Source organism: Trichechus manatus, unplaced genomic scaffold (genome assembly GCF_000243295.1).
Source record: "Trichechus manatus latirostris isolate Lorelei unplaced genomic scaffold, TriManLat1.0 scaffold00117, whole genome shotgun sequence".
NCBI classification, from domain to species: domain Eukaryota; kingdom Metazoa; phylum Chordata; class Mammalia; order Sirenia; family Trichechidae; genus Trichechus; species Trichechus manatus.
This window is the reverse complement of record NW_004444053.1, coordinates 3,195,753-3,257,386: the sequence shown is the minus strand read 5'-3', so window position 1 is coordinate 3,257,386 and position 61,634 is coordinate 3,195,753. Positions and strand designations below refer to the sequence as shown.

General features: G+C 40.0%; 1 protein-coding gene across 1 annotated transcript; it reads left to right on the top strand.

Annotated features, from left to right (window-relative positions):
* The first annotated feature begins 16,456 nt into the window (after window positions 1-16,456).
* SLC19A2 (solute carrier family 19 member 2) lies at window positions 16,457-51,375 on the top strand. Its single transcript, XM_004384093.2, has 6 exons — window positions 16,457-16,875; window positions 26,254-26,856; window positions 42,520-42,742; window positions 43,881-44,073; window positions 44,445-44,586; window positions 47,124-51,375. The coding sequence occupies exons 1-6, from the start codon at window positions 16,669-16,671 to the stop codon at window positions 47,250-47,252; spliced, it is 1,497 nt and encodes a 498-aa protein (XP_004384150.1). The 5' UTR covers window positions 16,457-16,668; the 3' UTR covers window positions 47,253-51,375.
* Window positions 51,376-61,634: the final 10,259 nt, after the last annotated feature.

The following is a 61,634-nucleotide window of genomic DNA, read 5'->3' as shown; positions in this document are numbered from 1 at the left end:
GAGATATCATCTCGCCCCAACAAGGCTAGCATTAATCCAAAAAACACAAAATAATAAATGCTGGAGAGGTTGTGGAGAGACTGGAACACTTATACACTACTGGTGGGAATGTAAAATGGTACAACCACTTTGGAAATCTATTTGGCATTTCCTTAAAAATCTAGAAATAGAAGTACCATATGATCCAGCAATACTGCTCCTTGGGATATATCCTAGAGAAATAAGATCTGTCACACAAATAGATATATGCACACCCATGGTCACTGCAGGACTGTTCATGATAGCTAAAAGATGGAAACAACCTAGGTGCCCATCAACAGATGAATGGATAAACTAATTATGGTATATTCACACAATGTAATACTACCCAATGATAAAGAACAATGATGAAGCCTTGAAGCATGTTATAACATGGAGAAATCTGGAAGGGATTATGCTGAGTGAACTTAGCCAGTTGCAAAAGGACGAATATTGTATAAGACCACTATTATAAGAACTGAAGAAAAGGTTTAAACAAGGAAGAAAACACTGTTTGATGGTTATGAGGGTGGGATGGAGGGAAAGGGGTACTCACTAACTAGAAAGTAGACAAGAATTATCTTAGGTGAAGGGAAGGACAGCACACAGTACAGGGGAAGTCAGCACAACTGAACTAAACCAAAGCTAAGAAGCTTCCTGAATACAACCAAACACTTCATGGGACAGAGTAGCAGGGGCAGGGGTCTGGGAACTATGCCTTCTGTGGACATCTAAGTCAACTGGCATAACGAAGTTTTTTAAGAAAACACTCTGCATCCCATTTTGGTGAGTGGCATTTGGGGTCTTAAAAGCTAGTGAGCAGCCATCTAAGATGCATTGGTTCCAACCCACCTGGAGTAAATGAGAATGAAGAATGCCATGAACACAAGGAAAGTATTAGCCTAAGAGACAGAAAGAGCCACATAAACCACACACTTCATCAGCCTGAGACCAGAACTAGATAGTGCCCAGCTACCATAATGTCCGCCCTGACAGGGAACACAACAGAGAGTCCCTGATGGATCAGGAGAAAAGTGGGGTGCAGAACTCAAATTCTAGTAAAAAGACCAGACTTAATGGTCTGACTGAGACTGGAGGAACCCCAGAAAGCATGGCTCCCGGACTCTATCAACCCAGAACTAAAACCATTCCAGAGGCCAGCTCTTCAGACAAAGATTAGAATGGACAATGGACATAAAATGATACTCATGAAGAGTGTGCTTCTTAGCTCAAGTAGATACAGGAGACTAAATGGGCAGCTCCTGTCCAGAGGCAAGATGAGAAGGCAGAGAGGGTCAGGAGCTGGTTGAATGGACCTGGGAAATCTGAGGTGGAAAGAAAGAGTGTGCTGTCACAGTATAGGGAGAGCAACTAGGGTCACAAAACAATGTATGTATAAATTTTTGTATGAGAGACTAACTTGAATTGTAAACTTTCACTCAAAGCACAACAATAAAAAAAAGAGATATTCCAATGCCAAATACATATATATATACACATTAGGTTTGTTACCCTAGGGTACACTAACTTTTCACAGAGGACAGAATTTTTTGAGAGTGCTGAGTGATGGCGGCATTCCAATTTAGTTATCAAAGGATGGCTGAAGACAGGCAGAGGCAAGAGGGAGAAATGCTGCCACAATGGGTATTCTAGGCAAACCCCAGAGCACTCTCCCAAAGGCCTTTGCTGGTGTGGCCATGCCTTGCCTGCATTGTCCCTTCCCAGCCCACACAGGCTGAGGAAGCTGATGAGTAGGCAGCCCTTTAGATGAGCTGCTCTATGACAGGCCTCAGCTGTGGGGTGATACCTTAATGACTACATACAAAATTCTGGGTCAAGCATTTAAGAAACAGGGAAAAGAGTTATTTGTGAGCTGAGCTGGCCTTTTATTGAACAGCACAACACAGTCATGTAGTCTATGATTGTTGTCAGACATAATATGCTTCTGTTTGTGAAATAGGTCATTAATTTAGGGGCATTTCAGGGGCACAAGCTAGAGTGGGTCTTGTGGGACTGGCTCACAACTGATTCCCCATATGAGCTCCCTGAGATTAGGGACCATGTCTTATCTTTGCTTCCCTATGGCACCAAATACAATGCCTTGAACAACTGTTGCTGTTCTTGTCAGTTGCCATCAAGTGAATTCTGACTCATGGTGACTCCATGTGTGTAGAGTAGAACTTGCTCTATAGGGTTTTTAAGGCTGTGATCATTCTGAAACATCACCAGGCCTGTCTTTTGAGGCACTTCTGGATGCGTTTGAACTGCTAAACTTTCAGCCTGTAGTCGATTGCTTAAGCATTCACAACACACAGGGATTCTTTCTCAATAAACATGTCTTGAGGGGATAAATGTGACCTCAAGGGACTAAGATGCCCTGTTCCTCAGTGTTCCCATCTATAAACTGAGGAATTTGTGTATTTGTACCTATCATGCTTATAAGAATGAAGAATCCAAGTTCTAGTAAATATATTTAAATGCATTTCAATACTTTGTTCTGCGGTACATTATATTGAAAAGTAAAGAAATATTAACTAGGAGAGAACATAGAAGTTGCTTGGCATGGAGAAATAGTGTTGGATTGAGAGTCTACACAACTAAAGAGTATTTTTAGTCTCTACTAACTCTGCAGGTAAACTGGTCTACATTTCTTGGCCTTTGGCTTCAATGTTCTTCCAAAATTAACAATCTATGATTATAATTATATTTTACTGAATTCCATCATTCATAGAACAAAGTTCAAATTGGATCAACAGACATACTTCTACTTTCATCATATCACCTGTCCCTTAATATCTCCGTAATCTAGAATCTTCCTCTGGAAAGTAATGCAATGCACAAGCTGACTTTAATTCTTCCTTTTGCTCTAAAATTCTGTACACCTTACAACTGGAAAAAAGCTATGCTCCTTTCTTGACTGTACTACTGCATAGGTTAAAAATGTTTGACTTTGTAGATCACCGCTAGCCCATGAAGCTGTCCTTGAGGTTTTGCAATGGGTCATTTAAGGGATAAGAAACAATGATCTATAGAGGGCCATTCATTCAACAAGATTCATTAAGCTCCTTCCACTTGCCAGGCACTGTGCTAGACAAACGAGAGATTAAGACAAAGTCCCTGCTCTCAGTCCAGCAATCTCCTTAATAATATCAAGTTAATAAATACAATCATTTTACCAGTCTCTTCAGATTTTTTTATATTTTCTTTAATATTAGATTTCTATTCTTAGTTAAAAGGTTTCCTTGGCTTTTAGGGTATACATGCAGTCTCCTAGATTTTGGGGAGAGGATTATTATTATTACTTATATTTAAGTCTTATCTACCTGGAATTAATTTTTTCATATGGTATAAGACTGTTGGAAATTTAATGTCTTTCATATGGATAGACACTTTTGCCAGTGTCATTTATTAAATTGTTGTTGTTGTTGTTAGGTGCTGTTGAGTCAGTTAAGACTCATAGCAACCCTATGTACAACAGAATGAAACAATGCCGGGTCCTGTGGCATCCTCACAATCATTGCTATGCTTGAGCCGATCATTGCAGCCACTGAGTCAATCCATGTCATTGAGGGTCTTCTTCTCTTTTGCTAACCCTCTTCTTTACCAACCGTTTTTTCATTTAATTGAATAAAATAGTTGTCATTCATTAAATTGTCACGTATAGTGAGACCTATTTATGGATTCCCTATTCTGTTCCACTTATAAATTCGTCTGTTCCAAGGATAAACCATTTTTAAAAAATGATGCTATCATATTAATTTGATTTCAGGGCCTTTAAAGTATGTTTTGATACTTGTTAAGGAAAGTACCCCCTCACTAGCCTGTCTTTGTAAAATTCTATTAGCTGTTCTTGGGCATTTATTATTCTATAGAAATATTATGATAATTTCAGATTATTAATTGGATTATGACAGCAATTGCATTAAAATTATAAATAACTTTGGAGAAAGACATTTTTATGATGTTGTTTTCCCATCCAAGGACATAGTATTTCTTACCATTTGTTTAGATCTTGTTTTTATATTCTTCAATAGGATTTTACTATTTAAAAAAAATACTGCAAACAAAGTCAATAAAAAATATTTGAAAAATAATGTTTAAAGGCTTTATAGGATATAAAGTGCTCTTATAAATTGATAAGAGAGTAATAAATAACCAAACAAAAAAGGGGCAAAGGACATGACTAGGCAATATACAGAGGAGTAAATTCAGATAGAGGAGCCCTGATGGTGCAGTGGTTAAGAGCTAGGTTGCTAACCAAAAGGTCAGCAGTTTGACTCCACCAGCTACTCCTTGGAAACCCTGTGGGACAGTTCTACTCTGCCCTATAGGGTTGCTATGAGTCAGAGTCAACTTGATGGCAATGAGTCTTTGGGTTGGTGGTGCATTAGTTAAGCATTCAGCTGCTAATCAAAAGGTTGGCTGTTCCAACCCACCAGCCACTCTATGGGAGAAAGATGGGGCAGTCTGCTTTTGTAAAGATTTACACCATTAGAAACCCTATGGGGCAGTTCTACTCTGTCTTATAGGGTTGCTATGAGTTGGAATTGACTCGGTGGCAATGGGTTTAAATCCAAATAGCCAGCAAACATATGAAAAGATGTTCAAACTCACTGATATTTTCAAACTGATGATACAATGAGGGATCACTTTACACTGGGGTTTCTCAACCTTGTCAATACTGATATTCTGGGCTGAATCATTCTTTGTTGTGGGGGCTACCCTGAGTATTGTAGAATATTCAGCAGAATCTCTGGCTCTGCCTACCAGAGGCTAGTAGCATCACTTACCCCCCAAGCCCACAACAATCAAAAACGTCTCCAGACATGGCCAAAATGTCCCCTGAGGGGCAAAATTTCCACAGGTTAAGAACCATTAATTTATACCTACAAGACTAGCAAAAATTCAAAAGCCTGATTATACCTGTTGCTGGCAGAGATGCAGTGCTAAAAGAATACTCTCATATGCTGGTAGTAAAAATGTAAATTATTACAGCTTTTATAGAAAACAACTTAGCAATACCTATTAAAATTAAAAATACATACACTCTTTGACCCAGTAATCCCACTCCTTGGAATAAATCCCATAAAAATGAAGTAAACAATATATAAACATATATTGTACAAGGATGCTTACTGTAGCATTATTGGCAGTGACCAAAACTAGAAACAGAGAGAATGACCATAAATAGGAAATCGTTAAACAAATCATAGCACAATCACACAATAAGACACTCTGCAGACATTAGAAGTAATTAGAGCTGTACCTTATTACATAGAACGTTCTCCATGAATTATTCCTGAGAAAAGAAAGATCCAGAAGAGTATATAATATCCTACATTTTACAAAACACACACATCCAAACACCTGTATGCTTTTGTATATAAGTAGAGAAAAACGCCGTTCAATATTCTATTTACCCGTACAGAATGGGAGAACATGTCTGTAAAGCATATATCTGATAAGGATCTGGTATCCAGAGGGTATAAAGGACTCTCAGAACTTAATAACAATAGAGACAAACAACCTAATTTTAAAAATGGGCAAAGCACTTGAACACTTCCAAAGAAGATATACAAATGACCAACAAGCACATTAAAAGATGCTCAAGAGTAGACATTTTACCTATTAACGTCAAATTGATTCTGACTTACAGTGATCCCATGTGAGCAGAGTAGAACTACACTCCATAGGGTTTTCAAGGCTGTGACCTTTTGGAAGCAGGTTGCCAAGCCTTTCTTCCAAGGCATCTCTTGGTGGGTTCGAACCATTAACCTTTAGGTTACTAGCTGAGTGCTCAACTGATTTGCCAGCCAAGAACTCCTCTTTAGTCATTCCAATCCAGTCAGTTGCCAGTTGAGTTGACTCTGACTCATGGCAACACAATGTATGCAGAGATGAATTGCTCCGTAGGGTTTTTAAGGCTGTGACCTTTTGGAAGATCACTAGGCCTTTTTTCCAAGGTGCCTCTGTGTGGATTTGAGCCACTAACATTAGTCATTGGAGAAATGCAAATTAAAACCACAATGAGATACCACTTCACACCCACTAGGAGGGCTATAAAAAAAAAAGAAAAAGAACAAGTGTTGGCGAGTATGTGGAGAAGTTGGAACCTTCATACAGTGCTGGTAGGAATGTAAAATGGTACAGCCACTGTGGAAAAGAGTTTGGCAGTTCCTCAAAAAGTTAAACATAGAATTACTATATGATCCAGTGATTTCACTTAGAGGTATATATGAAAATAATTAAAAACAGGTATTCAAGCAGTACTTGCACACAAATGTTCATAGCAGCACTGTTCACAATCGCCAAAAAGCGGAAACTACCCAAATGTGTATCAACTGATGAATGGATAAATGAAATGTGGTACATACATACAATGGAATATCACTCAGCCATAAAAAGAAATGAAGTGCTGATATATGCTACAATGTGGATGAACCTTGAAAACATTTTGCTAAGTGAAAGAAGTCAGACACAAAATCTCACATATTGTATAATTCTATTTATAAGACACATCTACAATAGGTAAATCCATAGAGACAGAAAGCAGACTAGTAGCCAGGAGCTAGGTGGAGAGAGGAAAGGACAGTAACTGTGTAATGGGTATGGGTTTCCTTTTGGGGTAATGAAAACGTCTTGGAACTAGATAGACGTAATAGCTGCACAACATTGTGAATGCACTAAAGGCCACTGACTTGTATACTTTAAAATAACCAATAAATAAATCAATAAAAACTGTTGCTATCTAGTCGATTCTGACTCATAGTGACCCTATAGACAAAGTAGAACTGTCCCGTAGGGTTTCTAAGGCTGTAATTTTTATGAAAGAAGACTGCCATATCTTTCTCCTGCAGAGCAGCTGGTGGGTTTGAACCGCCAACCTTTCAGTTAGTAGCTGAGCACTTAACCACTGTGCCACCAGGGCTCCTACTTTAAAATAGCTAATGGTTAATTTTATGTTATGTGAATTTTACCTCAATTTTTAAAATATATTTAACTCTGTATTCATTTCCTACTTCTGCATAACAAATTATGACAAACTTAGTGGCTTAAAAAAGTTAGGACAATTTAACTCACAGTTCTGTAGGTGAGAACTCCAGGTAGGTTTGGGTGGGTTCTCTGCTTAGGGTCTCACAAGGCCAAAATTAACGTGTTGGCTGGGCTAGAATCTTAGCTACAGGCTCTGGGGAAGAACCCACTTCAAGGCTCATTTAGGTTGTTGGCAAGATTCAGTTTACAGTGGTTGTACGACTGAGGTCCACATTTCCTTGCTGGCTGCCAGCCAAGGAGTCAGTCTTAGCTTCTACAGACTGCCCACATTCCTTGACACATGGCTGCCTCCAGCAACAGTGGGCTGAATCTTTCTTGTCTTTTGAACATCTACTAGCAGGAGAAAACTCTCCGCTATTGAAAGACTCACGTGATTAGATCGGGCCTACGTGGATAATCTCACTTTTGCCATATAATATAACATAATCACAGGAGAATTATCTCATCAAATTCAGAGGTTCAACCCACACATAAAGGGATGGGGATTGTCTTAGGCTGCGTTCTCTAGAGAATCAAAACCAGTGACGTGTGTATATATACATATATTATATATATATAGAGAGAGACTAATCTCAAGGAAATAGTTCACAAGGTTGGAGAGGCTGGCAAGTCCCAAGCCTGTGGGTCAAGCATCAGGCTGGAGGCCTCCCCTGACTCACACAGCTGCAAGGGCGTATGAAACCAAGATCCACAGGTTAGACTGCAGGCTGCTGGCTCAAGTCTCAAGAACTGGAGGTCAGATGCTGACGAGCTGAATGCAGGATCCAGAGCAGAGCAAAAGCCACTGAGCATTGTCAGAAAGTCCACATATATTGGATGCAGGCCACACCCCAAGGAAATTCCCCTTCAACTAATTGGCTATTCATAGCAGATATCGTCATGGAGGTGATTACATTGTATCAGATCTCATCATGGAGGTGATTATATCATTACACAACTGCCAAACTATATCATAACTGCCAAACCACTGAGAATCATGGCCCAACCAAGTTGACACACAACCTTAACCATCACAGTCCACCTCTTTTCAATGTGGCACCTGTGCAGATCTCCTTAAACCATACATCATCTCTAAATAAAGACAATTATAAAGTCATACTTGCACCTAACATGATACAACTAACATGCATACAACTGAAAATCACTAGCTGGTTTATATCTTATATTTTATAACCAAAGAAAACAAAAATATTTGATGCACACACACAAGGAAGAAATACTCGTAATAATTACAGTCCTAGTTTCTGCAACTGGTCACATAGTTGTAACTGGTATTTAGAACTACTGTCTTCCACCATCCATACTGTATTCCCTTTGCCCTCAGCTACCAACTCAATTGGTTGTGGTTCTTTGCCTGGTGGGGTAACCCAAACCTTCATTCCTGAAGGATCTGGGCCATTAGTAGTCATGTTGGAATTGGGCTGCTGTAGTTTTCCATCGACTTCAATCACAGGGCATGGTAGTACTAAGAGATGTCCTACGGGATCACCTGTATTCCAGACATACCCTTTTTCACCTGTATTATATAATATCAATCTGATTTCCTTTTGATAATCAGGATCAATCACACCAACCAGTACAGTAACTCTCTTCTTTACCTGTTGATCCAGGGGCATGAGGAGCCCAAAGTGGCCAGATGGCACTCTTAACTTCCAGTTCAATGGAATCACTGTTGTTTCTGCAGGTGGGAGCATTCCTCCCTTTAGAACAAAGACCTCTATAATTGCAGAGCATAGGGTCACATGGAGGAAGCAAAAATTTTGGAAATGGGTCACCAGGTATAGTAAGTGGTGCCATTCCCATTTCTACCCCTTGATTTCTGGACCCATGAAACATGGTTATGGGATAAACAGCACCATATATTGGACACTGGTTTAGAACATATACAGTGTCCTAGAGAACATGATTGCCCCAACCCTGCAAGGTATTGCCACCTAGCTATTGCCATAGTTGTGTCTTTAGAAGGCCATTCCATGGTTCTATCAAGCCAGCTGCTTCAGGATGATTGCGAACATGGTAAGACCAGTGACTTCCACCAGCATAGGCCCATTGCCGCACTTCATTTGCTGTGAAGTGAGTCTCTTGATCCAAGGCGATGCTGTGAGGGATATCATGATGGTGGATAAGGCATTCTGTAAGTCCATGGAAGGGACTTATAGGGAAGGCAAACTTGTTTCCAGAGTAAGTGTCTATTCCAGTAAGAACAAAATGCTGCCCATGATGGAAGCAGCTCAATGTAATCAACCTACCAACAGGCTGCTGGCTGATCACCTCAAGGAATTGCACCATACTGGGCACTCAGTGTTGGTCTCTGCTGCTGGCAGATTGGGCACTCAGCAGTGGCTGTAGCCAAGACAGCCTAGGTGAGTGAAAATCCATATTGCTGAGCCCATGCATAACCTCCATCTCTGCCACCATGGCCACTTTGTTCATGAGCCCATTGGGCAATGATTGGAGCGGCCAGGGAAAGAGGATGACTGGTTTCCACAGAATGCATCATCCTACCCATTTGATTGTTAAATCTTCCTCTGCTGAGGTCACCTTTGGTGAGCATTCACATGAAGCACAAATATCTTGATTTTTTTGGCCCATTCAGAGAGGTCTATCCACATATCTCTTCCCATACCTCCTTGCCTCCAATTTTGCAAACATGTCCCTTCTAAGTCCCTAACCATCCAGCCAAACCATTGGCCACAGCTGATGAATCAGTATACAATCACACATCTGGCCATTTCTCCTTCCAAGCAAAGTGAACAACCAGGTGCACTGCTCAAAGTTCTGCCTGTTGGGAGGATTTCCCTTCACTACTGTCCTTCAGGGAGGTCCCAGAAAGGGACTGTAGTACATGCATATTGTACAGAACCATCTGTTTTTTCTTCCTCAGTCAAATGATCATAAGGAACTCCTCAGAGACCATAGGTGCAGACTGAGAGATGGAAGGTAATGTGACAAGAGTGGAGACCATGGGCATTTGGGCTATTTCCTTATGTAACTTACTTGTGCCTTCAGGTCCTGTTCAGGCCCAGTCTTGTATATATACCACTTCCATTTAATGATGGAGTGCTGCTGTGCATGTACAACTTTATAGCTCTGTGTGTCAGACAACACCCAGTTCATGATGGGCAGCTCAGTCTGCATGGTGACTTGGTGGCCCATGGTTAAGCATTCAATCTCTACTAAAGCCCAGAAAAAGCCAAAAGCTGTTTCTCAAAAGAAGAGTAGTTACCTGCAGAGGAGGGCAGGACTTTGCTCCAAAATCCTAAGAGTCTGTGATGTGATTCACCAATACAGGCCTGCCAAAGACTTCAAACAGCATCTCTATCTTCCACTGACACCTCAAGCACAACTGGATTAGCCACATCATATGACCCAAGTGGCAGAACCACTTGTAGGGCATCCTGAACCTGTTGTAGAGCCTTCTCTTGTTCTGGGCTCCACTCAAAACTAGCAGCTTTTCAAGTCACTTGATAAATAGGCCACAGTAGCACACCCAAATGAGGGATATGTGGCTTCCAAAATCCAAAGAGGCCCACTAGGCATTGTGCCTCCTTTTGAGTTGTGGGAGGGGCCAGATGCAATAAGTTAATCCTCACTTTAGAAAGAATATCTTGACATGTCCCACACCATTGGACCCCTAGAAATTTTACTGATGTGGAAGGTGCCTGAATTCTTGTCAGATTAATTTCCTACCCTCTAGCATGCAAAAGTATTACCAATAAATCCAGAGTCATTGATGCTTCTTCCTTCCTAGGTACAATCAGCATAATGTCATCAATGTAATGGACCAGTGTGATGTCTTGTGGAAGGGAATGGTGATCAAGGTCCCTGCGGACTAAATCACGGCATAGGGCTGGAGAGTTGATATAGCGCTGAGGTCAGACAGTGAAGATGTATTGCTGGTCTTGCCAGCTGAAGGCAGAATGCTTCTGGTGGTCATTCAAAACAGGTGTGGAAAAAAAGTATTAGCCAGATCAATAGCTGCATACCAGGTACTAGGAGATGTACTAATTTGCTCAAGTAGTGAAACCACATCCGGAACAGCAGCTGCAACTGGAGTCACCACGTGGTTAAGTTTTTAATAATCCACTGTCATTCTCTAAGTTCCATCTGTTTTTTGCACAGGCTAAATAGGTGAGTTGAATGGGGATGAGGTGGTAATCACCACCCCTGCATCCTTCAAGTCCTTAATGGTGGCAGTAATCTCTGCAATCTCTCCAGGGATGCGATATTACTTTTGGTTTGCTATTTTCCGAGGTAGAAGCAATTCTAATGGCTTCCACTTGGCTTTTCCTGCCATAATAGTCCTTACTCCTCTTGTCCAGGATCCAATGTGGGGGTTCTGTCAGTTGCTGAGTGTATCTATTCCAATCATGCATTCTGGAACTGGGAAAATCACTATAGGATGGGTTTGGGGACCCACTGGACCTACTGTGTGATGGACATGAGCTAAGACTCTGTTAATAACCTGACCTCCATATGCCCCCACTCTAACTGGTTGGCCATGGTGATGCTTTGAGTCTCCGGGAATTACTGTTCAGAGCCAGTGTCCAGTAATTCCCAAAAAGTCTGATTATTTCCTTTTCCCCAGTGAACAGTCACTCTCATAAAATGCCGTAGATCCTTTTGGGGAAGGCTGGGAGAAAGATTAACAGTATAAATTTCTGGCACTGTAGTGGGGTCCTTCCTCAAGGGGACCCGGCCTCCCCTTCATTCAAGGGGTTGTGGGTCTTTAAACTCGCTCAAGTCTAGGAATTGATTGAGGGGACATAACTCTCTATTATGGTGATTCCAGTTATACTGTTGTTCACTTGACCTAGAATTCATCTGCTTGTACAGATCAAGTAAATATTTAGTAGATTTCCTATCTATTTCACTCCTAGTGACACCATGACTAAGTAGCAAATGCCCTAAGTCCATACAAGTCAGACTATTCTGATTACTGCTTTGACTCTGCTGTCCATCACAGTAACCATGCCCACCTTGTCTTTGTTGATTGAGTGCCGCCACATGGCCCCTACCACAATGGGCTTTAATCAGCCCCACTGTATTTAGGTGTCTTAATTCACTTAGGGTAAATATGACTTACATAAAATAGCAATCACAGCAGTCTTCAAGGATGTTGGCTGGGGCTCCCTTCACAAATTTGTTCCTCACTGGTGTGGTAAAAGGTGTGTCCTCTGGGCACTCTATGTGTGGGTCTGTGGGTCTAACCTGATAAATCTATTCTAACATACCAATTTCCCTAAGCCTTTGGATACTTTCTTCTACAGGATACCAAGGCAGGTCTGGTACTACAACTTGATTTAGTGTAGGCCACTGCATAATCCATGCTTCAGCAACCCAACCAAATAAACTCTTAGATCCTTTCCTAACCTCTTCAACTGTAATACTGAATGAAGAATCTGTGCTTGGTGGATCCATATCAATAAACTCAGCTGAGCCCTCTTTATGTTCCTTGCACCATTATCCCACACCCTTAATAGCCATTCCCACACGTATTCCCCAGGTTTCTGTTTGTACATATTAGAAAAGTCAAGCAGTTCTTTTGGAGTATAGCATACCTCCTCCTGGGTCACACTTTGTACTTCACCTTTTGGGGCTCGCTGGGACTTAAGTGTATTTGTAGGTCTAGAAGCCAAAATGGATGGTGGAGGTGTGTTTTGAGAACATTCAGCATTGTCTTGTAAGGCATCTGCCCCAGGCGATGCCCCAAGCAATGACTCAGTTGTCTCCCCAGGGGATGACTCAGATGCTGCCCCACGTGATATCTCAGACAAAGGCTCTTCAGACACAGCTGGGTTGATCTCATTTGATGAGGGTGGAAGGGCTAATGGTTTTATTGGCAGGAGTGATTCAAGGGAATTTAGTGGCTCAGTGTCCCCAGCTTCCTGACTGTCTGCCTATATGTCCCCATCCCAAGTTTCAGGATCCCATTTCTTCCCAACCAATGCCCTCACTTTAGCTTCAGACACCATTTGAGTTTGGGAATTCAACTGACATTGTAATTCAGCCACTCTTACAACAAGACTCTGAGTTTGGTTTCCGGCAACATCGGCTCTGTTACTACCAGAAATAAGACTTTCAGGGCACAAATGAAACTTCGAGGTCATTTATATGGCACTTGAGCTTTGACCCTGAAGCCCCGAGCTCATTTCTTTCTTTTAACAGTTTGTGTAGTGAAAGTGGGACCAACCAACCAGATTCCTTATACTTCTCATTCTGACAGAACTGTAGAAAGGTATCAGACAGATAACCCAGAGCCTTGCCTCTCACCAATACCTATCTATTGGTGGTGATATTTTGCATATTTCTATTGCTACCCCTCATGCTATAGATTAGCAGTGCCCTCTTTACTACTGGAAGCAGAGTCATCGACATCTTTAAGACTAACCAGACTTGAAAACCAATGTAGAAAAGTCATCTTTACAATTTTGTTCCTCTAGAACCACTCTTGGTACCAAATGTCTCAGGCTGGGTTCTCTAGAGAAGCAAAACCATTGAAGTGCATATATACATATATATATAGAGAGAGAGAGACAGAGAGAGATTTACCTCAAGGAAATGGCTCACATGGTTGTAGAGGCTGGCAAGTCCCAAGTCCATGGGTTAAGTGTCAGGCATCAGGCTGGAGGCTTCTCCTGACTTACGTAGCTGCAGAGGCTGACAAACACAAGATCCACAAGTTAGACGGTAGGGTGGTGGCTCACACCACGGAGGCTGATGAATCCAAGATTGGCAGGTACGATAGCAGGCTGCTGGCCCAAGTCACAAGAACTAGAGGTCAGATGCTGATGAGCTGAATGCAGGATCCAGAGCAAAGCAAAAGAAGTGAGCTTTGTCAGAAAGTCACATATGGCTACTCATAGCAGATCTCATCATGGAGGTGATGGCATTATATCTCATCATGGAGGTGATTACATCATTATATGACTACCAAACCACTGAGAATCATGGCCCAGCCAAGTTGACACATAACCTTAATGATCACAGGAACTATACAATGGCAAGGATCATTGGGGATCATTCTTAGAAATCTGCCCACCACAAGCTCTTAAACAAAAATAACAAAAATCATTTCCTACATAATTAAGAACATATTATTATTTGTTAATATCCTGCCTTGTAGCAAAGAAGATCTGAGGTGGCTAAGTGATTTATGGAGCTCTGGTGGTGTAGTGGTTAAGAGGTCAGCTGCTAACCCAAAGGTCAGCAGTTCAAATCCACCAGCTGCTTCTTGGACACTCTATGGGGCAGTTCTACTCTGTCTTTTAGGGTCACTATGAGTTGGAAGCGACTTGACAGCACACAACAACAACAAGTGACTTACACCAAGAAGGGTTCTAGAACCAGTGATTTACAGATTAACACAGTTCAGGTCTCCAACCCTCAAGGAAAAACATGAAGCTGTTCCTAACATATAGGCTTCTCTTTCTGAGGCCTCTTCTGGCTTTCTTTCTCTTCCCATCTCTTACTAAAGCACTGAATGTAAATGCAAAGTGATTGCCAAGAAGACCACTGGTGCTCTTTGTGTAGAGTCAAGTAACGATGAGCTGGCAATATCTAAATGTGGGCCTAGACAATTGTATTGAGTAGATTAGCAGTTCTCAAACTTTTTGGCTCAGGACCCTTGTTATTGAGGACCCTAAAGAGCTTTTGTTTTTATGCTTTATAGCTATAGATACTTGCCACATTAGAAATTAAACCTGAAACATTTTTTAAACACAAGACTATATAAGCACACATTCACTTCATCTTCAGAGTGATGTCATCACACATCATATAGCCTCTAAAATAGAAAAGGAAATAAAGTTTTAGTATTAATATGAAAAGTTTTTTGACCTAGTGGAACCACTGAAAAGGTCCTGAGGACACCCAGGGCTTCCTGACCACACTTTGAGATCCACTGATAGATGGCATAGCGGTTTAAGTGCTCGGCTGCTAACCGACACCAACTGCTTAGCGGGAGAAAAATGTGGTGGGAGAAAAATGTGGCAGTCTGTTTCCTAAATATTACAGCCTTGGAAACCCTTTGCGGACAGTTCTGCTTTGTCCTATAGGGTCACTATGAGTCAGAATCAACAAATGAGTTTTTTTTTTTTTTTTTGGATAGATGTAAATGCCACCAATTGAATTTCTTTAGAGATTAATCAACTCATATACAGTATATTGGTGCATTCGCTTGTGCAGCCTTAGAAACAAATTTTCTTTGCTTTTACTAATACCTGTTCCACCTGGCATATTAATTTTTGTTGCTGATGTATCCTACTTGCAAAAACTGTCATTTGCCCCCACAAGAGGAAAATTGAGCTAGATGGGTCATAACATACATTAAAGAAAAATAGAGTTCAAAAATGTTTTCCATGAGCTTCTGGTAGAATCTGTTACTCTACAAACACTGCACACGGAAAATTGGTTTAAATGGTGCAGCTAAGTCTGCAGTGGAAGAATTGGGTAGAATTGAGCTGTGATTTCAGGCAGAAAGAGGCACATAGAGGGAGATGAAAGCAAGCACTGGGGATTCTTGTCAGGCTTTGCCCTTGAAAATGGTGCCAAGACCTACATCTTTCTCTCTCTCCGGTCTCTTTTTCTCTAACACAGAGATCAATCATGTTTTGTGACAACTTTCCTTTTAAACACAGTGATGTATTGAATTGCTCTCTTTGTAGCCTGCCTGCAAAAAAAAAAAAAAAAAATGACGAAACTCAAGCTAAAACCCTTTAATTGGGACATCATAGTCCTTTTGTTAAGTGGTAGCTTGTTCATTCTTCTCACGCTATTTTTTCTACTTCCTTCGGTTCAGTCTCTTGGTAAGCGTCCTGAGCGGTTAGCTCCTGAGCTTCTAGTGTCTTTCTGTCGGCGATGAAATAAAGCCGCTAGAGGAAAGGTTTAGCATTTCCCCGCCCCAAAGTTAAATCTTTGACCGTCCTCGGTCACCCAGTCTCTCGGAAAACAGAACGCGAGTAGCAATCCGAGGAACGGTGATTAAGAATTAAAGAGGGTGATTGTGTGGAACGGCTCATTCCTTTCGCGGGAGGCTGGGCCCAATGGAGCATTCTCGACAGGTGAGCTGCAGCATTGAATGTTACCTAGCCGACCGCGCGTGTGGGACCGCGGCAGGCCGCCCAACTAGAGCGCGCCGACGCAACGAGCCACTGCGTTCCGACTGGAGTCGCACGCGCCCAGCGCGCCAGAGCCAGAGGATGTCAACGGCCCGACTTTCCGCGGCTCCCCGTTCGCATCTTGTAAGGGGCGTAGAGCCACTGACCAATGGAGAGCAGCCAAAATGCTAGCGTCCGCTGTGATTGGTTACCAGCTGAAGGCTAGAGGCGGAGGGTGGGCCTTAGGGCGTGTCTTGTTTACGGCCGCGCGGCGGATCGGTGACATGCGAGGGAGCAGCTGCAGGGAAAGGCCCAGGTCGCTGCGGTCGGAGGCAGCGGCTGCGCCCTGGGCGGCCTGGCCCTGCCGGCAGGAGGCGCCACTCTCGGTTACAGGCGCCCGCAGCCGCGCTGCGCCAGCCGTGGAACCTCATTCTAGTTGAAGAAGGAGGAAAAGAGGAGAAGGAAGGGGCAGGGCCGGTCCCCGCCCCTCGCTTCCGGGATGGATGTTCCCGGCCGGGTGTCACCGCGGGCGGCGGCGGCGGCGGCGGCCACCATGCTCCTGCGCACGGCTCGGGTCCCCCGCGAGTGCTGGTTCTTGCCCACCGCGCTGCTCTGCGCCTACGGCTTCTTCGCCAGCCTCAGGCCGTCCGAGCCCTTCCTGACTCCCTACCTACTGGGGCCCGACAAGAATCTTACCGAGAGGGAGGTACGCGCCGCGGGCCAGCGAAGGGCCGGTGACGGCCGAGCGGGCGAGCAGGAGGGGTGGCTGACGTCGGGCGGGGAGGGTCGAGCTTGTGGGGAGCGGGTGAAATGTGTGCGAGGAGTGGGTGCGGTTAGTGAAAGAGTGACAAGGGCGTTGGAGCGGCTGAGCCATTCTGGACAGACATTTCTGACTTATCAGTTGGAAGGCGAATCCGTGCTCTGCGCTGCATTAATTGATATTTTCCTGTCGTCTGTTGGGTTTATACGGCGCGTCTTCTGTAAAGAGCTTGGAACGCGGATCTGGAGTCCTTGTGCACGTGTGTCTTAGGCAATGTACGGAGGCTGATGTAATGTGGCTTGGCCTGACTGCCCAGACTGGTCCAGCGGTTACTGGCTGTTAGAGGTGGACGGGTATATTTTGATTTAAAAAAGTGAAAACAGTAAACTGTACCTTGGTCGTGGTAGAGGTTTGGTAAATATTCGTTGACTAACTGAAAGTAGGGAACCAGATGCTGAATAACCACTGCTTTTCTGAAAGCACCCCTTCTTTCTCCTACTTTGTTTACCTTTGACAGGATGGATATGCTCAGTCAAATAAGGACAGTACAGGGACAAGAATCCATCTTAATTTGTCTTGATTTTTAATTGGGTGAGGTTTTGCCCAAGGATATCCTGCCTCCCACCCCCGGCTTAGGCCTCACCTCATGGGATAAAAGCAGATACTTAGATGGTATCACCTAATTGTCACTTAATTACAGTTTTTCTTGTGTTAGTTGTTGCCTCACAGATGTTAGTTTTACTGCTCAACTAGATGATGAGATCTTTGAAAGCTTCAGTGCTCCTGTGATGCTCAGGGTGATTGAGAACCCCCAGTGGATGATCAAGAACTTCTTGCTGATTGATTTTCCCTAGAAGGGGATTTATAAAGTACTTCAGAGGTGCATAGTGTATTTTAGAAGTATGTTTAACTCTAAAGTATATGGTCAATCCCAACACTTGCTCTTTGCAGAAGAAAGGCATTATATAAGCTGAAAAAGGAATTAATCTCAAAGTGCTACCACAAAACCAAAATAAACCAGATTCAACAACCTTTTCTTGGAACATAACAAAGCATGAAAGCTAAGGTTTGGTATTCTTTTTCCTAGTATTCACCGAGTGGCCACTCCTTAGCTAGGTTGCTGGATTTTTTATTGTTGTTGTTTGGTTAGTTGTTTTTTCCAGTGCCTTCTTTTCCTCCCACTCTGTCTCCCTGCCTGAAACAAACAAACAAACAAAAAACCAAACCCGTTGCCGTGGAGTCAATTCCAACTCATAGCCACCCTATAGGACAGAGTAGAACTGCCTAATAGGGTTTCCACAGAGCAGTTGGTGGATTCAAACTGCGGACCTTTTGGTTAGCAGCCAAGCTTTTAACCGCAAGCCACCAGGACTCCCCTCCCTGCCCCAGTTGCTACAAAATGCTCTTCTCATTTACACCTGACTCTTCCCCCTGTGGTTAGTTGTCACCTCTTTTGAGTAACCTGCGTAAGAGATTAGAGCGAGAGCTGGCACTATATGAATCATTTGTAGACTAGCAGAATGTAATTACTCATAGCCCAATTTGTTGTTGCTAGAACACTCGCATTGCTGGTCCATTTTCAAGGGCACTTGAGAGGAAATTGAGAGCTAGTACTGGATCCTGGATTGAGGGTTTCATTTGAGTTTCAGACACTGTTTCACCCCTTGCAAGTATCACTGATGTTTACCCAACCTCAGAGCATCTGTTTCTCAGTCTTATGAACCACTCTGCAAGGGACTATAAGAGTTATTCATCACCTCTTTGAATTTTACTGTTGGGTAAAAACAGCGGCTTACTCTTGTGAACAGAATGATTTTACAAGAAGAAAATTACTGCACTAAATATGAGAGAATGATTTTGGAGACCCAAAACCACCACTGAATTTGAGGTATAGCCACTGAGGCAGAAATGATAACTGCTTGTATGCTGCTGACAACTGCCATGTGATCTGCACAGTTTGTGCACCTTGCCTGACAGAGGAGCACATGGGGAATAAGCTTGCTCCCAGTGTTGATACTTGAAAGGTGATCTGGTTTGTCACATGCCCTGGGCAGAGGGCTGCTCTGTGATGTGCTGTCATGTGCCCTGTCTTATCAGAAGCATTCTTAGGATGAGTGAAACATGTTCAGGAGGCGTAGAAATAAAGCAGGGGTGCCAGGCCCAGCAAATATTTGCTGATTGTGTAACAAAAGCGTTAAGTCCACTTCTGTATTGCAGATTAGATGAGGAAGACAGTAGGGTTTGAAGAGAAATCTGGTGGTCTGGACCAGGGTGTCATTTTTCTCTGCGGCCCTCGAAATCATGACTGATTCTGTCAGTTGTGCACGGTATGGCTCTTCTCACCCTGCAGAGAACCCTAGATTTTTTGAATAGCTAAAAATTGAAATAAATAGAACAACTTGTTCTCCTTCCCAGCTGAGTGCTTGCTTTCAGCAATGTATAGTTAAATCTAAAATATTACATAATTATTAGGCAAAGTGAATGCCAAGTCATGTTCAGTGACATTTATATTTAAGTTTGTATTTCCCACTAGAAGACTTCAGAAGGACTAAATTGGATCATCTTAGAGTTATTGTTAACCTAGTTCGAAGATAAAAGGAGGAAAAAAGGAGAGAATTTCCTCTTTCCATTCTCAAAGGATTTTTCCTTAGATTTCAGAAAAATGTTACCTTTAAAAACAGGTACCACTTTATGTCTTTAATAGGTTAGAATTTGACTGCATTTCAATAGCTGAAAGCCAAACATTGAATAAAATAGAGGTAGAGCTCTTTATCTCCAACACTTTTTTTATCCTTACATCTTTTTAGCATGTGGTTTGGCAGATATTCCCTGCCTTTCTTTGATTTTTTTTTTTTTTTAAACATCCCACCTTTTCTGCCTGATATTCAGAGTCTTACAGAGTTTGGCACTTACCTCTTTGACAGCCTTCTCTCCCACCACATCCTTTTTCTCCTTGCCCTTTTCCACTTACCCCAGCCTCGTTCACATTAATCTTGTAATCACAAATCCATTATATCCATAGTCTTTAATCTACTAGTCACACTCAAAGATGTGATCTCTGCTTGGACTAATCTTTCCATATATATCTGTTGATATATTTCTGTTAACCACTAACTTTCTCATCCTCAAGATCCATCTCAAACAATCAACTTCATATTTCCTATTTCCTTCGTAACACTATGTGTATATATAGTCTTCACTAGGCTCAGAACTCCTGGAGAGCTGAGGCTTGATTTTATTCTTCTTTTGTAACCTCCTCTGTACAGCTTCAGAATAGTGTTCTACAAATAAGTGCTTACTAAATGGTTGTTTAATTGAGACACGGTTCTAGAATAAAGTCTAAATCTGAGTGTTTAAAATTGAACATCTGTTTTCCATTGACATTTTGTATCTCAGAAGAAAAGATAAATATGCTCTGATTCAAAGAGTTGTGAAAAGCATCTTAATTAGAATAAAGTAAATTCCTTTGCTCACATGGCAGGTTTTACCTAAGATGAGAAATTATGCTATGGATAATTAATAAGGGTCTGTAATTTGTACAAGGAGCCCCGTTTGCGCAGTGGTTAAAGCGCTTGGCTGCTAATGGAAAGGTCAGCAGTCCAAACCCACCAGCCAATTTTCAGGAGAGAGATGTAACAGTCTGCTTCTGTAAAGATTTACAGCCTTGGAAACCCTATGGGGCAGTTCTGCTTTGTCCTGTAGGGTTACTTTCAGTCAGGATCGACTCCACAGCAGTGGGTTTGGTTTTGGTTGGTAATTTGTACATTTTTGCCTGTAGGAAGTTTCCGTTCAAGATTCAAGGTATCTATCAAAGAAGCAATTTCAGTTCTAAAGTCTTCTCATTGATAGCATTGAAAGAGAAGAGACTGCCTTTGGAGACCCAATGGCTAAGCCCTGGGGACTGTATCTCCTTTGTTTCTTCATAAAACAATGCATTGCAATCAAGTCACTTCCAACTCATGGCGACCCCGTGTGTTACAGAGTAGAATTGAACTCCATAGGGTTTTCTTGGCTGTAATCTTTACAGAAGCAGATTGCCAGGCCTTTGTTTTGCAGCTCCACTGGGTGGGTTTGAATCACTAATCCTTTGATTGGTAGTAGAACACAAACTGTTTGCGCCACCCAGGGAAAGTGCCCTATAAATTCACCTCAGTGAAGATTGAAAAAGCTGCTGCAGCCATTAAAAGTGACCCTGGAACACAATAATGATCAATAAAAGTTCTGTTAGAAGAAAGGAGGCATTTTAGTGTGGTGGATTCATAATTTCAAATTCTCCCTCTGCCAATTACTAGATGTGATAACTTTGGACAATTTACTTAACCTTTCTCTAAGGCCAAGTTTCCTCACCTGTAAAATAGAGATGCTAAAAATAAATACTTACTTCATAGGGCTATTGTTTGGATTAAATGAGGTAATTCAGGTAAAGTGCTTAGCATAGTGTGTAGCACACCAGTTGTTGCTGGGTGCCATCAAGTTGATTTTTGACTATGGGGACTCCATGTGACAGAGTAGAACTGTCCCATAGGGTTTTCTAGGCTGTAATCTTTACAGGAGCAGATTACATCCTAGAGCGGCTTTCTCCCATGGAGCGGCTGGGTGAGTTTGAACCTCCAGCCTTTCACTTTAGCAACCCACTGCTTAACCTTTGCACCACTAGGGTTCCTTAGCACATCAGTAGAGATTTGCTATTATAATGCTGATAATTGTGTTAGAGGGACGTTCACCTTAGGTTGGTATCTCTCATGAGATAGAGTACAGGTCTTTTATTTAGAATAAACTAAAGATAATCTATCTGGTCTTTTCCCCCCAGTTGCCTTTGTTTTTGTTTTTAGTTGGCACTGCAAGGTTGACTGTGTTACTTTCCTTTGTGTTCATTATCTAAGTGGTGATTTTATACTAGGAGTAGAATTAGACTTGTAATTGTAGACACTGTAAATTGGTAGTTAAAAGGATGGGGTTTAAACAATGGAAACTTGGCAGTTAATCATTCTGGGACATCTAAAGGAGCCTGTGTGGCACAAGCAGTTTGCAGTCAGCTGCTAACTTAAAGGTTGGCAGTTCAAACCCACCCAGCAGCTCTGCAGAAGAAAGGTCTGGCAAACTGATTCTGTAAAGCTTACAGCCAAGAAAACTCTATGGAGCATTTCTACTCTGTAAAACATGGGGTCACCATGAGTTGGGACTGACTTGATAGCAGCTAGCAACTAACAGCATTTTTGAAAGGTATGTAAAGTGTCCAAGTACAGACAATATTACAAAGGTCTCAAGGGGTTTGGTGGAAAACAGAAGAAGATGGAGAATTGGAGGAGTGATACAGGACTTTATTTTTTCCATGAAAGTTTACAGCTTATTTTCTCTTATAAAAATTCATACACATGTTGTTATGTGACACCAGTTGGAATCCCTATAATGTGACAGCACACTCCCCCTTTCCTTCCTGGGATTCCTGTGTCCGTCCAGCCAGCTCCTGTCCCCTCCTGCCTTCTCATCCTGCCTCCAGACGGGAGCTGCCATTTGGTCTCGTGTATCTGCTTGAACTGAGAAGCACAGTCTTCACGAGTATTATTTTATATTTTATAGTCCAGTCTAATCTTTGAAGAGTGGGCTTCGGGAATGGTTTCAGTTCTGAGTTAACAGAGCGTCCGGGGTCCGTGGCTTCAGGGGTTCCTGCAGTCTCAGTCAGACCGTTATAAGTCTGGTCTTTTTACATGAATTTGAGTTCTGCTCCATGCTTTTCTCCTGCTCGGTCAGGGATTCTCTGTTGTCTTCCCTGTCAAGGCAGTCATTGGTGGTAGCCCGGCACCGTCTAGTTCTTCTGGTCTCAGGCTGATTGAGCCTCTGGTTTATGTGGCCCTTTTGTCTCTTGGGCTAATAGTTTCCTTGTGTCTTTGATGTTCTTCATTCTCCTTTGCTTCAAGTGGGTTGGGACCAATTGATGCATCTTAGATGGCCGATCACAAGCTTTTAAGACCCTAGAAGCCACTAACCAAAGTGGGATGCAGAACATTTTCTTAATAAACTTTGTTATGCTAATTGACCTAGCTGTCCCCGAAAACCATGGTCCCCAGACCCTAGCCCCAGCTACTCTGTCCCTCAAAGTGTTTGGTTGTGTTCGGGAAATTTAATAGCTTTTGGTTTAGTCCAGTTGTGCTGACTTCCCCTGTATTGTGTGTTGTCCTTCCCTTCAGCTAAGATGATTCTTATCTACCATGTAGTTAGTGAATACCCCTCTCCCTCCCTCCCCACCTCATCACCATCAAAGAATGTTTTCTTCCGTGTTTAAACCTTTTCTTGAGTTCTGATAATAGTGATCTCATAACAATATTTGTCTTTTTGCAACTGACTAATTTCACTCTGAATAATGCCTTCCAGATTCATCCATGTTGTAAGATGTTTTGTGGATTTGTCATTGCTCTTTATCGTCGCATAGTATTCTGTTGTGTGTATGTACCATAATTTGTTTATCCATTCATCTGTTGATGGGCACATAAGTTGTTTCCATCTTTTTGCTATTGTGAACAGTGCTGCAGTGAACATGGGTGTGCATGTTATCTATTCATGTGACGGCTCTTATTTTGATAGAGGACATTTTTAAAGGAAAGATTTGAAGGCTAGTAGCTTTGTGGCACTGTGTTTTGCAAAACAAAGTACTGCTGAAGATGTGTAGTGAAGAAACATGCTGAGTCAAACAGGAGGTGGTTTTCAAACATAAGAAAACTGAAGGAGAGTATCTGCAAAACTAGACAAAAAAAAGAAGTGGAAAGCTGTTAATTGAAAACACGGCTCTCTGTGAAGTCTGTAGGAAACCCTTCACTCTTAACTGCTTTCATCCTCAAGGTTACCTTGCTCCTTTGGTTTTGTGCTGAGAGAAGCCTTAGTCTGTGGTCACACCAGTCAAGTGCACTCTGTTCCTCATTTCCTGAAATGTCCACACTTTTGAAGGATCATTTCTACAGTTCTCAATTATTTTTTCATGCACATATGCAGGTGCAACAAAATTTCCTGATCACGTGGAGGTTGCTAACTGATGTACAAATGTGAATTAGACCAAAATTCATGAAGATTTTAAACAAATCACTTTTGATATTTGCCCAGTCAGAAATCAAGTCTGGAGTGTATTTCAGAAAATGGGGATTATATTTTATTTTATATTTGTGCTCTGAACTGGCAAAAGATTTCATAATACTTATTTACTTTATTATTCCTCTACAACACTGGAAAAATTGGCCCATTTCCACTGGGGCCAACTGAGGTATACATGAGAGCTAAAAAGAGAGTTACCCTTGGTCTCAGATTGTCAAAGTCCAGGATTAGACTGTTCCATCACAGAGTATTTAGTCTGTTAAATACTACGTTTCAGAAAGCACTTAAAAAGTGGGGCCATTGATCCAGGCTTTAAAATGATCATTTAAAAAACTAAGTTACCTCAGCTGTCAGGATTTTGTTAGACACTGGGGTAGGTGTAAGAAGAGGTAGAATGTCTTGGAAGAATGGGGATGACAGTCCAGTTGATTTAGTTATTCACATTGCCCCTGATGGTGTGTGTTTCAGCTTCTATACTCTAGTCTTCAGACCTATAACTAAATAAAGCATAGTAAGTGATTTACATGCATTGTCTCATTTAATTCTTGCAACAAACAACCCTATGAAGTAGGACATATCTGTCATTTACTGGTGATGAAGGTTGAGGTTAAGGGGAACTAAAGAAATTTGCCTGTAATCACATAGCTAGCAGATAATAGAACTGAAATTCCAGCTGAGATCTTTCTGGTTTAAAGCTTATTTTAAAGATTATTTCTACTATATCTAATTTAAAAATATGCATTAAAAAATAGCAACAACTCCTGTTGTTATGTTTTTCATGTTACAGAAGAGCAAAAGGGACATACAAATTGCCTATAATTCTACCATCCAGAGATAGTTATCCTGTCAAGACTGTAGGAGAGATTTACTACCCTCTTTACCTATTCTTTTACAGGTGCCCTGGTGGCACAGTGGTTGAAGCAATTGACCGCTAACTGAAAGGTCAGCGGTTTGAAACCACCAGAGGCTCCATGGGAGAAAGATGTGGCAGTCTGCTCCCATAAAGATTACAGCCTTGCAAACCCTATGGGGTCACTATGAGTCAGAATAGACTCAATGGCAGTGGGTTGAGTTACCTTTTCCTTTATCCTAAAAGAAACAAAAACTGAAATTAGAGAAATCAAATCAAACAGTAGGATCAAGCTCCCTACCCTGTGGCTAGAAGTAAGAATTAATTGATGATGCTTCAATTTCCAGAACATTTATTGAGGCTAGGTTGTACACATGAACACGGGTTCCACCATTAAAAAATCTATAAGGCAATGGTTCTCAATCATGGCTTACATTAAAATCTTGTGGAAAGTTTTTTAAAAATGCCTATGGCTGGGCATCTGTATTACTTAAAAGTTCCCTGGGAGATGTGCAGCCAGGGTTGAGAACAAGTGCCATGAGGTATTTGGGGAGACTGACACTGTCGTAGTTATCTAGTGCTGCTATAACAAATACCACAAGTGGATGGCTTTAACTAATAGGAATTTATTCTCTCACAGTCTAGGAGGCTAGAAGTCTGAATTCAGGGTGCCAGCTCCAGAGGAAGGCTTTCTCTCTCTGTCAGCTCTGGGGGAAGGTCCTTGTCATTAATCTTCCCCGGTCCAGGAGCTTCTCAGCACAGGGACTCCGGGTCCAAAGGATGCGATATGCTCCCAGTGCTTCTTTCTTTGTGGTATTAGGTCCCCCTGTCTCTCTGCTCGCTTCTCTCTTTTATATCTCAAAAGAGAATGACTTAAGACACAACTTAATCTTGTAGATTGAGTCATGCCTCATTAACATAACTGCTGCTAATCCTACCTCATTAACATCATAGAAGTAGGATTTACAACACGGGAAGATCACATCAGATGACAAAATGGTAGGCACAATAGTGGGAATCACGGACTAGCCAAGTTGACATACATTTTGGGGGACACAATTTAATCCATAACAGACACAAACAAAGAAATATCAATAGAGAGCTGCGAATGTTGTAATACAAATACTCTCAGCTCCAGCAAAGTCTTTTTGGATGAGGAAGCCCTTGAACTAGGCCTTGATGAATGGGAAGGATTTTATTAAGGATGGTGGTGGTGGGTGTGGGGAAGGATATTGGAAATAGTTATTAGAACTTCTGTTCTTGTTGCCAAGGGTTCTTCGGTTGATTAGGATGAGTATTTGAAGTATTGATAGGTTGTTTTATAAGAATAAATTGTTACAAATGTTCCATTTGATGTCACTGATAGCTTTTTATTTGTCTTTTTCTACCAGGTCTTCAATGAAATTTATCCAGTATGGACTTACTCATATCTAGTGCTACTGTTTCCTGTGTTCCTTGCTACAGACTACCTCCGTTATAAACCTGTTGTTCTACTGCAGGGACTCAGCCTTATTGTTACGTGGTTCATGCTGCTCTATGCCCAGGGACTGCTGGCCATTCAGTTCTTAGAATTCTTCTATGGCATTGCCACAGCCACTGAAATTGCCTATTACTCTTACATCTACAGTGTGGTAGATCTGGGCATGTACCAGAAAGTCACAAGTTATTGCCGAAGTGCCACCTTGGTGGGCTTCACGGTGGGCTCCATCCTGGGGCAAATCCTTGTCTCAGTGGCAGACTGGTCCCTGTTCAGCCTGAACGTCATTTCTCTTACCTGTGTTTCTGTAGCTTTTGCTGTGGCCTGGTTTCTGCCCATGCCACAGAAGAGCCTTTTCTTTCACCATGTACCATCCACCTGCCAGGCAGTAAATGGCATCAAGGTACAAAATGGTGGCATTGTTACTGACACCTCAGCTGCTAACCACCTTCCTGGGTGGGAAGACATTGAATCAAAAATCCCTTTAAATATGGAGGAGCCTTCCACGGAGGAACCGGTAAGTTCAACATTAAATGTCTTGAGTGAATACTACCCCGGGGGCTGGACCAATAGTGGAAAAGCAATCAGGAACATCCCTCTTGCTAGACCTTGTATCCATTTGAATTCAGGTTTATCCTGAGTTGGTTCATTCATTCATTCATTCATTTATTTGTTTATTCAGGAAAGGGTTGTTTTATTTTTGGGATACCAAATATATGTTCCCCTGGAGTGAATGACATCCAAAGTCAGACTGGTAAAATAATATATTGTGCATGTCAGAGAGTTCTTGGATGACAAGGACTTTGTCTTCCTCTTTATATCCCTGGTGCTTGGTATATAAAGAAAGCACTCAAAAAATTTTTGCTAAATGAATAGGTGAAATGATTCCAGTAAATGATTAATATATGCTTCAAGTTTCTGAATTGAAGCCCAAAGTATCTAATGATAGGAAGTTATTTCCCTCTTTTGTACTGGAAGTGATACCTGATATCTATTTTGAAATGACTCTTTGAAGAAGTGGTAATGAATGATACAGAGGAAGAGAATCATAAGAGAAGAGTTTAAGATGATGATGGAATAAATATTAAAAGTGTGGCTATGAAGTTGTTTCTTAAAAGAGAGGAATGTGGTATCATAATAATTTATCCATCTTTCTAGCCAGGAAGGCTAATTACCTCCCGCAGCTACTCACCTTTTTTAATAAAAGTTTTTTTTTTTTCTATCATATCATAAGCTGTGAGTGGCAAGGTTCATTCCAGCTTCATTGAATTAGTCTCAGCTTTACTGGGATGTGTTCAGAAATAAGCCTGCTAACATTCCAGCTTTGCAGGCAGGCTCAATCAGACATATAGCTTCATAAGCTTTGTAGGCTGGGTAAGGATAAAGAACCACCATGAATAGAATGTTTCAACTTGGCATTTAACATCTCTTTTGACTGCCCACAGTCTTCACCTCTGGTTAAACTAAAACCAAACCCACTGCCGTCAAGTCCATTCTGACTCATAGCAACCCTATAGGACAGGGTAGAACTGCTCCATAGGGTTTCCAGTGCTGTAAATCTTTATGGAAGCAGACTGCCACATCTTTCTCCTACAGAGAGTCTGGTGGGTTTGAACGACTTAGCAGCCAGGCACTTTAACCACCATGCCACCAGGATTCCTTCTCACCTCTGGTTACTGGTCATAATTTATCATCCCAAAGCTCCATCCCTAAAACATGGATGATCCTCATCATGAAACTAACCTTGATTACCAGGCACCTGAGGGTACTTCAGTCAAAATAAGCAGGGATAAGTGAGCAATGAAATGCTGATTCCTTCATACTTTGTTTGATGTTGTTGGAGAGTCAACAGAGGGTTAATGGAATAGGGAAGGGGAATATAATCATTTAATAGCTCTCATGTAATATAAAAAGAAAAAATCAGGTCCCTTTTGATCTGTTTCAAATGTGTTATAATGGCTTTAGCTAACAAAAAAATACATATACATGCACAAATACATATACATTTATACATTTTAAATATTGACATATTGGCAATAGTTCTAAAGACTTTCATAGACCAGTGATTTTCAGCCTTTTTGAACATGGCCATAGTAAGAAATACATTTTACATAGCAAGTAGCACATATTATAAACCGGACCTTTGCCATCGAGTCGATTCCGACTCATAGCAACCCTATAGGACAGAGTAGAACTGGCCCATAGGGTTTCCAATGAGCAGCTGGTGGATTTGAACTGCTGAGCTTTTAGTTAGCAGCTGACCAGTATGCCACCACGGCTCCTAAATGAGTACATAGATTTTTGTTTATTCCAGTTCTCTTGTCAACCACATAAGAACACTCCAGCGACATATAATCATGTGATTCATGACGTATCTGATCCTGTCCTGCACAAAGCAAACCAAAACGCATCTTCAGATTGAGCATACCCTTGTATTTGTATCATGCTGTTCGTGATCACTCTTACACCCGTTGGTATCAACAGTAGTCAATGAACTGTGAAGATGGAGCATCAAAGGACGGAGAGTCAGTGCACAAGTTTATTATTTCAAGATGAGAAACACTTGAGATTTGCAAAGGTCCCACCAACAAACATCGTGCAACCAGTGTATGAAATTATTTCCAGCTGCCTTATAAGTACTATTTCTTTTGACCATCTGAGGCCTGAAGAACAAAATTACATGTTCCAAAACAACTTTTTTTTTTACTTACTAATTTTGAAATATAAATTTTTGTGTTTAGATTCCAACTCAGATGTAAATTTTAATTGTTTTATAAATTTTTTATTTTAAATTATTCAGATGTATTTGCTACAGTAGAATCAAATTTTTAGAAGTGTATCTAGGTAAAATGAAATGGCAACAACTAAGTGGAATGCAAACATGAAAGCTCACAGAAGATAAGAAGAGAAGGATTTGTCAATCCCTAAAGACAATTCCAAAATTAACTTCCTTTTTAAAACATAATGAATCAGAAGAGACTTCTTCCATTGAACTCTCAATTTTAATGGGTACAAATCATTGTACTAGACTGCTACTGTTAAAATTACTAATAGCAGTACAAACGTAACAGAATGTGTTCCAAATTCAGCCTTCATTCCTTGCTGTAGTAAAATTAATAATGGTAGAAAGTGAAACTATTTTAGAATCTGAAATGGTCACATCTGCAGACCCCAGAAATAACAGTACAGATCTTGCTTTGTGGAATAATTTTTCTTCTAATAATGTAAATTATTGGATCAAAAGAAAGCCAAGTGATTGTCAACATCACAGTGGACCATTTGAAAATTAGTGTTGAAAATTTCTGGATGGTAAACAAACATGGTTCTGTAGCCAGAATATATTTCTAGTGTGCAAAGCTAATGGTTAAAATTATAAGAGGGAGTGGCTACTGTATTCTCCATCAGTTGTCTCTGTATATTGTTTTGTTTGCAGACTCTTCACTCCTAAATCATTTAATTCTGTATTTGCTACAGATGAATTTAGCAATTGGCCCAACTTGAATATGATTGATAAACATGAAAATGGTTCAATTCACAGAGATTCTATGTTGTCATATTTAAATGGAAGACATGGTTTTGGCTTAACTCATGAACTGGAAACACAAATTAATGAAGAACGTCGGTATTGGAAAGCCATTTTGCAACGCATTGTTGCTGTCATAACAGTCGCTGAATGTGAACTGTCTTTTCGAGGAAGACATGAAGTGTTTGGGTCCCCATGAAGTGGGAATTTTGGGGGTTTACTTGAACTTGTTACTCAGCTTAATCCACTTTTAGCAGGTCACATCTCAAAATATGGTAACACAGGAAAGAGAAACATGTCGTATATGTCTACAACAATGTGTGAAGAATTAATAAACTTAATAAATGATACAGTTTGATCAACTATTTTCAGTGAAATAAGTATAGCTTGATATTTCAGTTTGTCTGTAGATTCCACTCCTGATCTTTTCATACAGATCAGCTAAGTAATGTTTAAATATACATATCTCCAACAGATGGAAAAAACTGTCAAGAGATTTATCACATTTACTAGCTTAAAAAATCATACCAGTGAAGAAATCACAAATCAAGGTACTTCACTATTTATGTGAAGTTTGCAAAATTGATTTTTCTGAGTGCAGACTCCAGTCCTGTGACAGTGCTGCCAATATGTCAGGGCATTATAAAGGCATACAACAGAAAATTTTAGAACATAGTGAATAAACTATTTTTATACCATGTGCTGCACATTCACTTAAATCTTTAAGGATGTAGTGCAATAGATTGTTATCTGGAAGCAGTTGATTTTTTTTCTACCATTCAGTTACTCTACACATTTTTTGCCACTTCTCACTAATGGGCATTTCTTAAAAACATATTTAGGCAGTGATCAAATATTAAAATGTCTTTCTAATACATGTTGGGAAGTGCATGCTGTAGCAATGAGTGGAGTCCTGGAATTGTACACTCAGATTCTAGATGCCTTAGAAAATATTGCTGAAGACCAGACACAAAAAAGGAGATACCAGAAGAGAAGCTAAAAACATCCCTAACAAAATGCAAATGCTAGAATATTTATGTTGGGTATGTGGAATAATATATTGCAGCATTTTCATCAGACGAGTCAAGCTCTCCAAGATTCAGAAGTAAAAGACATGCACAAATCTCTACCATTTATTAACAGGGTATTTACATACTTTAAGAGGAGACTTTGAGATTTTTGAAAACAGCAAAACAAATAGTACCAAATACTGATCATCAAGCAGTTCACCATCTCGGAAGCATTAGAAAGAAATAAATGATGCTCCAGAAGTGTTGAGTGCCAGAGATCAATTTTGCATAACCACATACTACACCATCATTGACACACTTGAATCTTGCATGAAAAGAAGGGCAAAAGTGTATGAAGTTCTTTCAAATAGGTTTTCCTTCTTAAATAATGTGGATATACCTGATGAAGAATGCGTGAAGGCATCCAAGAAATTAGTGCAGACTTATCTCGGTTATTTAAATACAAACCTTTACAGAGAAATGTGACAATTTCATTCTTACATAAGAGCTAAGTTTACAGATTTAGGAAAGACAAATTTTACTCATGTAGGCATACATGATTCCGTAATAGAAGATAAATACAATGCATTTTTCACAATGTTGAAATTGCTTTATGCATATTCCTAACTTTAAAGATCACAGGCTACACAACAGAATGCTCATTTTTGTCCCTAAAGAGACTCAGAAACCCTCAGCATACAATAATGATTCAAGAAAGACTCAATTCATTATCCTTATTATGTAGAGAAGTAGATCTTTTTCGGCAGCTTAATTGTAATGGAAGCATTGAAGAATTTGTAAGAGCAAAGAATAGAAATGTTTTTAATTATAACACATTAGAGTGAAAGACCTATCTAAAATATAGTAATTTGTTGTAATATTTTCTGATCATTAAATTTTCTTTTATGACATATTTCATGTGTTCATTTATAATTATAGCATTTCTACCACATTTCTGTCAGTTTATCATACTGTAGTGGCTCGTGTGTTGCTGTGATGCTGGAAGCTATGCCAGCAATATTTCAAATACCAGCAGGGTCAGCCATGGTGGACAGGTTTCAGCAAAGCTTCCAGTCTAAGACAGACTAGGAAGAAGGACCTGGTGGGCTACTTCTGAAAAAATTGGCCAATGGAAACCTTATGAATAACAGTGGAACACTGATATAGTGGCGGAAGATGAGCCCCTCCGGTTGGATGCTGAGCAAATAAACTATATGAAGAAGAACATGGCATCAGGATTGGTGGAAGACTTATTAACATCCTGTGATACACAGATGACACAGCCTTGCTTGCTGAAAGTGAAGAGGACTTGAAACACTGATGAAGATCAAAGAGTACAGCCCTCAGTATAGATTGCACCTCAGCATAAAGAAAACAAACATCCTCACAACTGGACCAATAAGCAACATCATGGGATAAATGGAGAAAAGATTGATGTTGTCAAGTATTTCATTTTACTTGGATCTACAGTCAACGCCCACAGAAGTAGCAGTCAAGAATTCAAACGATGTCTTGCATTAGGCAAATCTGCTGCAAAAGACCTCCTTAAAGTGTTAAAAAGCAAAGATGTCACTTTGAGGACTAAGGTGCGCCTGACCCAAGCCATGGTGTTTTCAGTTGCCTCAGATGCGTGTGAAAGCTGGACAATGAATAAGGAAGACCAAAGAAGAATTGATACCTTTGAATTGTGGTATTGGCAAAGAATACTGAATATACCATGGACTGCCAGAAGAATGAATGAGTCTGTCTTGGAAGAAATATAGCCAGAGTGCTCCTTGGAAGTGAGGATGGTGAGACTTCATCTCATGTACTTTGGACGTATTATTAGGAGGGACCATTCCCTGGAGAAAGACATCATATTTGGTAGGGTGGAGGTCAGCAAAAAAGAGGAAGACCCTTGACAAGATAGATTGACACAGTGGCTGCAACAGTGGGCTCAAACATAGCAACATTTGTGAGGATGGTGCAGGACTAGGCAGTGTTTCGTTCTGTTGTATATAGGGTCACTGAGTTGGAACCAACTTAGTGGCACCTAACAACAACAACCAATTATAGCATTTATTATGAAACAAGCATCAAAATTGAAGTATGAGCCGTTTAAAGCAAAATTGGTGAAAGTCAATTTTTCATGTGGAGATCAACAGAATTTTTCATTGATTGTTGGAACAACTAAGTTCACTGACTCATTTTCTTTGTTGTAGAATATGTGGAGTATTCTTTTTGTAGAAAATGTGGTATATAGTAAAAGTCTTAGTACCCCTCATCCACTAAAAATTTTATAATCCAGTACATCTCATTCCGCTAAAATGGCATACGCCACTTTTGCGTTCAATCACTAATATTATAGCCACATTTAAAAGGAAGTTACATCATGGATAGCTAAGACACATACACACACATATATATACTTGTATATCTATATAACTCACATATCCTTTTCAAATGCGTGAGTAAGCAGAGGAGGGGGGGACTGCAGATTACCAGTGTTTAGGGTCTTCAGGTGCCTTAATCTGGCCCTGGTAATGTCAGTATTTAACATACTGAAGAATTGTAAAATTTTAGAGTTAGAAGTGGTCCTAACCACAATTTATGCAACAATCAAAGCATCATAAAGTTAGAGGGAACTTTAGATCTCATTAGCCTTCTCATTTTGGAGATAAGGATGTTGGGGTCAGAGGTTAGTGACTTGTGCAGAATTGTACAAATATATTCCTAATCCAAGCATAATTTAATAGCTATATATGAAATCGATTTCTCGTTATACTTTTCTCCATAAAGTCTTTCACTAGGGTAACAGCATTGTCAGGAGTGTCATGTTAGCTACCTGAAAAACCTGTTGCTGTTGAGTCGATTCTGACTTATAACTACACAGTAGGACAGAGTAGAACTGCCCCATAGGGTTTACAAGGAGCTGCTGGTGGATTCGAATTGCCAACCTTTTGGTTAGTAGCCGAGCTCTTAACTGCGCCACCAGAGCCTCATGTTAGTTAGCTACAGTGTGGCTCTGCTGCTGACACCATAGCAGGAAGACAGGACTGCTTGGCAGCAGTACTGAACCCATTGCCATCAAGTCCATTCCGACTCATAGCGACCCTATAGGACAGAGTAGAACTGCCCCATAGGGTTTCCAAGGAGAGGCTGGTGGATTCGAACTGCTGACCTTTTGGTTAGCAGCCGTAGCTCTTAACCACTGCGCCACCGGTGCTTCTAAAATGCTGCTGTTTTGTCTTGTTTTTGTTTTTTGCAGGCTTGAAAGAAAGTCAGTATATGGATATTGGGGATCACAGGGCCATTGTAAGTTGACAAAGCCCATAAATACTGTAATTGTGGTAATTATGGTGAAGAGTAAGTAGGTAGGTGAGCAGTATTATCTTGATTTTATAAAAAGGAAAAATGAAGTAGGAGGAGTCAAAGCAATGGCCATAGTCCACAAGCTGCCTTGTGCGTTCTTTCCAGAGAGAGCCTGTTGCTTTGGGGCAAAGGGAGCTGATGCTACAGGAAGAGGAGCCACCAAAGCCAGTGACTATTTTCACAGACAGGGAAATGGAGTCATTATGTGCTTGGCATATAGCCGGATCTGCTTTGTTTTGAGTTGTTACTCTATTGGAAATTGTGTAAATTAAAGCACCTCTTTAGCACAGGGCCTGACATTAATAAATGATATCTATTCAAATGGAAATACTTTTAATTGTAGACTTACACCTTTTACTGTTAGCAAGCATTCTTTGTGTGTATGCATGTGTGAATCCTATTCATATAATAGAGACTATAATATCTACTTCATGGAGTTATTTTGAGTGTTAAATGAGGCAATGTAAAGCTTTCAATTGAGCATACAGCATAGATACTCAATACAGGATAATTATTATCATTATTAGATGTGAATAACCAAGAACAGCTCTGTACCTTCACTGTAGAGTTATTTATTTGGGAGGCTGTAAATATTCTTTTTGCCTTTGAATTAGTTACCCCTGGTCTTCTGAGCCTTATGGAAGGTGTCACCAGATCTAATACTAATCCCGCCACTAATTCTCAGTCTTAAGCTGAGTTAGGCTGCTCTTAAATGTAGAGTGGGTTAAACCAGATGATCCGTTAAGCTTTCCTTAACTCTAGAATACTGAGTTTAGTGAGCTGATTGGTGTGAAGAGACGCTGTCTTTTTCTTCTGCTTCCCAGGTACAACATGAACAGCTCCTTTTCTGCCTTGTTATTGGTAGTTGATGCCAAGTTGATTCCAACTCATGGTGACCCCTTTGTGCAGAGTAGAACTGCCCATAGGATTTTCAAAGCCATTTGGAAGCAGATCACCAGGCCTGTCTTCTGAAGTCCCTCTGGGTGGGTTCAAACAGCCAGTCTTTCGAATAGTAGTCAAGCATAATACGCTGCTATGATTCTTTTAATTTCAGTTGGGTCTGTTATTGCCCATCTCATTTCTTATTTGGGTATTTGCTTCCTTTCCTGTTTTTCTTTTGTCAGTTTGGGCAGTGGTTTATCAATTTTGTTGATCTTTTCAAAGAACCAGCTTTTGGTCTTGTTAACTCTTTCAATTGTTTTTCTCTTCTCTATTTCATTTAATTCTGCTCTCATTCTTATTATTTCCTCTCTTCTGGTGCCCAAGGGCTTCTTTTACTGCTCTCTTTCTGCTTGTTTGAGTTGTAGGATTAATGTTTTGATTTTGGCCCTTTATTCTTTTTGAATGTGTGCATTTATTGCTATAAATTGACCTCCGTGCACTGCTTTTGCTGTGTCCCAAAGGTTCTGGTAGGATGTGTTTTCGTTCTCATTTGATTCTGTAAATTTCCTTATTCCATCCTTAATTTCTTTAACCCGGTAGTTTTTGAGCAAGGTGTTGTTCAGTTTCCATGTGTTTGATTTTTTTTTTTCCTTGCTTTTTTTGTTATTGATTTCTGCTTTTATGGCTTTATGGTTAGAAAAGATGCTTTGTAATATTTTGATGCTTTGGATTCTGTTAGGCTTGCTTTATGGACTAATGTGTGGTCTATTCTGGAGAATGTTCCATGTGCATTGGAAAAGAAAGTATACTTGGCTGCTTTTGGGTGGCGTGTTCTGTATATGTCTATGAGATCAAGTTGGTTGACTGTGGCATTTAGATCTTCCGTGTCTTTATTGAACTTTTTTTCTGGATGTTCTGTCCTTCACCGAAAGTGGTGTGTTGAAAATCTCCTACTATTATTGTGACTTTGTCTGTCTCTGTTTTTAATGCTGTTAGAGTTTGTTTTATGTATTTTGGAGCCCTGTTGTTAAATGCGTAAAAATTTATTATGGTTATGTCCCTCCTGGTGTATTGACCCTTTAATCATTATATAGTGTCCTTCTTTATCCTTTGTGGTGGATTTTACTTTTAAATCTATTTTGTCAGAGATTAATATTGCCACTCCTGGTCTTAGTGTTGTTTGCTTGATATATTTTTTTCCATTCTTTGAATTTTAGTTTGTGTCTTTAAGTTTAAGGTATGTCTCTCGTAGGCTGCATATATACGGATCGTGGTTTTTTATCCATTCTTCCACTGTCTGTCTCTTAATTGGTGCATTTAGTCCATTTACATTCAGTGTAAATACTATGAGTTTAGTGCTATCATTTTGATGTCTTTTTTTGTGTGTTGTTGATAGTTTCTTTGTTCCACTTAATTTTCTGTGCCAAGTCATTTTTCTTTATATATTTTCTTTTCATCTTTTTCATTGTTGTTGATTTTGAACTTGCTGAGTCTTCATGTTTTTCTTTTTCTTAATTTTGATGTGTAGGATTTAGTTTCATTTGTAGTTACCTTAATATTTACCCCTACTTTTCTAAGTTTAAACCAGTCTTTTATTTATTTAGCCTTGACTTCCTCTTCATTTGAAAGATGTATTACTACACTTTTTAGTCCCTCTTTTTTGTTTTAATGTTGTCATCTTTTACATATTGATGTCTCTGTTTTCCTATTTTCAGTGTTTTAGCTTTGAATTATTTTTGTGACTTCCCTATCTGGGTTGATATCTGGTGCTCTGTCCTGTGTTCTAGTCTTGGATTGTTATCTGATATTATTGATTTTCTAACTAGAGGACTTTCTTTAGTATTTCTTGTAGTTTTGGTTTGGTTATTGCGAATTCCCTAAACTGCTGTTTGTCTGGAAATGCCCTAATTTCACCATCATATTTGAGAGACAGTTTTGCTGGATATATAATTCTTGGCTGGCAATTTTTTTCCTTCAAGGCTTTATATATGTCATCCCATTGCCTGCTTGCCTGCATGGTTTCTGCTGGGTAGTCCCAGCTTAGTCTTATTGACTCTCCTTTGTAGATGACTTTTTGTTTATCCCTAGCTACTCTTAAAATTCTCTCTTTATCTTTGGTTTTGGCAAGTTTGATTATAATATGTCTTGGTGACTTTCTTTTGGGATCTACCTTATATGGGGTTCAATTAGCATCTTGGATAGATATCATCTCATCTTTCATGATATCAGGGAATTTTTCTGCCAACAAGTCTTCCACAATTCTCTGTATTTTCTGTTATCCCTCCCCACCCCCGTTCTGGTACTCCAATCACTTGTAGGTTATTTCTCTTGATAGAGTCCCACATAATTCTTAGAGTTTCTTCATTTTTTTACATTATTTTATCTGATTTTTCCTCAAATAAGTTGGTGTCAAGTACTTTATCTTCAGACTCACTAATTCTGACTTCCATTGCCTCAGTTCTGCTCCTATGACTTTCTATTCAGTTGTCTAATTCTGAAATTTTATTGTTAATCTGGATTTCTGATTGCTGTCTCTCTATGGACTCTTGCAACCTGTTAAATTTGTCATTATGCTCTTCTCTAATCTTCTTAAGTTCCTCTCTTGCTTTGTCTGTGTGTTCCTTGGATTTTTCTGCATTTTGCCTGATCGCCTTCCTGATCTCTTGAAGAGTTCTGTGTATTAATCTTTTGTATTCTACCTCCAGTAATTCCAAGAAATTCTCTTCCTCCGGAAAATTTCTTGATTCTTTGTTTTGGGAGCTTGCTGAAGCCATCATGGTCTGCCTCTTTATGTGATTTGATATTGACTGTTGTCTCCAAGCCATCAATAAGTTATTATATTTATTTATGTGCTTACTGTGTCCTAGCTTCTTGTTTTGTTTTGTTTTGATATGCCCATATAGGCTGCTCACGTGAGCTGTTTTGGTAATTGGCGCCTTCGAAGCTCTAACGTCCTGTCACCAGGTGGTTAGATCCGTTACTAGGTATGTGAGCCCAGGAGTCTATTTACTTTTCTTGTATGGATTTAGCTCAGGTGTCGAGGTAGTCAGTCATCAAGTGTGTGGTACAGGCTCTTACCTACAGTCCTAGATGGGCAGGGGTGATTGGTGTAGGTACAGGTATCTGGCTGTAGTAGGGTGTCACGCGCTGAGCAAGGCAGGGGCTGATGGCTGCCCCTGAGTATCTGGGAGGAAAGCATGTCCGTGTTCCCTAGAACATGTACGTGGGTGGGTTTTGCAGCCAGACTATGAGCACTCAGTGCTATTGTCTGTAAGGACTGGGAGGCACCACTTATTCTTGGACCCCTGTCGCATGTGGCTAGGTGGCATAGGGGGAGCCACCAATCATCAGGCCCCTGATGTGGGGAGGTGAGGACCCTGCTTAATGAGCAGAACAGTGTCAAGTGTCATGAACCTGCCACTTCACCATATAGCTGATACAATTGAAATTAGGCTTCAGGTGTATACCCTGTTGTACTCTAGTAATGAGGGCCTATGCTGTTGAAATGGGCCCACACAAGTCTATGCAGGGGTGAAAGGCATTCAAAGTCTGTGAACCCCTTATGCTTGTGCCTAGGCAAAGGTGCTGTGCCTAACCTGAGTTTCTGGCTTAAGGGAGCCGGCAAATTATTTTTCCCTGTTTGTTAATTTGGTCCTCTCCAAGGCTGGGAGAATGGCTCAGGGTGGGTGACGGGTCTCCCTTCTGGCCCAGGAGACTCGGCAATGGCTGAAGCTGGCCCGAGACCCGGTGCAGAGTGGGTAGGGGGCAGGTAAATTGGAGAGAGGTTTTTACCAAAGCAGGTATTTTTTGATCCACGCAGTAGGTCAGACGCATGTACTTATTTTTTGCCAATTGAGCATTGCTTTTTACTTGTTCTGGAGGCTTGAATAGACTGTCCGCTGCTCGGTCTCTCCCGATATGGAAAACACCTCCTGAGCGCCACTGCTTCCCTCACTGCGCACGCCTACCTATCCAGCCTGAAGGTTGCCAGCTCCCGCCGGGTCAGGTCTGGCAACTCCTCGCTGCTTCTGAACTGTCTCTCCTTCCCCCTGCGACTCAGTCCGATTCCTCAACTTTGTCTTTGATGTTCAGGGCTCCTAGATTGTCATACATAATCGATTCACTTGTTTTTTCGGGTCTTTGTTGTAAGAGGGACCACAGGAAGCGTCAGACTACTCAACCATCTTGGCCCCGCCTCCCCCTGTCTTCCTTTTTCATTGTCCAGCTTTCACATGCATATAAGGCTATTGAAAAGGCCATGAGTTGGGTCAGGTGCACCTTTTAAACACTCTTATATGTGTGTTTGTTTATTGTCTGTTTTCCATACTAAAATGTGAATTTTATGAGGATAAAAACCTTGCCTTCTGTATTCCAGGTACCTAGAACATTGTCTAGCATGTAGTATGGGCATTTGGTAAATACCTGTTGAACATATAAATGAAGCATGAATGAATAGAGTATAAGAGAAGTCAACATTTGTTGAGCACCTGCTACACACTGAATACTACTCATTTAATTCTTCCAACAGCCTGTTGAGGTAAACATTAATTTCTATTTTGTAGTAAAAAAAACCGTAAAATTTAGAGAGTTTTCTCATATGCGTGTATGCAGGAATGCTCCTTCTGCATCTTCATCTTCATTGTCATAGCTCCCATTTATTTTGACTCTGGTACCAGATGCCATTTTGACTGAAGCTGCTAAGAACCTTAGATTCGTTATCTCATTTAATTCTTGTTAAAACTCTAGGACGTAGGCAACTGTGTCCTCGTTTTACAGATGAGGAAACTGAGGCTTGGGTTAAGTAAATTGCCCAAGGGCACAAAGGAAGTGACATAGCCAAAAGTTCCAGCCCAAATCTAATTGACTTTCAAAACCACTACAATAGACTGTCATTTCTTGAATGAGGGCAATAATTTTTTTAACTTTTTTTTTTCTTTAAAACAGCATCAAAACCCTTTCTTCAAATAAAATCTGAAACTAGAGGCCCAATGTGATAAACAAGTAAAAATTGAGCTGTTCACGTTGAAACAGGAATGAGGGTCTGAGAATCTTACCCTCTTGAGCCTATTCTATTCTGTACCCCACATGAGCACAGTTTGAAGGTCACTGATTTAGACAGAGCATTCGTGTTAGCTATGAAGCAGCTGAACATTTTGATGTAATGGAATTGTAATGGAGCAGATGTTTGTTCATTTATAAGGTATAATTTAGGGATGTAAATCGTAACACTTCAGATGCTTCTTTAGAAAGTATAATTCATATAAGCTCAGCATTTGAAACCCGAGAATAGCACAGAAGAAAGCAAGCAGATTACTGCCAGAGGCACTGACTGTAATCAGGAGACACCATCAATTTTTATTGAGTAGCCAGATAATAGATCCACTAGTTCTTAACTCCTCATGGCAGAATTCATTATGACAGAGATCTATCTTAAATCCTCAAGTTTGTTACACTGGCATGATTTTATGTAAAGTATGAGTCTTTTGGAGCCCTGTTGATCCAGTGGTTCAGAGCTTGACTGCTAACCAAAAGATTGGCAGTTCTAATCCACCAGCTGCTCATTGGAAACCCTGTGGGGCAGTTCTGCTCTATCTTGTAGGGTCGTTATCAGTCAGAATCAACTCTGGTAACGAATTTGTTTGTTTGTTTTGGTTATAAGTGTTTTAACTATGTAATAACAATGACAATAAGAAATTTATTGAGCACTTTTATAGTAAATACATGCATTATGTCATCTCAGTAGTCTTATTCAGGTAGGTATTACTACTATTATTATTATCATTTTCATTTTCCAGATGAGAAAACTGTTTCTTACTATTTATGTATCAATTTATGGCCGAGCTTCTGGACGTTCGTCAATTCTTTTAGTAGCAGTATTCTTTCAAGAATCTACTTTTTTTTTTTCTGATAACACTTTCAGCATCTTTGGAAGTTTTAGATATCACAAATGTTTTCAAAGTTTTACCAGTTAGACAAATGAGGCTAAATAGTAAAATTCTTTGAGGTAACTCAGTAAAACTGGTGGACTTAGTATGGAGAATGCTGAAAATGTACTAGGTGCCATTCACTCGACTCAACAAATGCATATGCATTTAGATAATGTTAACTATTGTCTTGTTCTAATTTGTTTAAATTCACAAAGTTTGCTCTCATAGAATGTCAGGAAATCAACATGATACCAGCACTATTTGGTTTTTACTTCTAGGTGATTAGCATTTTCTTTTAGCCTGTTTTTTTCCCCATGTGCCAGTAATTCTTTCTGTGAGTTTCCTTGGTTAAGCTCAACACTCCTCCCTGACTTCCCATAAAAAGGTTGTAGTAATAATTACTTAAAGGATTTCTCCCTTTGGGCTAAACGGTACAAAGAAGAAACCACTACAACAAGGTTGCTTAGGAATGGTGTGAGTAGGCAGAATGATGAAACCTTACCCAGTTCTCAGTCCAGTGAGATTAACATTTTAAGAAGAAAATGTCCTTTATTTACTTGTTAATCATTGCTATTTCATATAGCTAATAAATATATCATCTTAAGAGGAAAAAATAAAATATCTCTATCAACTTTATAAAAAGGATTCATACATAGTCTTGGGATGGTGAATGGCTCGGGGATGTCTTGGTTCACTCATTGCAAACACAGTTGCTTTATTAATTTACCACTTCATTATAATCATGATATTTCCCATTGCACAAATATTGAGTAATATAAAAAGTATAAGAAATAAAATCACTAATAACACCTCCCCCCCCCCCCACCGAGAGAACTATTGCTAACATTTTGGTTTATTTTTTTCCTAAGATTCCTGTCTTAACTACTCCTGTTCAATGAATCTGTCAATCTGTCAGCTGTAAGGAGTGTCTCACTGACTGATTATAACTGAACAGTGTTTTAATAGGGTTACTGTCTGTGTCTGTTGCTTATTAATGTTGCTTGCCATTGTGTATGGCAACATGGAATATCATCTCCCTTTGGCTGTGGTATGCAATCTGTGACCGTCTTTCTACCTTCATCTTGTAAACAGTACATCCTTTGCTGGGTTAATTGTTTATACAGCTGTGCTAATGGTTATGTTGTTGTATGCTGTTGAGTCGATTCTGACTCATAGTGACCCTATAGGACAGAGTAGAACTGCCCCATAGGGTTTCCAGGGAGCTGCTGGTGGATTCAAACTGCCGACCTTTTGGTTAGCAGCCTGAGTTCTTAACCACTTTCCCACCAGGGCTAATGGTTATAGAGCATGTAAAGCAAAAATTGTATAAGAGCTTACTTTTTCCCCAGATGGAATAAATTAACTGCTAATAGATTTTTTTATACCAAAGAATAGACAGTTCATTTTTACAAGAAGAATAAAAAATCTGTTAAGTCTGTACAATTGCCTTCATGATGTTTGGGCTTTGTTTCCCTTTTGCTCTGCAGGAAGCCAAGCCAGATCATCTCCTTGTGCTAAAGGTACTATGGAATGATTTCCTGATATGCTACTCCTCTCGCCCTCTGCTCTGCTGGTCGGTGTGGTGGGCCCTTTCCACCTGTGGCTATTTTCAAGTCGTGAACTACACACAGGGCCTGTGGGAGCAGGTGATGCCTTCTCGCCATGCTGCTATTTATAATGGTGGTGTGGAGGCTGTTTCAACCTTACTGGGTAAGCAACACAGTAGAAGGTGGGATGGAGGGGGAGATTCCTCTGGTAGTTAAGCCACCTGTAATCAGATTTGCTCGCCCTTTCCAAATTTGTAGTAGTCCCAAAGAATAATTTACTTATTTTGAGCTCTGGTTTTATAATTTAGGAGGAAAATTTGGAAGTGCCCAAGTGGTGAAGAAATATGACTAACAAACTTGAATTCTTTGTAACCTTTGGGGAGAACCTAATGTAATGATTTTCAAAATTGTTTTCTTTGCTTATCCAAGTATCCATTATCTCTGTATTTACCATGTGGTTTTGTCACTTGATGTGAAACTTTGAGTATCAGTATGCAATAGTTTATAACAACATCTGTGTAGCGCTTTAATAATGTTCTAGGTGCTACTCTTAAGGACTTTACGTATATTAACTCAGCCCTCACAAAATGCCTAAGATAGGAAAGTTATTATCCCCAATTTACAGCTAAGGAAACTGGAATACAGATAGATTAATAACTTGCCCAACGCTATACAGATTGTAAGTATTAAAGTCAAGATTTGTACTCAGACAGGGTGGCTCCAGAGCCTGTGCCCGTGACCGTTACACTGTTTTCCCTTTCTGATTTGTTGACCTACCTCAGTAAGTTGTTGAGAGGCTCTACATGATTTCTGAAAACACTTTTAACTATGCCTGGCACTTAAAAAGGACTTAAGTACATTTTAGCTTCATTATCATCACAATCATTTACCAAAGGGCAGAGAATCCCCTTTGCCATGCTTTAGACTGCTCCTTGGTTTAAATGCTAGATGACCCATTCTGCCATATTGACAGGCTAAAAGCATTAGTCTTTTTTGACCCTTCCCTCTGCTTCAGCCCCAGTAGTATTTTTTCCTTAGCAGTATCCCTGGGTCTGTGATCTCCTTTTCCATCTCACTGTCACCTGCCCTGATTCAGTCTTTCATCATCTCTCAGTGGCTCCATGTTGTTTATTCCATTGAGTCCAAAATTCTCTGCTTGAGTTCAAGGCTGTCTAAAATCTTGAGCTACCCTATTTATAAATTTAGAGATTTTAAAACTTAGTCATCTAAACTGATTGTTTTATTTATTGAAATTGTATTTGTTTAGCAAAATAAATTACTTTTCTCTTTTTGTTTTGTAGGTGCTGTTGCCGTGTTTGCAGTTGGTTATATAAAAATATCCTGGTCAACTTGGGGAGAAACGACATTGTCTCTGTTTTCACTCCTGATTGCTGCCACAGTGTATATCATGGACACTGTGGGTAACATTTGGGTGTGCTACGCATCCTATGTTGTCTTCAGAATCATCTACATGCTACTCATCACTATAGCAACGTATGTGTTTTGGTTCAAAGAAGCATTAGGAATATTGTGACAGGATAAACTTGGGTTTCTTTATAGACCGAGAAATTCAATTTTCTGGTTAAAAGAGGCAAAAAGGATGAAAGATTATATTGTATGTGTGTTATCAGTTTTTCTCCTGAGGAAGCATGTAGGCAAGGTTTGCTTATTCCCTTGTTTATATATTCCTACTGTTCTCAAGTGTTTGCATGAAATCTACATCATTCAGCAACAAAATGCCTGTCACTTAATTGGGAAGGGAATTGACAGTAGAAAGAAGGGGCTTCTCTTCACATTTAAGGTAAAAATTATAACTATCCAGGAAGTAATCTTGCTTATTTATTCTTCTTTATTTATTTCTAAAGTTTCCAGATTGCTGCAAACCTCAGCATGGAGCGCTATGCCCTAGTGTTTGGTGTAAATACCTTCATTGCCCTGGCACTGCAGACTCTGCTCACTCTAATTGTGGTAGATGCCAGTGGTCTTGGCTTAGAAATTACCACTCAGGTAAGATGATCTCTGTTTCAGAAGGTATCATAACTTGATCAGGTGACAGAAGTGGAGCATGCTTAATGAAAACAAGTTCCAATGATATAAACCCATTGCTGTGGAGTTGATTCCTACTCATATCGACCCAAAAGACATAGTGGAACTGCCCCATCAGGTTGCTAAGGAGCAGCTGGTGGATTTGACCTGCTGACCTTTTGGTTAGCAGCTGTGTTCTTAACCACTGTGTCACCAGGCTCTTCCAACAATATAGATAGATACAAAGCAAAAAAGTGAAAGTGTCCCCTCCTTCCTTTAGTCATCCTCCATTCATAGTTCTTTTTTACTTAGAGGATGTTGGGGCCATCAGTTTTTGTTTTTTTTTCTTTTCTTTTATTAGACCCTAGAACCATCCTGAGTATACCCAACTAGCCCATTGGGACTATTTTAGGTGAGAAGTAATAATGGTTCCTTCCAAGCCAAGTTCTTCTGCTCAACCATTTATTCCTCTCCATGCTTAATTCTATGCCTAGAATATTGTACCCCATGTTTGAGATGCCCTGCTTCATGTCACAGCTCTCTAAGTCTCCTCCTTTCTTTATTTAAAACATCCCTTACCCAAATACCAAAGTAATGACTTGTATTGACAAATAGTGTAATGATTCTTGAAATATGACCTATTGAGAAAACACCTGCATAAACACTCAGGATTAAATGGATACTTTAATTCATTCGGGAATTGTATATGCCTTCATGGAGCCCATGTGGGGCAGTAGTTAAGAGCCTGGCTGCTAACCAAAAGGTCGGCATTTCGAGCCTACCAGCTGCTCCTTGGAAACCCTTTGGGGCAGTTCTGCTCTGTCCCATAGGATTGCTTTGAGTCAGAATTGAGTTGATGGCAATGGGTTTGGTTTGGGTTTATATACCTTCATGCACTGTGAATTTGTAAGCAGGGCTTGCTCTGTACTTTGGCTAAATGGGCATTTGAATAAGAAGTTCCTGCTCCAACCCAGCCCAGCCCAGATGATTCCTTGCCCATTATTCTCTCCATACATACTACCTGATATTCCACACTTACCTGTTAGTTTTCTTAGAAGTCAAAGACCCAACATGTTGGCAGTAATTATCTTTGTTTTTATTGAAGAGATCTAAAAGAGAAATAATAATGTGTATTGTGGAGCCTCGTGGCACAGCGGTTAAGAGCTATGGCTGCTAACCAGAAGGTCGGCAGTTCGAATCCACTAGCCACTCCTTGGGATCCCTATGGGGCATTTCTTCTCTGTCCTGTAGGGTCACTGAATTGGAATCAACTTGACGGCAACGGGTTTGGTTTGGTTTGGTTTTGGTAATGTGTATTGCGTGCCTTCTATGTGCCAGGTACTTTATATAGAATTTTGCAGGGTTGTTGTCAGGATTAAAGATAAAGAAAATAAGAGAGATGTTAAGTGATTTATTTTAGGTCACGCAGTTTATAATGGTGTGGCGGAACTAGGACTTAAACCAGTGTCTGTCTAACTCTAACACCTACGCTTCTCCCAGGTCTTCACTGTGCTACCTCAAACAAGGAGACAAAAGTGGGAGCTTATTACTTTCTATATGTTTCACAATTACTACCAGAAGGAAAAAAACTGAGAAGACCTCTCAAGGGTTAGGTGCTCACTTCTGAGGTGAAGAGTGGGAGAAAATTAAGCACCTGCCGTGCTGCCTGTTCCATGAGGAAGAGTTTCCAGGTCTAGTTGAGGGAAACACACAGCTGACATTTGAAGCTGAATTTAACAGCATATTCTTGCAGAAAGGGTGGGTTTAAACACATGGAATAATAGGATTTTATGGGCTGCGCCCTAACTGCCATGATTAATTGTTTTCTTATAGGAAAATGTATCCAAGCTTACTTGACTCAAAAGACTTAGGGCCACATTCTTTTTATAAACTTTGATTCAGCTTATATTTAGTAAGTGGTATTTAAGAAAAAAAAAGATATTGATAAACATTAAAATGTTGACTTAGGAAAGATTTTTTTTTTTAAAGTCATCCTATAATGGCATATGTTTGACCTTCTACTGCCCTCTACCAGGGAATGAATGGAGGTTCCTATCTTCAGAACTTAGCCTGTTGTTCCCACCTATCAGCTTGAGGGTAGAGACCATGATACAATAATAACAACAACAGTAAAAGAGTAATATTAACAACATTAGCATTACGCTGGTATTTACGTGCACAATCCTACCTTTTTAATTATTTGAAGGTATTATGAACACTATTTTGTAAATGAAGAAGTCAAGGCTCAGAGAAGACAAAGTATCTTGGTCAAGGTCACACAGCTAGTAAGGGATGAAGCCAGAACTCACACTCAGGCAGCCAGGCTCCAGTGCCACCATGGTGTACTGCCTCTTTGCGTTTTCGGTGCCTGGCACATGGTGTAAACACACAAGTGTTTTTTGAAGTTTACTGAGAAGCTCTGAATATGCCTTTAAAATATAGAGAATGTTCACATGTGTGAAAGGAAACAGTTCACCTGCTAATTTTTAATTCTGTAAATGACTACTTTCCCCCTTTAGTTCCTGATCTACGCCGGCTATTTTGCTCTTATTGCTGTGGTTTTCCTGGTTAATGGCACAGTCAGTATTATGAAGAAATACAGAAAGCAGGAAGATCCAGAATCAAGTTCTCAAGTAACCACTTCATAATATACTACTGAAAACCACCTTCTTGTAGCAAGAACTCTGCATAGCAACTGTGCCTGGACGTATTTAATTTTTTAAGGTGTAGACATATATTTATGAATGTGCATTTCATGGCTTCAGAGCAGCCACTTGACTAATACCTTGTGTTCTTGGACAAATACAATGCTATTCAAAGGAGCCAGAAATGAAGTTTATTTCGTGGATTATTTATGAGAGCTAATTTAAGGATAACTTTTTCCTGATTCAAAAGTGAACTTGATTTTGAAATTAAGTAATCAAGAGCAATCAAGCATCACATGGCTTGTATACTTGATCAGCGAGTGAGTTGGATGTTTTAAGTGTCACGTACTTCTGAACCCCCTTGGCCAGAAGCTTGGCCTGGTGGCACCAGAGTTTCATGGGGCCCACAGGATGTGATAGTCGAGATGGAAATATGTTCTAACAGCACCTGCCTCTATTCAACTTAATTTTTATTTCTGTGTTTACCCATGTGCATTTGTGTTTCTGCAGATGAAAATTGTTCTTACTGGCAGTATTTGTTCTGATTTAGTATTCTATAAGGAGTATATGTCATTTCTAATTTTAAGTTATTTTTTAAAATTCACTGTATGAGTGTTCTTGGTTACTGTCTTGACAGTTATGTACTTGTGTAGAATTTCTTTAGAAGTACATTTTTGCATTGTTCGTATGCTTCCTAGAGAAGCTCATGTAGTTAGGAAAGAAGGCAAGTTTTGAAGCCTGCTAACAATCTAAACGAAGAGACCTAATCAGAAAACTTAAGGTAGGCCTACTGCTTTTCTTTAATTCTTCATTATGAAAGACTATCAATTCCATGATGAAAAGTTAGTATATGGGGTAAGGCTTTAACTAGACCATTTTTTATTTGCATTCCCTCTATTTCCAAAATAAGATGAAAAAGTTTTGTTTTGTTTTTAATAACTTCATCTCCATTTATAGCTTTTATATTGTTTTGTCCTTCTTATACAAGATAATAATGTCATTAGGACTTGGGTTATTCCGAGGCCTTTTTCATAAACTGAGCATCTTTTTAATTATTTCAGTGGGACAGAAACTCAGACTCGATTCCTGGATTTTGTGCATTAGATATGTCTTTGTTTCTAAGGGTGGATAATCCTTAAAATAAGGATTGCTAGTGATTCTATTTCCAAGTTACGTGAAGAAACGTTCTGCATACATTTAATTTTGAAATCAGTCTATGAAGTAGCTGCAGTGTATGTGAGATATGAGAACTATTTTAAATTTTTGAAAAAGCCAATTTTGTTGCCTTGTCTCGAAAAGATGTTTAGGTAGGTGCTTTTAACTAAGATGTTAACTTTTTTAGAATGACACAGCTAAGCAGTGTTAATAATGTGAAGATTGTGAAATTGATGTATTCAATTTGGTTTAAGCCAGAATCCTAGAAGCAAATGAATGGGGATAAGTAGGTCATTTTTCATTCACCTTCCTTTCCAAATAAAGGAAAGGAAAGGAGCACTGGGTAAAGAAGGAAGGGGAAGTGATGTCTGAAAAGTAGCAGCCATGCTGATCAGTAATCTTTACCTAGCGCCTGAGCACCTTTCTCCCCTATCCCGTTCCTTTACCCTTTTCTAGATTTTGGACAGGAGGTAAAAGTGACTAAGACTGAACCAAGGTCTTGGTAAAGCCTGCACAGGCACCGTAAGAAGCTGAAAATACTGTTTGTTCCCACAATCACTGATTTGAAAGTTCCCAACACAGGCAGCTGCTGTGTGGATGGAATTAAAGCCACTACATAGAATAGCCTCTTACAGATTTTCATAAATACTAGTCACAGTGAGGGCATTTCTCTTGGGGATATGGTACAGGGGGGAGACTGATGCTAGTCCTATTGTATTTTGTTTGGCTGTCCTCATGTTTTTTCACCCCAGCCTGTAGTCCCCCTCCTTACTCCAACCTCCAGGGACTTGTGGGGAACAAGGATAGTCAGAGGCAGAAGAGGATTTGGGCTGGGACTCTGGAGACTCCTCCCCTTCTCCCCCCTCCCCCTTTTTCCCTTCCAGCTGCTCTTTGTCACTGGCTCTGATGGGTGTTTACCTGGCTGTGTCGCTTCTCTGTATTTAGCTGCAGTGATCCTTTAGCTGGTTGGCTCAGAAAAATCTGCTTTAGGTGCCCTGTGATACTGGGCATCAAGGGAATCCATTCTTCCCCTTTTTGATGTGTTCTCCCCTGTACTTTCCAGATTCTTACTGTGTTATAGCTCCCAGTGGGGTATTGGTGATCCATGTGATGCAGGGCCTGTCAGTATCCAGCTGCCTGTAAGGGAGAGGATAACTTGTACCTGCCCTGCCTGCCGCTATGAAGGTGTCTGCCTTGTGGATCATGGGATCTCCCTGAGGGGAACTGGGGGGTGGGGATAGTCATAAAGGAGAATGTCCTACTTGGGAGGGCAGGAAGCAGAGAAACTGGACAAGAAATGGACCTGGGGAATGGGAGTTTATCTTGCATACCTGAAGGTTGGGTCTCTTCACACAGAGACTCAAAAAGAGACCCCTGCTTCAAATTTACCTCTTCCATTCCCAGAGCTAGTCCAGGGCTTAGAAGGATGCCCTTGGTTTGTAGGTCCAGTGTTGTCTGTCATCCATTTAAGTGTTCCCACTTTCAAGTGACAGTCCTCTCCTTGGCGCTGCCATGGGCAGAGCATGTCTGGCATTGTGGCCTGACTTTTACGCCCTAATCTTAGTTGAAGAAATATATGCACAGGAGTCAAAGAGATGTCTTTATATCTGACTGTACAAAAATGAAGTTTTATGTTTTTTTTTCTTTCCGGTGCAATAAAGTTTGTTTTGGCAGAGGAAAAAAAAAGTAGCAGCCACCAACTTTATATTTGGTGAATTTTGCTTTGCTTTGGGTTTTTTGCTGCATAGGGAATTGTTTACTCAGAAACAAATAGGGAAGTGGTGTTTGAGGGATTTTATTTGATTTTTTTTTTTTTTAAATAAAATGGACTGTGGTACAATAAATTGTTCACATTACCAAAGCAATATTTTCCTGTAATTTAATTTGAAGTTGTGGCACACAACCTAAGCCTTTACTTATTTAAGACGAATAAGTTCACGTCTTGGTGTGTGGCCATGTTTGTAGAATGCTAAATCCAGTCTTGAAGTTGTGTGCAGTTTTCCAAAGAAGTGAAAATGATTTGTTGTAACTTTTTATTCAATTCTGTGTAGACTATAAAAAATTTTTTTATTAAATAAATGTTTTACATTCTGTTTCCTTTTTTATTAAAAAATTATTTAAACGTATCATCTGTTTCAGCAAGAACATTGATTACATCTTTTAATAATTTCTCCTAGGACAAATTTCATATTACATCTTTCCCTCTCCCTAGTCTTCTTAACTAACGTTCAGTCAACCTGTTAATTCTTTCATTGTCTTGTGATCTTTACTTTTGATTCTTCCTCTTTATTACTGTTGTTTTTCCAATTTTCCCTGGCATCACTTTGCGCTGTTGTTTTTCTTGGTCTTTAAATCTTGGTACCTGTCTGTCTCTTTTTAAAGCATTGTTCCATTTAGAAACCTAAAAGATCCATACTCGCTCTGATGTTAACTAAATTTTAAAAATAAAGGAAAATAAGTCAAAGCAATGGCAGAAGGTACCATCTTGTTTTGAAACTTTATAAAACCTTTCCTCCACCCCAAAATATTCTGATACCCATCAGTTAAAAATCATTGTTCATTATATCCCAGAAATTAAATCAATCTTTTTTCACAGTATCCAAATCAGTACCTTCCCTTTCATATTCCATTCTAAAACCTATTTCATTGAAGCATTTCATTAACTAACACCAAAGGCTAGGAAAATTTTCATGCAAAAAAATTAATTAAAAATACAGAATTTTCTATGTCTACAGTTACATCCTCTGTTCTTATTGCCTTTTAGATTGTAAGCCTTCTGAGCAGGGACCATGTCTTATTTTTGTCCTTTGTTGCAAACTACATCCTGGTGCCAAATGAATATTGAATTGTAATGGCTTGTTTATGTGATGGACTCAACATAGTTACCTCCAGTACTACATAGCTACATGTCCATGTTTTTAAAAAGCCACATCAACAAAAAACATTAAGATTAAAGTGCCTGTTGATGATCTCTAGTCTGCCGGATGCTTTTGTCAAGGCATTGTTGTGCTTTAATGATAGAAACTGAATGATAGCTACTTGTTTTGCTTTTTATGGCATCCTCCCCATAACTGATACCTTACATTTGTTTAACTTGTACTTTGGAAAAGGCGTTTGTGAACATTATCTCCTTTGATTCTGGAAAAGGATCTTTCAGTACTACATATTCCTCTACTTCTTTCAGAAAGTAATACTGATAGAAGAGAGTTCAAAATGTGAGATTTGCCACTCAGTTAAATCTGTGATACTTTTGGGAAGTCACTCTATTGAGCCTTGGTTTCCTCATCTGTAAGTGGGGATGATACATATCTCACAGGATGGTTGTGAAGGAATGAGAGAACATACATGAAGACACCTGTCGCATTACTGGGCACCAAATAGGGTATTGAAAAATCAGTTACTTTCCCCTTACTCTCCATTTACTGTTAATTTGTAGTTATCTCAAAATCACACTCTCAAAGGATACTTTTCTTTGAATGTTTCCATGAAAATGAAATCAATCAGAGGCTTTTAAAAGCCCTCTTCCCTTTTTTATTCATATTTTGGAAAGCACTTCACTTTTTCAAAGATGAAGAAGTCACGGCTCCTGCCCTTAAGGAACTTAAAATGTGTGATAGGAAAAGATAAGTAGAATACACAACTAATATAAGATAGTGTGTCAGGCATCATAACAATCAAAAGCCTTGGGTTGCGAAGAGAGCAAATAAATACATTGGGAAAATCAAGAGTTGCTTCCTGAAGTAGGTGGCATTTGAGTTGGCCATACAGAATGGGTAGGATTTTAACAGAGATTTGGAAAGAGGGAACTCTGTAGTAGGGAAAGGGGCATAAAGTATTAGGACAGAAAGTGTGGAGGTATATATAAGACGGTACAATTAACAAGAAATATGTGTAGAGGAATAGGTTAAGATAAAGTTGGAAGACAGTTTGGGGGCTGTCTTAGGGTTATCTAGAGAAACAGAACCAGGGAAAGAGAGATTTATTTTAAAGAATTAATTCATGCGATTGTGGGGGCTGGCAAGTCCAAGATCTGTAGGTCAGGCAACAGGCTGGAGATTCCATCCATCTTGTGTCCCAAAATCCATAGGTCAGCAATGAGAAGAGTGGAGAAGTTCTGGCAAGATGTCTATTTACAGTCTGGAGGTGGAATATATCCTAGGGAAAACTCCATTTTGCTCTTAAGGCCTTCAATTGATTGGATGAGGCCCACCCACATTATGGAGGGTATTCTGCTTTACTTAAATCCAGCTGGTTTAATCACATGTAACTACTTCATAATGGCAACTAGACTAGTGTTTGGCCAAACAACTGGGCATCATAGCCTAGCCAAGTCAACACATAAAAACTAACCATCATAAGAACGGGAACCAAAGATGCCCTTTATCACCATTCTTATTCAATATTGTGCTGGAGGTCCTAGCCAGAGCAATTAGGATAGAAAAAGAAATTAAAGGGCATCCAAGTTGGTAAGGAAGGAGTAAAAGTATCTCTGTTTGCAAATGATGTGATCTTATACACAGAACACCCCAAAGAATCCACAAGAAAACTACCGGAACTAATAGAAGATTTCAGCAAAGTATCAGGATGTAAGATAAACATAGAAAAATCAGTTGGATTCCTCTACACCAACAAAGAGAACTTCCAAGAGGAAATCACCAAATCAATACCATTTACAATAGCCCCCAAGAAGATAAAATACATAGGAATAAATCTAACCAGAGACGTAAAAGACCTATACATGAAAACTCCCAAGACACTACTGCAGTAAACAAAAGAGACCTGCATAAGTGGAAAAACATACCTAGCTTATGGATAGGAAGACTCAACATTGTGAAAATGTCAGTTCTACCCAAAGCAATCTACAGATACAATGCAATCCCAATCCAAATTCCAACAGCATTTTTTAAATGAGCTGGAGAAACAAATCACCAACTTCATATGGAAAGGGAAGAGGCCCCAGATAAGTGAAGCATTACTGAAGAAGAAGAATAAAGTGAGAGGCCTCACACTACCTGATTTTAGAATCTATTATACCTCCACAGTAGTGAAAACAGCCTGGTACTGGTACAACAACAGATACATAGACTAATGGAACAGAATTGAGAATCCAGATATAAATTCATCCACCTATGAGTAGCTGATATTTGACAAAGGCCCAAAGTCCATTAACTGGAGAAAAGACAGTCTCTTTAACAAATGGTGCTGGCATAACTGGATATCCGTCTGCAGAAAAGCTGAAACAAGACCCATACTTCACACCATGCAGAAAAACTAACTCAAAATGGATGAAAGTCCTAAATATAAAATCTAAAACAATAAAGTTCATGGAAGAAAAATAGGGACAATGCTAGGAGCCCTAATACATGGCATGAACACAATTCAAACCATAAGTAACAATGCACAAACACCAGAGGACAAACTAGATAACTGGGAGCTCCTAAAAGTCAAACACTTACGCTCATTGAAAGACTTCACCAAAAGAGTAAAAATACAGCCTACAGACTGGGAAAAACTTTTTGGCTACGACAAATCCGATCAGCGTCTAATCTCTAAAATCTACAAGATACTGCAAAACCTCAACAACAAAAAGACAAATAACCCAATTAAAAAATAGGCAAAGGATATGAACAGGCTCTTTGCCAAGGAAGACATTCAGGTGGAGAAAATGCTCGTGATCATTAGCCATTAGACAAATGCAAATCAAAACTACAGTGAGATACCATCTCACCCCAACAAGGCTAGCATTAGTCCAAAATACACAAAATAATAAATGTTGGAGAGGTTGTAGAGAGACTGGAACACTTATACACTGTTGGTGGGAATGTAAAATGGTACAGCCACTTTGGAAATCGATTTGGCGCTTCCTTAAAAAGCTAGAAATAGAAGTACCATATGATCCAGCAATCCCACTCCTTGTAATACATCCTAGAGAAATAAGAGCCATCACAGGAATAGATATGTGCACACCCATGTTCAATGCAGCACTGTTCACAATAGCAAAAAGGTGGAAACAACCGAGGTGCCCATCAGTGGACAAATGGATAAATTATGGTATATTCACACAGTGGAATACTACACAAGATAAAGAACAACAATGAATCCATGAAACATAGCATAGAGGAATCTGGAAGGTGTTAATGCTGAGTGAATTTAGTCAGTTGCAAAAGGACAAATATTGTATAAGACCACTATTATAAGAACTCAAGAAAAGGTTTAAACACAAAAGACAACATTCTTTGATGGTTATGAGGGTGGGGAGGGAGGGAGGGGTATTCACTAACCAGATAGTAGACAAGAATTATGTGAAGAGAAGGACAACACACACTACAGGGGAAGTCAGCACAACTGGACTAAACCAAAGCTACGAAATTTCCTGAATACAGCCAAACACTTGGCAGAGGCCTGGGGACCATGGTTTCGGGAAACATCTTGGTCAACTGGCATAACAAAGTTTATTAAGAAAATGTTCCGCATCCCACTTTGGTGAGTAGCTATCAGGTCTTAAAAGCTGGTGAGCAGCCATCTAAGATGCATCAGTTGGTCCCAGCCCACCTGGAGCAAAGGAGAATGAATTACACCAAGGACACAAGGAAAGTCTTAGCCCAAGACACAGAAATGGCCACATAAACCAGAGACTTCATCAGCCTGAGACCAGAAGAACTAGATGGTGCCCCAGCTACTACTAGTGACCGCCCTGACAGGGAAGACAACAGAGAGTCCCTGATGGATCAGGAGAAAAGTGGGGTGCAGAACTCAAATTCTAGTAAAAAGACCAGACTTAATGGTTTGACTGAGACTGGAGGGACCCCAAAGACATGACCCCTGGACTCTGTTAGCCCAAAACTAAAACCGTTCCTGAGGCCAACTCTTCAGACAAGGATTAGACTGGACTATGGGACATAAAATGATACTTGTGAAGAGTGTACTTCTTAGCTCAAGTAGATACATGAGACTAAGTGGGCGGCTCCTGTACTGAGGCGAGATGAGAAGGCAGAGAGGGTCAGGAGCTGGCTGAATGGACACAGGAAATCTAGGATGGAAAGGAGGAGTGTGGTGTCACAGTATAGGGAGAGCAGCTAGGGTCACGTAACAATACATAAATTTTTGAATGAGAGACAACTTGAATTGTAAACTTTTGCTTAAAGCACAATAAATAAAAGCTAACCATCACAGTCTACCCCTTGTCAACTTGGCACCCATAAGCATCTCCTTAAACCATACTTAATCTCCAAATGAAGACAATAACAAAGTCATACTTACGCCTAACAGGGTACAGTTCTCCTGCGTACAGCCAAAAACACACTAACCACTTTCCCAGAGAGAATGCAGAGTCCAGTGATGTTTGTCCTTAAATGCTATGATGTAAAGTTTATACATCTTATGTTTTATGATAAGTAATGGGACAAGAAAGGCGCCCTGGTGGTACAGTGGTTAAGCACTTGGCTGCTAACTGAAAGGTCAGTGATTTGAACTCACCAGCCACTCCGTGAGAGAAAGATGTGGCAAGTCTGCTTGCATATGATTACAGCCTTGGAAACCCTGTAGGGCAGTCCTCTGTCCTACAGGGTCACTATGAGTCAGAATTGACTCAAAGAAGTGCAAATACTCAGCAGGAGTTCGAACCTAAATTGATTAGCGTTTTTGTTAATGTTTGTTTTGTTGTAATGAGATAAGACAGGGAAGAAAACAAAGACACTTGAAATAATATATATATCACACACATGCAGCATTCATAAAATAAGGAAGAAATATTCAACAATTACAGTCCTCATTTCTGCAACTGGTCAGGTGGTCATAGCTGGTATGTATGACCAGGGCTTTTAATCAATTCTTTCAAATTCGAACTCTTGCTGAGTATTTGCATTTCTAACAAGTTCCCAGGAAGTTATACACAAGAATCACCTGGGGATTTTGTTAAAATATAGAGTCTGATTCAGTATACCTGGGGTGGAAATGCACATTTTCTCAGCAGGGAACTTGTTAGAAATGCAGGGGTTCGAACCAGAATGAACTGGTTCAAAGCCCTGTGTATAACTACCTTCTTCCAGTACCCACTCCATATTCTCTCTGCCCTCAGCAAGCACCTTAGCTGGTCGTAGTTCTTTGCCTGGTGGGGTGAGTCAAACCTTCGTTCCTGAAGGGTCTGTGCCATTAGTAGTCCTGCTTGAGTTGGATTGTTGTTTTCTATTGAGTTTAATCACAGGGCATAGTACTAAGAGATGCCCTAAGGAATCTCTTGTTTTCCATACATACTCTCCTTCAGCTCCATTGTATAACAGTTCAGTTTCCCTTGATCATCAGGATCAATCGCACCAACCAGTATTGTAATGCTCTTCTTTGCCTGTTGATTCAGTGGCATGAGGAGCCCAAAGTGTCTTGGTGGCAGTCTTAACTTCTAGTTCATTGGAATCATTGGTGTTTCTCCTGATGGAGGCCTTCCTCTCTTTTGAACTAAGACCTCTAAACAACAAAGCATAGGGTTGTGGAGACAAGAAGCATAAATTTTGCTAATGAATCACTAAGGGTAATAATGAGTGGTGCCACTCCCATTTCGACACCTTGATTCCTGGACCCATGAATCCTGGCTATGGGAGAAAGCACAATACACCGAATGCTAATTTTGAGCATACACAGCCTCCTACAGAATATTGCCCCTGCCTGCAAGGTATTGCCACCTAGCTGGCACTGTAATTGAGTTTTTTTTAAAGGCCATTCCATCGTTCTGTCAAGCCAACTGTTCAGGATGATGGGGAACTTGTAAGGCCAGTGAATTCCATGAGCATGGGCCCATTGCTGCATTTCATTTGCTGTGATGGGAGTTCCTTGATCAGAGGTAATACTGTGTAGAATATCATGATGGTAGATAAGGCATAATAGACCTCACTTCACATGTCAGGGAACTAATGTAAGGGAGATTTCTGCCAGTTGCTGAGTGTGTCTATTCCAATTATACATTCTGGAATTGGGGAAATCATTACAGGATGGGTTTGGGGGCACACTGGACCCCTGTAAGACGGACCTGAGCTAAAACTCCATTGCTCAGCTGACCTCCACACAACCTGACTCTAACTAGTGGACCACAGTGATGTTTTGGGTCTCCTGGATTAGTGTCAATTCAGAACCAATATTTTAGTAATCCCAAAAAGTCTGATTAATTTCCTTTTCCCCAATGCCAGTCACCTTGGTAAAAGATACGAAAATGGAGTGTTTATAAGATAGGGAACAATTAACAAGGAATATGTTGTAGAGGAGTAGGGCGAGATATAGTTGGAAAGACAGTTTGGGGGTCATCATGTAAGGTTTATTAACTAGAGACGGGGGTGGGGAGTAATGATTAAGCTGATCTTTAAGAAGTTTAATCTGGCAGCAGTGAATAAGATGAATTTTATGGGAAGATACTACCTAAAATTGCTAGTTGGAAGGCCACTGTGATTGGTAGGTGACTTATGGCGGTGGAAATAGAAACGGAGAATATATACCAGTGAAGCTCATAATACTATGTCAACCTACCCCTGCTGATTTGATATCATGGAAAAAAAAAATGTTGCCGTCGAGTCGATTCCGACTCATAGCAACCCTATAGGACAGAGTTTACCTGCCTCATAGGGTTTCCAAGGAGCAGCTGGTGAATTCAAATTGCCGGCCTTTTGGTTAGCAGCCAAGTTCTTAACCACTGCACCACCAGGGCCTTGTAGTCCCCTAAATAGCCTGCTATGTACAAATATTAACAATGTACGAAAGGCTCCTGTGTTGGGGCAGATGCCATTGTGCTGTAAGAAGGGTTATGGCTCAGTTGAGGCTGGTTTAAGAGGCAGGAATTGCTGGAGACGTTCAATTACATCTTTGGAAAATTCTCCATTGGGTCTGAGCAATACTGTTTTACAGGCCGTGTGAAGATTGATTTTGGGGGTGGATAATTAGTGATAATTAATGAAGAAATAATTAATGAAGAAAAAGGAAAAACCTAGGACCAAAAGCAAGATAGACAGGTCACAGACTGGGGAATGATTGTAAAATGCAAGTCATATATCTAATAAAGGACTTGTATCCAGAATATATAAAGAACTCTTACAACTCAGTAATAAAACAAAATAACCCAATTTAAAAACTGGCAAAAGATTTAAATAGTTCATCAAAATAGACATATTAATGGCTAACAAGCACATGAAAATTCTGCAACATAATTGATCATCAGGAAAATGCAAATTAATACCAAATGAGATATCATTAAATATACCACTAGAATGGCTGTAACAAAAAAGGCACGCAGTACCAAGTGTTGTTGGCTAGGATGTGGAGAAACTGGGACCTTCATACATTGCTAGTGGGAATGTAACATGGTTCAGTCACTTTTGAAAACAGCTTGGCAGTTTCTTTAAAAACTTACATATGACACACCAATTCCACTCATACAGATCTAACCAAAAAAAAAGAAAACATATGGCCACACAAACAATTGTATGCAAATTTTCATATAGCAGCATTATTCAAAATAGACAAAAGTAGAAAAAAACCCACATGTCCATCAACTGGTAAGCAGTAAACAAAATGTGGTATATCTATACAATGACTACTATTCTACCATAAAAAGGAACAAAATACTGATACATACTACAGCATGAGGAACCTCAAAAACATTATGCTAAATGAATGAAGACAGATGTAAAATACTATATATTTATGATTCTGTTCATATGAAATGTCCAGAAAAGACAAATTTATAGATACAGAAAGCAGATCAGTGTTGACCTGGGGTTGAGTGTGGGAGCAGGGATGGAGTACAGTTGGGCTTAAGAGAATTTTGGGAGATGATGGAAATGTTTTAAAATGATTGTGGTGGTGGCAGTACAACTTTGTAAATTCACTAAAAATCATCTAATTCCACACTTACAATGATTAAATTTTATAGTATGTAAATCATATCAATAAAGCTGTTTTTTAAAAAGCGCAATTAGTTGCTCTTGTCAAAATCACCAGGATATAATAGTAAAGGAAATTGAAAGTAGTAACAGCTTCTGAATTTGATATACTAAATGTTATACTTTATATACTTATGTATATACTTATTGGGTGTTGCCCTCCTCCAATGGAATGCAAGGTTCATGAGAACAGATATTCTTGTCTTATTTCACTCTTTTATCCCCAGAGTCTAGAACAGTGCCAGGCATATGGAAGGTGTTCCATACATATTTATTGAATGAGTGTATAAATTTAGAAAATGTTTGTTGCTATGACAAAGCTTTTTTTTTTATGTAATTAATCTTAATGTCATTAGATGAAGGTTTAAAGAACAAACTAGCTTCTCATTAAACAGTACACATATTGTTTTATGACATTGGTTAACAACCCCACATGTCAACACTCTCCCTTCTCGACCTTAGGTTCCCTATTACTGGCTTTCCTGTCCCCTCCTGCCTTCTAGTCCTTGTCCCTAAGCTAGTGTGCCCCTTTAGTCTTGTTATGTTTTATGGGCCTTACGACAAAGCTTTTTTAATTATTTAAAAAAAAAAACAACCCCCCCCCCCGCCAAAAAAAGATTCTTGAACAAAAACCAGCATCAAATCATATTTCAGAAGTTAGATTCAGCTGAGAAGGAAGAAATATCATTCCAGATGTCCCCTTACATTATTCATTATTGGCTTATATTTTTATATTTTAGATTAAAAACTACGGAAGTGATCAAAGTTGGCCATGCAAACTGTGATTGCCACAATGGGTTAGAAACATTAGCCTGTGTTGAATATGCTTTCCACAGATGAGGCAAAACAAGGATTTAAAAATTGAGAGGTGAAACCTAATGGAATGGATAGAGTATTCAAAGAAATCATCCAGATTCATTACATTGAAAGAATGACATAATGCAGCTATAGAAGCATTGATAGTGCATAAAAACTTTTCAACTACAGTCATTTTGTCTATGAGAAGTATTGTCAAGGGATTTCCAGTTTCAGCATCAATATATAAAGAGCTTGGAAGTTTTCACTCCTGTCCTTACAACAATAAAAAGCTGAACAAACTAAAAATCAATGACTTATCTTCAACTCATCAGAGAACAGAGGTTCCAGGGAAAACTGCCACCCAGAAATCAGGAAAGATAGATGAATCCAGAGAGTCACAGCCGAGATCTCCTTACCTGAGAACATTGGAGCCATAAACTGGTGCTGTTGTGTGCCTTCCAGTTGGTTCCAACTCATAGCGACCCTATATACCAGAGTGGAACTGCCCCATAGAGTTTCCTAGGCTGTAAATCTTTACGGAGCAGACAGCCGGGGCTTTTCTCCCATGGAGCCACTGGTGGGTTTGAAACCTCGACCTTTCAATTAGCAGATAAGCACTTAACTATTGCACCACCACTGTAACAAAAAAAAAAAAAAAAAAATTGACCAATGGAACAGAATTGAGAACCCAGATGTAAATCCATCCACCTACGGTCACCTGATCTTCGACAAGGGCCCAGAGTCCATCAAATGGGGAAAAGACAGTCTTTTTAACAAATGGTGCTGGCAAAACTGGATATCCATCTGCAAAAAATTGAAACAGGACCCATACCTTACGCCGTATACAAAAACTACTTCAAAATGGATCAAAGACCTGAATATAAAGCCTAAAACTATAAAGTCCATAGAAGAAAAAATAGGACCAATACTACAGGCCTTAACACACGGCATTAACGGGATACAAACCATAACCATCAACGCACAAACCCCAAAAGATAAGCTAGATAACTGGGATCTTCTAAAAATCAAACACCTATGCCCTTCAAAAGACTTCACCAAAGGAGTAAAAAGAGAACCTACAGACTGGGAAAAAATTTTTGGACAGTATGAGTCAGACAAAGGTCTAATCTCCATAATCTACAAGAAAATACAACACCTCTCCAACAAAAAGGCAAATAATCCTATTAAAAAATGGGCAAAGGAAATGAACAGACACTTCACCAAAGGAGACATTCAAATGGCCAGCAGACACATGAGGAAATGCTTGTGATCACTAGCCATTAGAGAAATGCAAATTAAAACCACAATGAGATACCATCTCACCCCAGCATTACTGGCACCAATCAAAAACACTGGAAATAACAAATGTTGGAGGGGCTGCTGCGGGGAGATGGGAACTCTTATGCACTGCTGGTGGGAATGCAAAATGATAGAACCATTTTGGAAAATGATATGGCGCTTCCTCAGAAAGCTAGAAATAGCCATACCATTCGATCCAGCAATCCCACTCCTA

What these genes read in the sequence shown, in the direction of transcription:
- SLC19A2 (XM_004384093.2), top strand. Translation starts at nt 16,669, where the DNA reads ATGGATGTTCCCGGCCGGGTGTCACCGCGGGCGGCGGCGGCGGCGGCG. An exon ending in AGAATCTTACCGAGAGGGAG is followed by an intron (nt 16,876 to 26,253) that starts GTACGCGCCGCG and finishes TTTTTCTACCAG; the next exon opens with GTCTTCAATGAAATTTATCC. An exon ending in AGCCTTCCACGGAGGAACCG is followed by an intron (nt 26,857 to 42,519) that starts GTAAGTTCAACA and finishes TTTGCTCTGCAG; the next exon opens with GAAGCCAAGCCAGATCATCT.